This window comes from Acanthopagrus latus, chromosome 13, assembly GCF_904848185.1.
Source record: "Acanthopagrus latus isolate v.2019 chromosome 13, fAcaLat1.1, whole genome shotgun sequence".
In the NCBI taxonomy this organism is placed as follows: domain Eukaryota; kingdom Metazoa; phylum Chordata; class Actinopteri; order Spariformes; family Sparidae; genus Acanthopagrus; species Acanthopagrus latus.
Genome location: NC_051051.1, coordinates 25,740,880 through 25,798,945, shown reverse-complemented (window position 1 = coordinate 25,798,945; position 58,066 = coordinate 25,740,880). Strand labels below are relative to the sequence as shown.

Genomic DNA, 58,066 nt, shown 5'->3' with positions numbered 1-58,066 from the left:
GGTCACCTTCTAAAACAAAGCAAACTTCCTTCCTTCCTGTCACCGTCTTAAAGCAAGAAGAGATCATCACACCTTCAAAACAACAGCAATATTTCCAGTGGTCACTTCAAAAAGCAAGAGCAAATTCTCCCAGATCATCCCATGAAACGAGACCAACTTCCTCCCCCGGTCACCAAAACCAAACTAATTTCTCCCATCATAACCCAACTTTCTCCCGTCACCCCCTAAAACAAAGTAACCTCCTCTCGGCCCCCAACAACAAGACCAACTTCTCCCCTTTCTGCATTTTACGTAGGCTTCACTTAATTAAACAACACAATCTTTTGCAATACGTTGAAGTGCTGCTGTATGTTAATAAAAGACTTTGGAAAACCTCTAAACCTGTTTAGTTCTGTTTTGTTGAATTTGAGACCATTAAAACTTGAATTATCAGTTCCTATAAAAGAATAAATGTGAAAGTTCATTATGATCCAGGTCAATATTAATCTTGTCTCTTGGTGAAATCACTGGGTGAGAGTCTGTCGTTGTCTCAAATTAAAGGCCAAGACAACTTTTACAGTGGTTGAATATCACATCGATTAAAGCTGAGAGACGGAGCGCAGAAACAGCAGAAGTTGTAATTTATCTTCATGTGAAGCCTGCAGAGTGAAGAGCAGCAGCTCCACTGACTTCACTGCAGTCGGATCAAGAATGTGAAACTTTTAGACACTAAAACTCTCAGAGACAAAACACAGACAGTTCGACGGCTCGTGGAAGATTAAAGTCTGAACAGGTTTTAAAATCCTACAACTAATATTTGCATTCAGTCATCTTTGATTTAATGAGGAAACATTTTTCACTGTTCGAAATAATGATTTGTGGGAGAATTAAACTTCTCGGTGGACCGGCGTGTTGGCGACAGTCGTGCCGGTGGGAAGATGTGCGATGGCGGACTCCACCTCCAGCTGTGATGTCATGTGATGTGGGCGGGGTCGGCAGCTGTGGCACAGCGGCGGCGGTGGGAGGCGGGGCTGATGTTCTCGCTTTACTACATGTAAACAAGGCTGAGCTGGTTGCCAGGCAACACACACGGCATGAGGAACGGTTGAGTCAGGTCTGAGGAGGAGAAAACCTCAGCGGTGCGGCTGCTGTTGTTGTTTTTCTGTTTGGAGTTTAGGCGGAAAAATGTCATCCAGTCGCAGCAGAGGGAGTCACGCTGCGTGTCGAAACTGTCAGCTTGTTGCCGAGGAAAAATCACAATGTTTGCATTAATGCGGTGACCTTTTCCTGAATAAATAAATGCCACATGTCAGCAACAAGACTTCACACCTCCGTCATGTACAGACAGAGACGTGAATAGAAACATTTAGAGAACAATTTAACACTCGGTGAATTTATTATTCATGTCACACCGGCTGTGAGGTCGCTGCTCAGCTGCGGAGGTGAATATTCTGTCAGCCTTTTGTTTCAGAGCACTCCTACTGCTGTCAGGACAAACTCTCATCAACAAGTACAATGTGTTACACAAGAATACAGATACAGCAAATCAAAGGACTGTGAGGCAGTTTATATTCAGCCGGTGGGTGACGACATGTCACATTAATATCTTACAGCAGTTATATAATGGTTGCGTATGCTAAGCTAGCTGTTAATGCCATGGATGTTTGATCAGATCTGGATAAAGCGTTGGATGAGTGGCTCAGTTCATTCTTGTGAAAGCTCCTCAGTGCTGCATGAAGCCAAACATGTCAAACTTTTCTCAGGTGTAAAACGTAAAATTCATGCACCTCTTCTCCTCTGGACACCCCTGAAACCAGAACAACTTCTCCCTTGGTCAGTCTCTAATGTAAGGCCAACGTGATTCCTTTTCTTACACTTTAGTTAAAATCTGACGATGTGATGTGACACCAGTTTGTTGAGGCTTCAAATGTGTTCAGCAGAGTAGGAATGACTTTTTCTAATGACTCCAAATCCATCGTCTGCAGGACTAATTTTGCCTTGTAAAGTTCACAAACATCAAAATCCATTTAAAATTAGCAGATGAAATGTGCATCTTGTTAAAAACAAGCCTGATTTAACTATTTGCTGACGCCCTTTTCTCAGGAAAGTACTTAAAGATAATATAACAAAGCAACCACATGCAGACGTCTCACTGTAAGAAGCACTGAGGAACTCGTCTCTTTGTCTGTGCAGATCTTTTGTTGCTCAAGAGCACGCGTCCTGTCGTAGCCTCTCTCTCTTTACGTAACCTCGGAGGCTGAATCATCATCAAGGTGTTTGTCTCCGTGCTGAAACACACGTCTTTAAGCTCAGCTGCTCATTTTCAGTTGCGCAACCCGTCTCTCAGGTTCCCGAGGGCTGGCAAATATTCCTCCGAAGGTGTGAACACGTAACGTTTGATCATCAGTGAATCATCAGCTCGATGCCACTGCTGTAATCTTCATAATGAACGACATGATTAGATCTTCCTGCAGCGTCTGTGATGTACTTTATAAATATGAGGGCAGATCTGTTCCTCCTCTGAAGTCTGAGGACTCTGTAATCTCAAATAAGTGGCATTAAAAGCTGCAATATGTCAGATTTTGAGTTGAACTGCAGCTACGTTTAGCGAGTTAGCTCAGTTAGCCGTGCAGTGAGCAGTCCAGACTGGGAGCTAATAGCACCAGGAGAGTGTGGTTAGCATGCGTTTACTCCTCTACATTCAGATTGCAGTTCATTTTTTTTATTTTCAACTAAAGTTCTTACAATTTGCACCTTTAAACTCAACACGATACAAGATTAATCTGACGTTGTGTCTGTTGTTGTTCTAAAAGAAGACATGTTGGTCATTTTGCAGCCCATTTTCCATCAGGTTTAAACAAAAAAAAAAAAAACTGACAATAAACATAAAATGGCTCCAAACAGCTCGTCTGCAATAATCCAAGACTCTGGAAGTTCAAATTTTAAATCTTCTTTAAGATCTCATAGTTTCAGGTGACATGGATTACACGTGATGAGCCGTATGGAGCCATTTTATGCTTGTATTTGTTTTTTTAGGAGAATCCTGCGGCGCTGTTTTGCTAATCGAATTCGCTGGTTAGTGGATTATGACTGCAAGTTTCATTCTTAAAAAGGGGCTGGAATCATTTCTCTGCAGAACGCTACACACGATAAAGGATTGAATACATTTAATACATGTGATTAAAATGAACAAAAGCTTGAGAGAATGTCACATTAATCATCAGTATATTGTGCTTTTACCCAGCTGCTGGTCTCCACCCGAACACCTTTGGTCTTCATGATAATTGCCTTCGATATAATCCACCCTCTCTCCACCCCGAGCGATTAAAATCATTTTAAAGCCATTTTTACCATCGCTGGGTGGCGGCAGTGAACGAGCTGGGCTGAGAGGATGTGACACTCAAACACTGCAGCTGTCTCTCTGCGTCTGCACTCAGAGTCAAACACAATCTGATGATTGTAACTGAGCAGCGAGGAAGAAAAACTGCAGCTGAACTTCTCTCGTCTTTACGTAGAAGAGAAGGCGTTTCACTTCAGGAAGCCGTTAACGACGCGGAGCAGGTGATCGCTGCAGCTTCAGCTCTCTGTGTGATGTCACGTAGACAAACCAGCAGAGACCAGCACCAAAACACTGCTGGTCTCTGCTGGTTTGTCCAGCAGGGATACTGAGTGGTGCAAAGTACAAACAAAACAAACTATATCAATAAAATATATAATAAATATATCAACAAAAATATATGCAAAACCCTTCTTCCTCTTCTTCTTTGCTGCAATGTGAAGTAAAAGATGTGAGACCTTTTTCTGTGCATGAGAGATTTATTATTTTCACATTCTGAGCAGAGATTTGTTAAATCCATGTTGATGAGCGCGTCTCCTGTTTTCAAGGTCCGTCCACCCGACAGGTGCGGCTCATCACCACACTGATTACACAACAGGATCAGTGCACAGGTGTGCTGTTCACAACCGAAGGCCGCTCCTCACTAACACGGACATTTAGCAGAACAAACATTTCCCTGGACGTTTTGGCCTCTTATCCACACACACACACAGCTGATTTATGTTTTATGTTGGAGCGTCTTGTTATCGGAATGTCACTGGTTTGATTCCCCTGGTCTGATTATCAAAGTGTCCTTGAGCAAGATACTGAAGCCCAAACTGCTCCTGTTGTGCAGTTGGCAGCCATTAGCTCATATTTTTCGTTGACCCTGAAAAAAAACACTGAACAGTTTCAATTCAAAATAATTTAATTCATCTGTCCATCGTCTGTTTTAGTTTTCGAAGTTTCACTGCTGGCGCAACTTTTTCGAACACAAATGTTTCAAGGGCAGTTTTTCCTTCTGTAAGCTCAGGTTTTATTCACTGTTCTGGCTGTATTCAGATCTGTGGCTGCAGAATTTAAACGAGTCCAGTTGCTGCTTGAACAGCTCAGAACATTAACACACCTGCAGCTCCTCGTGCACGTGTCAGCATGGAGGTCACAGCACAAAATACACATTTCAACCTGCTCGAGATCATTTTAAAGTTAATTGTTTTATGTTATTCTTTGTCTCATGGTTGAAATCCTTCTGGGTTGATTGGAGCAGATTCGGATCACCTGTCAGGCAGGTGTGGACACTGACTCCTAGCCAATGACTGAGAGCAGCTCGGTTCCTCTCTTCGTCAATCAGGTTGTGACGACGCCCTTTACTAAGAGTTTAAGATGAGGTCGGTACAGCAGGCTCGGTTTGTTCTGATCCAACCACGACTTCACACCTTGTCAGCCAGAAACTCTGCTCAGTTTAGAGCTTTGCTTTCTGCTGCTGGTTCTGAGACTTTTAAGTGACTAAATAAACTTATTTTTTTAGTTTTGACATGTTTCATTTAAAGAAACTTTAGAAGGAATTAAATAGAAGAATAGTTAAATATTTGTTCACTGAGGGGAAACTTTTCAGTAGTTAGTCCTGTAAAAATATTAGATTTTTGTTTTTCTTTTGTTTCTTCCTGGTCAGCAGATGTTTGGAGAACAACCTCCAGATCTCAAAGGTTTCCAGTCGCTCTGAAAATGAACCCTAAAACCTAAATTACATCAACTGAGCTGATTATTCATCAGCATCAGCATCATTTTACATCAAGCTGACTTATAGAAAAGACAAATCACAAGCACACCTACAAACAGCAGGAACACGTCAAGCTTTTATCTCAAACATTTACATTTTCCCTGAACTTTACCAGCGTGGTGGCTTTGTGTAAAACCCTGCTGCAAGACTCCCCCGATCGCTGATCACGCTAATGGAGTTTAATCACTTTAAATGGAGATGAATCACTTTTAATCAGGTGTAACGTGTCTTCGGAAGAGGGAGAGAATATCACTTGTTTCGAATATTGTTCTTCAAATTGAATCTTTTCGAAACGAAGGACACCTTCTGAGTGACTGTTTTCTTTGTTTTGGTGCCTGATATGAATCTTCACGGCTTCCGGAGGCACAAACGGCGTGAAGAAAAGCGACGAAGAGAGATAACTGACTCGTTAAACACCATAACGTCACTCACAGGATTCTGCAGAGCTGGAAAGAAGCTCAGAGTTGGTGATGCTGGCTGTCGCCATCTTGGCTGTGCCTGACTCCGCCCACCTCACAGCTAATCCAATGGGCATGAGCTCTGTGGGTGGAGCTTAAGTGAACCTAGTTAGTTCAGCCCAACATGCTGGAAGCTACCAAGTTAGCACCAACAAGCAGTCAGTGTTCAGACAAAGATTAAAGATAAAAGATTTGTGTGAGTTTGACCCAAACAGCCAGAACTCTGCGCTGCACACCGGCACTCGCCTGATCCAGTTTGTTCCAGTTACCCTGCAGGTTCTTTTCTTTTACCCGTCTTCTCTGTATGTTCAGACAATCCAGAACATTTCTCCTCCATTCAGCAGTCAGATAAGTTACAGATGTTACAGAGCATCACAGCAGGTTTCAGGCTCCTCCTCAGAACGAGACAAGTTAAGAAGCGAGCGATTAATCTACTTTTAATCCCACAAGTTAAAAACAAACTCCACGTTCTCCTCACCGGCTTCAGCTGCTGTCTGCTTCACTTCTCTGCCTCTGGATGTTGCAGCTCAGTGACAATAAACCCTAACACCAGATTTTCTTGGGGATCGATAGTTGTATCTAACGTGTGCAGTGGAGGATGGACGCTTTGGGTTGTACAGCTTGATTCCACCAGAACCGAACCGATTTTGGAAGCGAAGTGTTTCACTTGGCTAGTTGTGGCGGCTGTGTGCAGTCAGTGTTCGCTCTCTCGTCAGGCTGCCAGGTCCAGATGAACCGAGCCCCGGGCAGACTCGTGGGTCGCTGCATCCACAGATAACTGAGCCATCACCTAATTAGGTAGCTTGCAACAGCCGAGGAGAGCCAGCAAAGAGCCGCTGCTGTTAGTTACTGACTCACATTATACAAATCAGACTTTTTTTCAGTACAAATTGTCAGAAGGATCAGAAAAAAAACCTGTGTGGGTAAAAGAAAAGTCACTCTCCGAGAATAAAAGGATGAAGAAACACACAGGTAAAAGCTGTCAAGGAGATGTTAATGAATACTGCAGAGATAATGTGAAGTTGATGGCTTTATTTTTGATATTCAACAGTGTACTGCAGTAAAAACACTCCACCTCCTCCATAAATTAGAAACCCAGCAGGTGAAGATGTGTTTGTTTTTTTTATTCCACAAGAAAAAGAGGCAGTTTGTCACAAAGCTTAAAGAAGGATAATAAATCTGTACATGAAAAAAGTTTGGTCAACAGTTTGTAGTAAAGACGACAACGACGGTAACGAAGCAGCATGTAACAAAAGTTGTGGCTTCGTCTCTAATGTCGCAGCGACACTGAAGGTCACCACGTGTTCTTTTGTTAAGTGTTAATACTACGGGTCCTTGAGAAGGGGACAAGCTGCGAACATCGAAGAAAAATAAATAAAATCAGAGCAGATAAAAGAGGAGAGGTCGTCGTGGGCAACAGACAGTTCCCGGGCGCCATGGCAACAGCAGACTGGAACAATAGGCTGCTCGGTCGCGGAGAGACGAGAGGAGGGACGAGCAGAACGAGAGGGCGACGCGGGGAGGGGGAGGTAGAGATGAAAGGTGGAGAAACAGCTGTGCTTGTACCTCGTTACGGCTTCTTCTTCTCTCCTCCTCCGCGGCTCAAAAAGAGCCTTGACTCAATTAGCCTCCATGCGACACCACGGCATCTCTGTAATTTCCTCCCCGTGTCCTCACGCAGAGCCGGCAGCAGAGTAAGTGGCAGCCTTCGCCCACAGCGCCGCATCGGGGAATTGACCCTGTGACGCCTTTGCAGCACTTTCAACCCTCGTTGAGCTCTTTAAGGGAATTAAATCTCTACTTCTAGCGGCGTTTCGTGCTGTAAACACTGAGGCATATAGACAGGAAGTCTGCTTTAGGCAGAGCTCCTGCTTCAAGGCTCTTCAGAGACGGTTAGACTCCTCCAGGTAGAGTCCAGGTCTAGACGGCGGTGCTCCGACCCAGCAGGGGGAAGGCTGTCGGGAGGCCACAGCTGGGCTCGAGTCCCCTCAGTCCATGGACCCCCTGAAGCCCCTGTATCCCTCCTTGAAACCCTTGAATCCCCCCTTGTAATCCCTGAATCCCCCCTTGGAGTCCTTGAATCCCTCCATGAAATCCTTGTATGCTTCCTCGGAGTCCTTGCACGCCTCCCTGCAGTCCATGAGTCCTCGGCTCTCGGCGCGGCATGGTCGCCATGGCGGCGGCGGCCTGCGTGGAGCGGGGCCCCGGCGGCGTGAGGTTGTTGTGGTTCAGGTCCATGTTGGACAGCAGATGGCCCAGAGAGTCCCAGCGCTGGGACGAAGGCAGCCGAATGAGGGAGGAGTAACCTCGCTCCGGGAACACAGTCATCACAGGAGGCTTGCTGGTCTCAGATCTGAAGACAGGAGCAGGATCCTGGTATTCCCTCGGAGGAGGAAGTGGTGGTGGGTGTGCGGCTCGGAGCGGGGCGGGCTTAAAGTATGTGCCCCCCCGAGGGTCGGCCAGGACCTCGCTGTAGGGCGGAGGAGGGTCCTCCATCATGACGGCGTCCTCGTAGCAGGGCGGCTTTCCGAATATATCTGTGTCTGTGGAGACAACGGAGAGCCGGATTAATCACAGCGTAAAGAATCCTGCAGCCCAAAATACTGAGTCACAGATCGCACTGAAAATATCTGATACTGTCACGTAAACCTGTAAATAGCTGGAAGGTTTGAAGAGTCAGAAGTCAAACTGTTGGAACACAACTCTCTCTCTCTCTCTCTCTCTCTCTCGCTTGTTTTCCATCTGTTCGCCTCTGACGACTCATTTGTAAAAATACACTTTCATCATGTTTATTCAGATCGGAGAGGAAATGGAGGTAAAACGCCTCAATTAGACCATTTAGACCAAGTGTGGAAGCTTTTAAGGCTCCTGTGCAGCTCTCATGGTGTACCAGGGTTAACAGTGTCCACTGCATGTTAACGACCAACAATCAAATGTGAACATTACAGTCATGTGCTGCTGCTGATGCAGAGTGATTGGGTTTATTTCTACTGAGTGTCTGTCTGAAGGGAGGAGCGAGTGATTTCAGAGACGGTGTCAGTAGTTTGTCGTGATCTGAGGAAAATCTTTCACTAGCTGTGCATCCATGAAGCAATTTGATGAATCTCACATCAGAAGTTTTATAGAACAATTTGAAACTTTCTCTAATCACGCTCATTTAAGGTGTTTTTGTGAATCATAGTTAAAGTGCAAAATGTTTAAACTCTGACTGATCAGCTGTTTCCACCGTCGGCATTGAACCGTTACGTTTCTTTGTCTCCGGACAGTGTGATGCACGACCGATGCTAGCTGACATGCAAGAACAATTACATCTCTGTCAGCGGAGGCTCCTGTCGACTTCTCTCCATTTTGTCCATTTGATTTATTGTTCCTGCTAAGAATGAATGAGGTTTTTTCACCTGTGTGTCACCTGTCAGTCAGTATCTTTGTATGAAAATGAGCTAAAACACTTGATTGTTGTCTGACGTCTCATTAAAAATATCTTGACTTTGTTGCCCCAAAGAAATGCTGCAAAATACTCAACCGGTCGCTAAAATCACACAGTTGAAATGGTCTCTGTGCACTTTGTGAGTGCAGCAATTTAATAAAAAGCCTCGACAGGATATTTTCTGCTGTATTTCGTCCACAACCAGATTCTCCTCTAATTGGACCGTTAGCACCTGATGCTAATTTCAGCAGGGAGCCGACCAGCAAAGGAACATCCTGTTTTATTTCTGCAGCCAGTTCCAGACCTCAGCAGTGACGACGTGTTCGGACCGATGCTGAAAGTTCTGCATATTCAGCAGAAACAGCTGAACTGAGCAGGAAGTGAATCACACTGCTGGTGTTTCACTGAGGCTGCTGCAGCTCCAGGAAACACATATTTTTCTTTTATTCTGACAGGATTCCCCGTCATCATGCTGGATTATTAAACCTCAGGTGTTTTCTGGTTTGAGGATCGTGGTGTTTTGTTTCACTGCTGCATCTGTTACATGATACAGATCGCTCTGACATTTTCTTCTGGGTGACATTTAAGAAAAAAACCTGTGTTTGTTTTTTTTACTGTAGAGAAGCAAAGCACAGACACATGAACCTCTTCCTTACAAAACACCAGTTCTCTCCTGCAGCAGCGCCTGTGGGCAGCATGCAAGTCTGTGTTTCCATGTATTGTCAGTATAGAGAAGCACAACAAACATCCGTCTGAGGACAGGGTCTATTTCCAGGCTGATGATTCTGATCGATATCTGTCGAAATGCTGCACAAAACTCTCCCGCTGCTTCTGAAGGCTTCACTGGACCTGAAATATTACCGCCGACTCGTCTTCTCACCTGCTCACACGGGATCCTCTGGAGAAAAGAAACAAGTTTTCACCTTTTTCTTCCCTGCGAGGATCTGATCAGAGTTCATCTCTCAGCGCCGTGTTATCAGTTTTTGAATGAATTAAATATTAAGCATGAGAATGTGACTCCTGGAAATGATGCCATCCTCGTCTGATTCTTACAGAGCGACGCTTCTTTTAACTCAAACAATCTTTGGCTTCAAAAAATATCAAATCTGATTATTATCACCGATTATTGTGTTCATGCGGACACTGTCGGCTGCTGAAAGTGAGAAGCTGTGTCGTGTCTTTGGTAGCGACCACCTGCGTGTCTTGCACTCTGCTCTCTTTGCTTTTAGGAGAGAAGAAATGAGCCGGTGAATCTGTATTTTAACCAATCCAGGTGTCAAAGTCAATCACCTGTAATGTCACTCAGATATGGAGTGGACTAATGGAGTGAAACGCTCAGTGTAGAGCCTGAGCTTCCACCTTGGCCTGCTGATGATGCAGACGCTCTCTTTACCACGGCCAGAGTTCAGCAAATAAAGGATCATATCTTCATGCTTTCAGTCAATATACTCCATTAAAATACGACCCTGAAACCGACTCCTAGAAGCTGTTTCGGAAAAGATCGCTTTACAGTCAGTAGATTGGCTGCAAGGGTAAAAAAAAAAAATACGCTTGACGTTCAGTTGACACACAGTTCTCTGTGCGTCTCCCGGGAATATGCAGCTGAATCAAGTGTTTCTCTGGCAGAGGACAGCAAACGTCCAACGAAAAGGGACTCGTGGACACTGCGGTGTTGAAACACATGAACAACGGGATCATCTCCGGGCCACACGAATGCTGCACGATTACATTTGCTGCCTTTTTAATTGTGCAAACAGGAAGTAGGACATTACTGCATCATCACTTTATTCCCTCTCGGTGTTCACATCCGCCCACGTTCAGCACCAGCGGGTCACTCGCCTGCTCACTTCGGGTCTGAGTGGCCACGGCCAAGTGTGTAATTTTAACAGGGCAAAAAAGATAATTACACTGTTGAGCACATGATGACTTTTTAATCACTACTTGTGAAATGATTCTGCAGCGCCTGCCTAACGTAACTCCTCTCAGGTTTATCAGTGAACTGTATGAACGTCTCTGCAGACTGGAGCTTCTGCTGAAGGAGGTCCAGCACCGGCTGAATGCAGCAGTTTGCTCTGTGCTCCCTCATCAGAACCCACCAGCTTGGTTCCCACAGCAATTACACAATCGTGCAATCATTAAACAGATAAGTGTTGTAAACAGAACCACGAGCAGACAAAAGGTTAGTGTTCCCGACCGAAGGATTAGAAGAAGAGCGGACTTGCTTTTTCAGGAAAGTTTATTCTGCACAAACGTGTCAACTATTAAATATTATTCTGATATTCCTGAAAAACAGTTTAATGCCTCTTTAATATGTTGTAATTCTTTCCCCCTGTGGTACTGAATAATTTTTCTTGGACTCATATGGAATTTTGAAATTCTAGTATTGTGAAAATCCTCGTTGAGAGGCACTCATGTCCAAAGTGACGTCTTCAAAACGCTTCTTTTGTCCGACCAACAGTCAAAAGCCCAAAGACTCTTCATCTGCTGTCATAAACAATAAAGAAAAGCAGAAGATCGTCACATTTAATAAGCTGTTTGACAAATTTTGTTAGACAAATGACTGAAAGAATCATTTTCTTTCTATCAGCTGGATGTAGCAGCCCACATGTCATTCCTCAGCTTCGACCTGTTAACAACAACAAACATCATAAAGTTGTACTTCAACAGCTGTTTGTCGAGCCGTTTCCATGGAGCTGGATGTCTTTGTGTACACCTGGTCAAAATCCAGCGGTCCTCACACATGCCTCCAGCATCACACTCTCATTGTTCGCTCCCCTGTCGATCCACGTGTCGTCAGCAATCGAAGCCGCTGCCAGGACGGATTTAAATACACATCAGAAACCGTGTCGAGCACAAACACGCAGGACTGATGTTTCCAGCGGGAGGAGCAGGAGGGCTTCGTTTGAAGCAGCAGCCAGATCTCTGAGGAGGACGTGTGCGATGCTGACTGTAATCTGTGACAGCTACTGTGTAGAGACACTGATCACATTAGTCAGGCTGAAGTACAGGAGGACGCAGAAACACGGCGGTTGACTGTGCAACAGATCGATTCTCTCGTTTTAGCCGTCAAACGGGAACGATTTCAGTATTTCAGCGTCGTAGAAACAACGAAGCTGATCAGGATTCATCTCAAACATCTTTTCATCCTCATCTGTGCTTCGTCTCTCATTTCTGGTGACAGCTTCTCTCAAAAACTCGCAGGATTCATCACATCAATCATAAGCAGATCAACCACCATCACCTCATTTTCTATGAACGACACTCATCACTAACGACTTAACGCCGTCAGAGGCAGAACAGAACCTGATTTTCCAGTTCAGATCTCTGCGGTCGGCTGCAGAGAGGAGGAAATGATCACCCAGCATGTATGTGTGGGTCAGGACTCGGGGTACAAAAGCCTGTCAGAGCGAGACGTGCCGGCTGTGTGGGACGACAGCTGAGTGATGCATGAAATGTTCTGCGTTTGTGTCGTTTCTAACATCTCCTGTTACAGTTTCAGATGTTTTAAAAAGCACATTTTCTCAGCTGTGAGCATCCGAACAGAACTGGACTCAATCACGTCACATTTATCAACCTGGGAATGAAAAGTTCGATTAGATTGAAGCAGGTTTGTCTGAAATGCAGGTAGATTTCCTGTTTTTGACCAGTGAACATCAGGAGGCAGCCGGCCAACTTTTCTTTTTCGGTGTTTCCTGTTTTATTTTGTAGGTTTACTCCTCTTGTGTCTTACTGATTTACACTTCCTGTCTTGGTCTTTTTTCACCTCAACCTCAAATTCTTCTTTATTATAGAGTCACTCAGTGCGCTCAGTTTATCAGGCACCGACTCTTTCCAAGAGATCTTTATCCAGGACTTTTTCAGAGGTGATGTAGCTGGAACGCCAGGCAGAGAATCCACCAATACACTAATATGTTTCTTAATTAATCAATTTATAACCCCAATGCCTTTTCCTCTTGTGAATTATCAATAACTGAATAGCATGAACACGGAAACAGATACCAAACCTTAAATAATGTTCCAGGAAAACACCAGATCTTCCAGGACATTCTGCTTTTTCTCTCATTTTCCATGACTCAACTTTCCAGATTTTCAAGGTTCTTCAGGATGTGCTGGACACTGTTTTCTGTGCGACCAGTAAACATCAGAAGGCTGTCGGCCATCTGCGAATGACTGCGTTGTTGTGTTTGTTATTTGACTGTTTTGGTTTTCTTCCTGTTGGTTCCTGTTTCATTTTGTAGGATTAATCCTCTTGTGTCTTCACTGATTTGCACGTTCGATCTTTGTCTTTCTTCACCTCAACCTGAGTCAGCTGTACTCAGTTTACTGGACACACTGATTATTAGTGTTGATTGAACCGTGTGGTCATTCTGGAGGATCTAGTTCAAAGCTGCTGAACAGTATTCATGTGTCTGTATCGGGGTTACACAGCAGATTTCAATCCTTCTCCTTGGTTCGTCTTTTGTTGACGTATTTATCCGAGATGCAACAAGTGTGAAAGAGTTAAATCAGCGTCTCCTCGTCTCTCTGGCTGAGCTCAGCTGGTCGGCACCTGCTTCTCTTTTAGCTCCTCGGCTGCCTGGATACTAAACCTCTCCATCAGTCTGCTTTGTGACCGAGACTCCAGCAACCTTTTGTTTTATCCTCCGCTGTCTGTCTCTGCTCGTTAACCATCTCTGACAGCAGCTGATGCTCTTTCGCTCGCTCCAGCTCTCTTCGTTTACTCTCCAGAAATCCCTCTTTTCTCACACTCGGCAGATTACAGAGGGTTTTTTTGCCGTTTCTCCTCCTCTGCAAATGATTCCTTCTCTGCACTTTACGTTCCATACAACAGCATAAACACCGGTAAAGTCTCATGCAATCCACTACAGCGACTACACAAACTGGAGGCTCTTTTTAATCTCTGTATAAATTAGCATTCGATGAGCTGCCGTACACGTTAAAGCTGTGATGTCGCTCAGTTTGTGGGGTTTTAGTCGGCTGCTTCACCGCCGTGTTTGAGATGCCTGCGCGTCTACTTAATGCTAATGCTGCTCACAGCTGACAGTCATTTTCACTGCAGCTGCACTTTTTGCTTTTTCCCCCATTTCAGACGTCTTTACAATTCAAGTGGCTGTGAAAGCACTTTTCTGGCTTTCTAGGTTGACGCTTGAATTTCCTGAAAAGGAAAGTTTACTTTTCTCGCCAGCAGAACGAGCCAAAAACTCATGAATTAATTTCCATTAAAAAGTCTGTACGGGGCGACCTTGGGCTGAGGGATGATGGGAAACAGGAAGGCCGAGGACTGGACAGGAGAAGCTGCTCTCTTTTATGTACAGTTGGTGTGCCCTTGAGCAAGGCACTTGACTATCAACAAGCATAGCAGCTAAGAGATCTGCAGTCTGTCATTCGTCTTGGATGGCACATTAAAATGGCTGAATTCCCAGAGAAGCGGTTTGTTTGTTAGAGCAGCGACCAGGTGAGTGTTTGAGTAACTCGGCCGTCAGCGTGCAGGCAGCTGACTCAGAGGCTGTTGTGGTTGTTTCCTGTAGCAGCGGAGATGCTGACGATTGTACAATGCCGACTGATCATATAAGACTGCTACTGGGCGGCTATTTCAGTCCACAGCCGGTGAATCAGACTGATATGCAACCCGTGAGTTGTGACGTATGACTACGTAACGCTATAGAAAATTAAAGTGGCGATCTCGAAGATTTCCAGGTTTATTTTTGGACCTCCGTCGTCAGTCGGCACCACGTGAAAGGGAACAACGTCTTCTGAGACGGTAATAATAACACTCGGTACTTTATGTACTTATTCATTGTACAACATCAGGCCACCTTGTTTCGATCACTATGATTTGAAACCGTGTCTCTGAGTCAGCACCTGTCACCTGTACCTGTGATGTAATGCAGCTATCCCGACCAGCGTCGCCACCCAGTGTACATCGTTGGTATTACAGCAAATGCAAAGGCTCAGTCATTATCGTGTTGCCTCAGTCGTTGATGCTGAACTAACAGTTACTACTCTAATTCATGTGCTTCTATCTAAACACAACATGATCTGTTCCTCAACCTAACCAAGTCGTTCTGGTCCTCCAGCTGTGCTCCTGCAGACTCCACCCTCTCCTCTCATCGTCTCTCTGTCTTCTCGCCTCGGTTTCCTTTTTCGTTCAGCCCGGCTGTGTTGTTGCTCGCTCCGTCACCGCTCGGCCTCCACAGTCGCCGCCCACGCCTCAGCGGCAGCTGTCACCATGACGCCCCGCGGGGGAACGCTGCCCGGCGGGGAGGGAGGTGGTAGCTGGGAACTGAAGAGGCTAAAAAAAATCTGACACAGTGCTTTAATGTACTCCTCCTCCTGTCCTCCGCTTCTGTCTGCTGCCTCTCAATTCATTTATTGTTCTCTGTTTTTTGCTGATTTAACAAACGTGAATAAAATGTGAATAAAATATGAATTTGGCTCGTGAATAAAGAGCAAGTGAGCCGTGACAAGTTTGGCATTTACGCTCGGCGGTGATTAATGTTCTGCTGGAGGAGAAAATGTTGCTGTTCTGACAAACGGATGCGGCGCTGCTGCGTTTTTAATTCTGACTGCAGAAGTTTGAAGAGATAAAGAGGAAACACTTTGTTTCATCCATTACTGAAGCTCGACATGTTGGAGTCAGAGACGGCTGCATGTGCTGTTCCAGACAATTAAACATTTCTGAGAAGACACGAGAACACAGCGACGATGTTTCTACTCAGGTTAAAGTGACGTAAATCAGGACACAGTTCGTCCTTTTGTCCCGTTTTTAGTGAACCGGGTCTACGTTTGTATGCACTGTTACAGGAAATAGCCACAGCCTCACACTCTGACTCTCTGACAGCAACAAAGCTTCTCGCCTTCTCCCGCCTACTCAATTATTATGTTACCACACTGCCAAAAAATGGAAATGGACATGCTCCCATACAGACTGGCTGCCCTCGATGCTCCTCGTGCCAAACCTGCTGCTGATCTGCCAGAGAATGCAGAAGAGACACAGAAGAGACGGACTGTGGACTCCAGATTTGTTCCTGTACCAGAGTCAGACGGAACAGTCTGTGCTCGAGAATAATCCTGCAGAGCTCCGAGACGCTCGCGGCTGCAGGCGCGTTCACAGTCACGCACACTTGTACCAACAAACTTGAATTCTTAAAGGAAATTTTTGTTTCAAATCATTGAAAAACGTTTGATGCAACAGTATCAATGCAAAGAGAAACATCGACTCGTATCACTGCCATCATCTGTCCATGTTCAGCTCCTTTCTCAACAGACAGTTCCAGACTTTTAGATGGAAAAGAACTGATTAAATTCAGCATTTATAATGGTACAACAGTGTCTTGGTGTCCAACATTGGCTCCTACAAACAACCTTGTAACAGCTGCAGGTCTAAAGTGAAACCCTGAAATCTGCCTTTTGGATTTTTGTGCGACAAAAACATAAAATTATCAAAAAAAACATCCTTCAGATCGACACTCAGCGATCACCTCAGTGTGTTTCCAGCGAGCGTCGTTCTTCTGAAATGTTTGAACTCTGCGTATGTTTGTGCATCTCGACATCAGTGTGGAGGGAATGAAAATGATTATCACGGTAGGTGAAGTTAAACTCGATTATTTCACCAATTATCAGCATTAATTAGCTCCAGCTTATTATTTTGGAAGGATAACGAAGCATAAATGAATTCCATTAAACACCCACACATCCTGTTAGAAGCTCAACATCACAAATGCGACACGCAGTTGATACGATGCACCAGAAATCTGTCTTGGACTCCACATCCACAGTAGGCGGGTCGAGCAGCACCGGCGCCGTACCGACTGCTAAACTCCTCCCACAACCTCAGATCCTCAGACCATCTCCGTACCCAAGTACAGGATTTGGATCAACATTAACAATTCTGGATTTTTGAGAACACCAAATCCTCAGAAACCTTCTGAAGTCCCATGTTTGTCTGACGCTAGATTGCAGATTTAACCATGAGGCGGTAGTTAAATAAAACTGGGCTACGATCATTTATGTGTATGAAACGTTTTCAGACTTTTGTTTTCAGCTCAGAAGAATATATAATAACTTCCTCGTTACCTGGCATGCTGACCCAGTTCGCCTCTGGCATGGGATGAGGAACCGGCAGAGGAACCGGCGGCGCCAGCGTCGGAGGAGGGCAGAACTGCGGCGGCTCTCTGGGCAGCTGCGTGGGTGGAGCTGCAGGTGGTGGAGGAGGAGGAGGGAGAGGAGGGTATCCTGCGGGCGGACAGCTGAGCGGCTCCATCTCGACGGTCCGCAGACACTGCTCCCTCAGCCGCTCCTCGTGGCGGCGCTTCAGCCGGCGCTGCAGGAAGCTGCAGAAGCAGCAGAGCATGACGACGACGGCCCAGACCAACCAGAAGCCGGCGAAACAGGCCAGGAAGGTGTAGGTGCCCTGTGACATCACCATGGCAGTGAGGGGACGGGCTTAGAGGTCCCCCCCCGAGGAGGGAAGGGGCGGTTTCAGACGGGGTCCTGCTGTGGTCGTGATTCGTCTCTCCAGGATCGATGGGAGAAGATCTGGCACGTTTTATCTCATTCGGTGATGAAAATATGAATAATTAAAGTGCTGACACGGCTGTTTGAAGGCTGTAATCCAAGATGGGAACTTAAAAAAAGCCGCGTGACTCGAACACTGGTGAGTTTAAATCACTAAAAATCCTTCAGAATCGACACAAGACGTCAGAAACTCTCACAATCTGATAATCAAGATGGCGGCTCTTTCACTCGACGCCTCCCGAGATTCAAACAGACAATAAAATAGCTTCTGCTTTGTTAGAATCGATGGGAAAAAAAGTATCCACAATCCTTAAAAATGAAGATAATCTAAGTTAAAAACCGTCCAAATAAATCCAGAGAACAGAAGAATCTGCATCGCTCTCTTCAAACGTCTGAACACGAGATGTTCTGTCGCAGGTTCTGTCCCGGTTTTGTTTACTGAGGTTCGTCTGCAGCATCCTCATTACAATGTGCAATCATACTTGTTAAATAAAAAAACTCATTAAAATGTTTTGTTCTGGGTTTTTTTCTGGAGGAAGGGACCTGAATGCACAAAACACCTCACGATGAAGTTAATCACCTTGGAAACAGCGGCTGCAGCTCGTTAGTCACGCCGGCGCCGGTTCTGTCCGCTCGGTTTAGAAACAAATGGATCTTGATCACAGGACGTTACATGTTGAGAGTTGAAAATTACAGCGCTGCAACACCAAATTCACCATGAGAAGTCTTTGTGCTTTTTTTTTTTTTTTTTTAATTATGAAGGTAAATATATGTTATTAAAAGTCTCAGAGTCACTGAGGGGAAGAAAACTCATGTAAACCTGCAGGAAGTCAATATTTTTCAGTAGTTTCGAATCATTTGTATCCATGCAGAAGTTTAACAGCTCAGCTCCTCATTTACACATGAATAAGTGCGAGTCTGAGGAAAACTGCACCGTCACAGGTGAACGACACTGATTTAATTCTCCACCAGACAACTTTCAATAATCCACCGTCTCAGCTTTTATGAGGCCGTCGTGTCTGAAAACGTTTCCATCTCTGCTGGAGGAGAATGAAGTCTGAGTGGCATCGTGGCCTGATGTCTGAGGCGGTCCGACGGAGGGAAGAGGAGGGAAACAACAGCTGGAGGCGGGTCAGATGACCTGAGGCAGCGTCCAATCAGAAGCACCGATGTGTGAATCCCTGTCAGACGAGTTGGTCCACGTGAATCTCAGCCTGGTCCGTTCAGGGCCGCGGGGTCCCGGAGTCGGGGGTCCGTCAGCGCCGGCCGTGACGCCGAATTCTTCCCTCTCAGATCCCGACGGGACTCCTCGGCCTCACGCTGCTCTACAAAGACACACGAGGAGGAGACGAAAACCATCGTCAGCGATTATCAGAGGACAGATTCAGACAGAAGAATCAACACAGTGAGAAGTCGGAGCAGTGAAGCGGGACAGAGGTCGACCTCGGGGGGCGAGGATCACTTTCACACTTCAGAGAAGAAGCTCGCAGGGAAAATATCCTCAGTGAAAACATTACAAGTAATAAATCACTTCAGTTGTTCCTCCTCTTCTGCACAGCTCATAACAAACTGTAACAATCAAACAGTTTCAGTTATTAAAGATGAAGAAACAACGAGGCGTCACTTTTAAAGAAGCATTCTGTAGTTTGGAAAAGAAACAGCTTCATTTTCTGTCCAAACAAACTAAATACAGAAACCCTCTTTGTTTCCATGACTGATTAAACAAACTGATCTTAAAGGACAATTCATACTGTTTTACTTTGTTGATATGTGGCGGACCCTGCCACCTTTCTAGCCTCAAACATTTTCATCTCATTCATCGTATAACTGATGCACGAGTCTCAGATTACTTCTACTACAATCACACGTCATTATTCCTTCATCCAACCAGCCTACAGTTTGTGAGCGTGAGCACAGAAAGAAATGTCTTTGTCAGAAAGTATTTGGCGAACAGTGCCGCTCGTTACCATCGTCAGGAAATGACTCATGACATTGTGAAATGGACCGGAGTGGGTCGGGGACAGGAAAGGCAAATGATTGGTTAAGTCGTTCCTCTGCGGCTCAATGAAGTCACATTATTTTCCTTCTGAACGTTAACAGAAGTCGTTATTGGGCTTTTTCCCTCAAGTTAACTGACAGCATTCATCTTTTTCAACATGTGAATTTAGTCAGCGAGTTTCAGGAGCTGAACAAATCCACAATTTAAGAGCTCCCTGAAGAAGACGGACAGAAAGAAAAGAGAAACAGATGAAGGTTTGATACAAGTATAATATCCAAATCTGAAGGGAGGATATTGGATTCAGAAGTAACTTCACTGAACATTTCTTTCTTGTTCTTCTTCTTCCCTCAAAGGGCCAAAAAAAGAGAGAAAGAAATCCCCTTTAAGTCCAAAGGAATATTTTCTTCTAGTTCAAACATGATTCTCTGCACATTTAACAGCAACACGCAGCTGGATCAGCTGGTTCTGAGTCCGACTGTCACAGCCCACAAACAGATTCATTAATATGTTCTGCAGCCAGAAACAGCCTGTGTGTGTGTGTGTGTGTGTGTGTGTGTGTGTGTGTGTGTGTGTGTGTGTGTGTGTGTGTGTGTGTGTGTGTGTGTGTGTGTGTGTGTGCGTGTTTGATTTCTGCTGGTTTCAACAGAATTATTCATATGTTCTGTTTTCCACCATTTAGAAAACACAGCCTTTGTTTTTTTTCTTAATTGGCTCCGATCTGTGCCGGATTTCTGCATCTTGATTTGCATCTGATCGTTTTAATTCTTCACTGCAGCGACGTGAAGATGTAGATGTGTTTTCCCCCCAACCATGGTGCAGAGGCTCCTCTGGAAACTTTAGATGTTTTGCTCCCTGTTTCAGTGAAACACAGACGGTGGAGGACAGAAGGTCTTGCATATCTTCACATCAACGACCCCAAACAGACGGACGTTTACTGGACCGCAGACCTCCGTCTGGTGATCCGACACCACGACACTGTACAGCCGTCTGTCTGGTTGCATTGTGCACATTTTCCAAGAGAAGTTTTCATCGCTGGACCAAACTTCATGATGAAGAAGCGAAGTTTCAGTTTCAGCAGCTCCAGGTCTGAAAAGTTGACCAAGATTCCACTGGTTGCACAAAGAAGCGTGATTGTATTTGAGCTTATGAGAAAATGAGCCTCCTTCTCACTTGATTTACTACCTCAGTAAAGAGTTTCCTCCAGCTGTGATGAAGGGAACGCAGTACAGATCGCTCACTAAGTAAACGACAGCTAGCAACACGTAGCAGCAGTTAGCAGTTCCTTTAGCAACAAAGCTAGTACAGCTCCGGTCCCGAGGTGTGTGTTAAATACGTTTGTTAGCTTTACTTGTTGCTAAAGTAGCTGCTAACTGTCCAGAGCTGCTGCAGACAGAACCAGGCGAGGCCAGCGGGAGGGAAAAAAAAAAAAAACAGGACATTTTGTTCCATTTCTCAACATGTTGATCAGTTTAACGAAGTTGCATCAGAGTCCACTTTTAGGGGTCTGGGTCTGATATTCAGTCCACACCACAGATTTATGAAGCAACACACTCCTCTTGCAGCATCATAAAATAAAGAAAGTGATGTTTTGACTTCATGGTCTTTAAGATTCATCATGAGCAGGACATGAATTTCGTGGCAGTCCGTCTGATGAACACTGAGATATTCCACTGGCTAAATGGAAACTTTACCTCTCGTTATTATTCATGATGTGATTTTGGGCGGTGAGTCATCAGCTGCTGTGAGATAACGACCCTCGCGTCGCTCCTGTGAGGCTGAAATGTGAAGTGCAGACTTTTGTTTTTGTTTATTTCACAGTTTTAAAGATCATCTGTTCATCTCGACATCAGCATCGGGAGCCACCAGTCACGCTTCACCCTTTTCATCGAGAGATGTTTTTAGAAAACACTGTCGAGATTATGAATGTAATATTTCTTCGCCTGCTGTCTGAACGTCTCCTGAGAGAGTCGCATCACTCTGGAAAAAAACCCTCTGAACAGTCGTGACTTGTCCCGTCACCACTCGAGCTGAACCGAAGACATTTACAGCAGTTTGAAAATAAGATATCTGAGGGGAGTGGCACCTACTTCCTCTCCGAATTGAAAGAGTTATGACGTATGTGTTTTTCTCTCAGATCGGCCACTCGAACAGTATCACAGCAGTATTTATAGCTCGAGTGGAGCCTCGGCGTTCGTGTCATGTACTTTCGTCTTCCACCTCCGCGTCACCTCTGGGAACGGCCCTCCTGTGTCTATTGTAATTTAAAATTGTTCAGCAGAGGTGATTCATCAGCAGAGAGCCTTCGTGAGGCCGCTGATATTTCAATCTACGAGCGGCGGTATTGAACAGAGCCTTTGTTTACTCCCCACGCCTCCTGCCCGTCCGAACCCGTCACCACAGAGGAGCGTTCAGCAGGACTCGGACCTCAGCGGCCTCCCACACAGTACAGTACACACTCACACTATTTATATCACCGCGCTCTCTTTCATCTCCTCTCATGTCGACTACAATCTGGAATAACACCGATCCCTCTCTGAATTAAATGAATGAATGATTTGAATTTGAACTCTGAGAGCTGAAAGGCGACAATAAAACGTGAATAAGCAAAACATTACGGAGGATGTTGGATGGTGAAGTGGGTTGTCGGAACATAATAGAGACACTTGCTGTGTTACCTTGTTACATAAAACACAAGGGAACAGCAGAGCTACTAGCCACGTTTAATTCACATTTAGAGCACGTTTTGACTGAATTTCAGCAGCAGAAACTGTGAATAAACGCTTGTCAGTCCTCACTAGAAAAAAAAAATGCAGCTTATAGATCCATTGCTGTGAACACTTTTCCTTTTCAGGGTCATGGGTTCAAAACGCTTCAAAAATCTCATCTGGGCTTTTTGTCAATGGAATCAGGGCGATGCTGACTTCCAGGTTAGCCGGCAACAATCTGTCATCACTGTATTGTTTCACAAATTAACCACGTGGCGACACGGGAACATCGCTGACACTCGTCGGGACTTGATGAGTTTAAATCACGAATCATAGACGTAATTTATTCAGTAACTTTTCCACCTGCACCGAGTTTTAAAACTTCCACTTTCCTGCCCACAGAATGAAAACGACCAAAGATGAAAACAAACTACAATCTTCCAAAACATCACAGAAGGTTTTTATAAAAATGGTCTATCAAAGTTTTTTTTCTGTCTCTGTGGATGAAGTTCCCTGCTGAGTTTTCTTGTCAACAAACGAGAGATTTGTTTCTACTTCACTGAACTTTCTGGGTTCTTCATAAAACATCTGCAAAGCCAACTGAGATCTGCATCTTTGTACAATCGTTTACGAGAAAGCGACTAACGATAAACGCTGATTTCACTCCAAACTAACTTTGTGTCGTGACAGCTGCTGTGGACCAAAACTCTGCTGTAACTTCTTTAAACTGGTGTTGAAGCACAACAAACTGATCATTGTATCATGATCAATATGTGATTATATGGTAACGTTTCTGTTTTGTCACATTGTTCTTGAGCTGTTCTGAAATTTCTCTGTCGGTGAGTTTAAAGTCCTGGCATCCAATATCCCAGAGGTTCAGATAAGTGTTGCGTTCAGGAGCTCTATTGTTCGTTAAGAGACGTGACGTTAAGAGTTTTAATTAATCCTCCTGGACGTGAAAATGAGGCCTGTGAGTTCCCAGCGTCGGGCTGATCTCTGATCATGTGAGGACTCGGTGTTTTGCTTCAGGCCTCAGCGGGTCGCTTCTTATCCTCTGAGGTTTCATCTGTCATCACATTTCACTCAGAGCAGAACGCTCACATGATCTCTGGATCTCGTTTCCTGTTTGTGATCTTGACTTTTTCGTCCGACTCGTGTCCTTGAATTCTTCGCGTTTGTTTCACTGAGTTTCCACCCGACACAGATGGACTGAAACTGTGAAGTTAAAGTTTTAAAGACTCTTCAGCACCAGTGATAAGATCCATCCCTGCAGTTTTAAAACATCACCCTTACTTTGATTAAACATTTGCACAGATTTGATTTGAGCTGTTTGATCTTCGTCGCCTGCCTGACGATCCGTGGCTGCAGAATCACGTCTCGAAACTTAAAGGATCTTTTTAAAATGCTGACAAGCAGCTTTATTCCCAACACGTTTCATCAGGTCCTGACGGTCTGCAGCTCAGGTGTGACAGAAACTCACCTGCTGAGGTCTGAGAGGTCGACAATGACAAATATATGAGAAAATTGGGTTTTTTTTAAGTTCAAGTTTGCTCCCTTTAAAGTGTGAGGCTGTAATTTGCTCCCCCTGCTGGTCCAACGCAGCATTTCTTCTCCTCCTCCTCCTTCTTCAGATCTTCCTGATTAAGTTACGATCCCAGGCGTTATCGTTGGTCCGACTTTGCACCATGAGAACGATGTAAAGGTGCCAATTGAGAACAATTCTTTTCCATGAAAATAAACTTGGCATCAGAATCTTTAGATCCAAGTCTCTCGGTCTGTGTTGTTTCTCGCTGATCCCATCATGCCAGCCATGTTTTGTTTCTGTTCTCTCTGTTGGTACTTTCCATCTTTCCATATTCGGTCACATTTATTAGACTCACAGTCAAAATACTGTACAAGCCTCTGAGCGATTCAATCTACGATACATCGATCCTGGATCGATATGTCGATTCAATCATCCAACAGCTTTGATGCAAAGTGAAAACATCGAGTCATGTCAACGCCATCCTAAAGGACCTTACTGCAGGCCGAGGTATCGAATCAAATCGTATCGTATCGTGGCAGACTTTGTGATATCGGCAAATATCATACCATCATCCAAAGAACTGATATATTTACAATACAAGACAATACTCTATTTTTCATTTTCTTCTTATCTCCCGTCACGACGCTGTGCTCGTGCTCTGGTTTAGGCACAACAACAAATCTCAGAAAACATCTGATGTTTCACATCAGCAACATCGAGATTCAGCCACGATCGCTGAGGCTGGAGATGAGAATCAACTCGACTACGTAAAGCGTCTTTTTGTCAGGAGGATGAAGTGATGTAGGCTACACGGCTACGTCATCAACAGCAGCTGGAGGTAAACAAACCAGGAGACAAAATGGAGAGAAGGCTTCAGGATCTGACTTCGATAAGACAAGGTGTGATTATTTTTAACATCAGTTAACATCTGCCACTGACCACTTCAAACGAGCGTGCAAACTTTCAGATTTTTGTCATTTCAATTGTGATATTGTTCAAAATGCGTTCATGGAAACAGGAAACATGTAGTTGAAGTGTGAGTTAAGACTTCTGACAGACTTGTACTTTACTTTAAGGTACTTAGTTACTTTCCCCAGTGGAGTAACATCAGCTGCAGAGAATCACACCGTCCACAGCTGTCAACACGACCTGAAGTCTTCAGAGATCACAGTGTCTGAGCAGCTCCGGATCAAACTGATCAATGTGTCAAATCATCATGATCGATTCCTTCATTACGCAACAGCTCAGCTCACTGCTGCTCTGTGAATGTCCCTCCCTCAGTTTCCTCCGTGAGAGAAACAGCAGGAGGGTTTTTCATCCTGAGGCTGAGACTAAAGACGTGACTCTCAGTCAGACATCGTGTCTACATGGAGGTGAACAGCGCAGGTAATCAAACACCTCCAGCAGCAGCAGCTGGCACCACAGGTCTCTGATGAAAAGACACAACTCACCTTTTAATCCTCCGGGCGTCTCCGAGCAGATGACGCACTCTGCGCGCTCCGTGCGTCAAGTTTTATGTCCAACAGAGAAAAAAAAAATAGAGAAAAAGAAACAAAAGGAGGTAAAAATCAGGATCCTGCTGGTGAGTGTGAAGCGTCCACCGGCAGAGACGTGAGCTCCTCTCTCCTCTCCTCTCCTCTCTCCTCTCTCCTCTCCTGCTGGCTGAGGAGCTGCGCGTCGTGTTTTGGTCGTCAGGGGAACAAAAATAGGTTTATCAGTTCACCTTGACGCGCTGGCTCCTCCCTCCTTCTCTCTCTCTCTTTCTCTCTCCTCTCCTTCGTTCAGTCCCTCCTCCCTCTCTCTCTCTCCCTCTCTCTCATCACTGATGAGCAGAAGGAGTGTGTCGTGCCACTCTGCCCGCCCGCCTGTCTGTCTGTCTGTCTGTCTGTCTGTCTGAATACAAATCAACCTGCTGGCGGAGGTTTTCCAAGGACGCACGCCTTGGCGCACGAAGCCTGCCGCTGTGAAGTCTGCAGGAGACTTTCTATGAGGGCTGATATCCACACTGTGTATACAAACTAATTATACAACACTCCTCAGGGTTGTGTTTGTGTTGTTGTGTTATCTCTGCCTACACACAGGAAAGAGTGGAGGGGACGGTGGGAAAACCAATCTGAGGGCCGCAGACGGTCTTATCTTAACGGAGGAGATGGTCGGTCAGCGTTATCAGCGAGGTCGCCCATCACGAGCCGAGAGTCTAGCCGAGCAAAGGCAGTCGAGATAAGATAAGATAATCCCGTATTGATCCCCAGAGGAGGAAATTCAGATGCAACAGCGGCACGAGGACAAAACTCGGAGGAGCCTGTGATGACGGCATCCTGGGAAACGTAGGATGCAGTTAAACATTAAACTTAAACCTGCTAACATCGGGCTTTTTGTGTGCAGTTGGAATGTGTTTCCACCCGGGTTGCTCTAAAGTAGACACGATCTAAACATAACACACTGATGCATTTCCCCCCCACACGAAAACTGATGACGTGTTATCAACATCCGGCAGTGGTGAAGCTTAAACAAGACGGGAGTTTGTGATACGAGCCTGAAAGACAGTTTTCATAGTGGCCAAACTGTGAAACTACAACGTCACATGATGCACTGCGGTGGTCTCCAGGCGTCCTTAAAACATCCGGTGGTGTGACTGGAGCTGTTATCAGCTGTCTGGTTGGCAGCCTCGTTGGCACCACAGTAATCTCCTTCACCTGCTGGTTTGCAGCGATGTTAACTTATGATGTTACGTCCTTTCAACGAGGCTGATCGTTTCAGGAAGTCGTTTGTTTCAGCTTCAGCTGCACCTTCAACAGAGGTTCAGTCTTTTAATCAGAGATCAAGTTACGAACAGGTGAGTTGACATCAGATAACCTTCAGTTTACCACACCTGCACCTCGTGCATATTAAACATTCATGTCCGTGTTACATCATCACACTGACACACACACACACACACACACACACACACACACACACCTTTCAAGAGATGAACTGTCTCTTTAAACCTTCAGATGTTAAACTTTTAAACATGTCGCTTTATACAAAATATCTGATTTCACGTCTGTGTTCAGTGAAGAAGACGTGTTGATGTTCCAGCTGTGATTAGATGCAACACGAGACGTTTGCTGGTTTCCGTAACAACCGTCAGAGTTGATTTGACTTTCAAAACAGACTGAAGTCAAATCAGTGAGCAGCCGGCGTCTCTGAACTACATCAGCTGTTGTTGTTGCCGCCTCAGTCCTGTTGAAGGAAACTTCTACCTGAAGCCTGAATTACATCTGATGCTTCAAGTACATTTTTATTAAAGAGGTCATATTATATGTTACTGTTCAGGATCATACTATATTTGGGGGTCCTAGTAAAATAGGTTTACATACTTTAATCTAAAAACACACATTATTTTGTTCAATCTTTAATTTGACATCAGTATGAAGCCAATCAGTGGCAGATTAATGTGGTTCATGCTGAGCAAGGTAGTGTGATCTAAAATAACACCTCTACAGCAGAAGCAACTGCATGTCTGCTGACTGACTGGAGTGTGTATATATATATATATATGTGTTATAATAAATATATAGATAGAGAGAGAAAGAGTAACTTTCACTTTGCTGATCTTTTACATGCACTAAAATGCAGAAAAAGAAAGATTATGACCTCTTTAAATCGTAAACTCGGCTTTAAAGTTTGTCTTTGCTATTGATAATAAAGAGATACGAGGTCGTACTGAAACATATGTTCTAATATCAAATGTGGGAGAATATGAAGCATAGTAGGTTTTTCCTTATTGGTATCTTTTATTTGGAATACATTAAATCTCGTCCTGCAGCATGTTCATTGAACTGTCGTGACATTTTCACTGTCCAAACAGTTCTGCCAGCCAGAGAAGATTATTCTGCCTGCGTCCAGGACTCTGACTCCAGAGACGACCGGAGCTTCATCCAAGTGCTGCACAAACTTTAAATTACATCTCATGAACGTCTGCAACAGAAAATACAAATTAGTTTCTGTGAACATGGCGATGACCAAAGACTGTTACAGAGAAGAGATTTGTGTTTATGACAGTGGTGCTGCACTCAGAAACACCAGGGGGGCAATTTCTACATAATGTTGCTTTGTTATATTACAGGATAAGCGTAGAGAACACGTACGTGAGCGGTACGACATGTGATTTCTTTGTTTTGATACACAGAATCTGGTGACACGTTCACCGAGTTCTTCTTCTACGTCTGGAGGTAAATGAAGCTGATTGATATTCGCTGTGAGACGCTGATGAACGTTTTGTTCCAGAGGAAGTAGAAAAGTGCAGTTGTGCGAAATCAGGGCTGACATCATTCTCCTGCGATCAGAGCTGTGGCGGCGATGATGATGATGATTATGGTGATGATGATGAAGCAGCATGTGACTGAAGGACTGGAAGTTCATCTGTAGGTTTACAGTCTGCTGTCACACACACACACACACACACACACACACACACACACACACACACACACAGTTGGATCAATGAGCCGGTCGTGTCCACAGTGTGTTGAGACGAACACTGACTCGATTGTTTTCATCAGATCCTTCGTCATAAAGATCAGTCTGTTCGTCTCACACATGCAGATTTCGCCCTTTTGTCCCATTATTGCCTTTTTTGTGGAAGAACTTTTCATCAGACTTCTAAGTGAAGAAATCCTCCGACACTTTGTACGAGGAGGCTTCATGAAGTCAGCAGTCCTCAAAGAGTTGATGCTCGTGCAGAAGAAAATCTGTAGAAGTGACATTGTCTAAGAACTTTCCCTCAACGTTTAGACCAAGTAGTGAAAATAAAGATTAATCAGAAAACACCAGATAGTCGGTGTGGACACTGTCTGACACGTGTTGGCGGCTTTTTGTTTCTATCAAAACATGTCAGAACATTCTGCTTTTCAATAACAGCTGTTTGTTTATCCACAAAGAGGAATTTCCAACTTCTACACAGTGTAATACTGAGGGCGAAACACAACATGGAAGGCGGCATTCATTTTTAGATGTTTATTTTGATCTACCTCTGGAGGAGTCGGGGCGACGTGGGAACTACAGCGGACAGTGTTTGTGTCGGAGAGGAGAAACAACCCCAGCCGGCGCTGCAACCAAACGAGTGATGAGACGGTTTCAAATATTCAAAATGGAGCACGGCCATGTCATGAGGACTGTCTTTTTATTCACCTCTCTCCTGGCGTCAATCAGTCTATCAGCCAATCACGTCTCTGCTGTCAAACATAAGACCGCCCTCCTCTCTGCTGTCAGCTGTCAGTTCAGGCGTTCGTGCGACCGTCCTCCTCCAGATCTCCACGTCCTCCTGATTTAAACCTTTCACTCAAATGATCCATCAACTCGTTCTCCTACAACTCGTTCATATCCTGCGTTAGTGGTGAACTCTCTTGCTTCTTGTTTCAGTGTTTTAAAGTCTTTATTCAACAAGTTTTCAAGTGTTTATTACAGACTGGAGCAGCGATCGTCTGAAGATGCTGTGTTGCATTTGACCAACAAATCATTTTAACTGTGGTTACTGCGCGTCACAGAGGGAGCAGCAGCACTCTGTAAAACATTTTAATGTTTGCCTCTCACTGTCAGACGTGGATACAGACAGAAGACAGACTCCAGACATGTTTTAGGTGTTAGTTTACAATGCTAATATGCATTTCGAGTCATGGTGCGAACTGCTTCCTGTGAGTGCTGGTCGCTGGAGACGCATCCAGGACTCGTCTGCAGCATCGCCTCACAGGTTTCTGCTGGAATGTGTTGATGTGATTTTATTAATTTATTTAGTTTTGTTTAGTCCCGTCTCGTTTCTCGTCTGCAGCTCTCCTCAGTGGGAGATCAGAAGTTTGATGAGTTGTAACCGGCGTCCTCCTGCAACATGACAGCAATAAAAATAAAATAAAAAGACACAGCGATGATCTGGAGACGGTGGCATCGCTATGACAACAGCTCTCTGTGGGAGCGAGGGACTGACAAAAGCTATTACATAAAGAGCGCTGCGAACTCTGCTGTTTTTTTGGCAGCAAGGAGTTTAATACCCGTATATTACAAGGCTTTCTGCACAGTTATTATCTTACAATACCATGAGAATGTGCAGCTGCACACTGAGCCGCCATCAATCTATTAGTATTTATCACCCGATCTATATTCCACACACTCCACTTCAGCCGCTTCTTCAGTCCTGAAAATAACAAGACTGCAGTTCAATCAAAGGTGCTGCGAGGGCCGGACCAGCAGCCGCCGAGGATGGTGATGATGAAGGACTCTCACTGGAGATTAAGCTCTAACAACCTGAAGGAGGACCAGCTCAGGAGTCTTTAAACAAGACGCAACAACATGTTGTCCACATCAGTAATGTAGTGAAAGCAGAGAAAACACGAGTCGACGCTCACCAGTAAAACTCACTGGGTGTGTTTCAGAGGTCTTGTAGAAAATATCTTGTTGTGTTGCCTCAAAGATGACCAGGAAATGTCTTAAAGTCTTGCTGCTAACAACTGGAAAATGTCCTGACTTCTCATCAAAGATGTCCAGTTTTGTTGTCCGGTTGGAAAATGTCCTCACGTCTCGTATGAAATATCCAAGATTGTTGTTGTTAACACAGCCGGAAAATGTCCCAGTTTCTCGTTCAAAATATTAGTTTCAGCTGGAAAATGTCCTGAAGTCTCATCAGAAATATCTGGTTTTGTTGCCACTGACTCGGCTGTAAAATATTGTGATGTTGCACCAACAATATCCAGTTTTGTTGCTGCTAAGATGACTTAAAACTTCTGATGCTCTCGTAAAAAAATGTCCCATTTTGTTGCCTCAAACAAAGCTGGAAAATGTCCCGACGTCTCATCAAAAGTCTCCAGTTTTGTTGCCACTGGCAGCTGAAAACGTACGAATGTTTTTGGTCTTTAATTCTCGCGCCCGGCCCTGCGGTCCGTCTGTGTTTGGCCCTGATGCTTCAGAAATAAAAAATCTGTCTTCAAAGTGCTTAAATCGCCCATAAACACACTTTTTTATTCCTGTTTCTGGAAAGTTGACTTTGTGGAGATCAGACTGGCTCATTGACATGCTGATGAGATGCCAAACGTCTGATTGCTTGTTTTTTCAGGCTCCTTCCTGTTTCCTGGCCTCAGCAGGGAAACCCGACTTCTCGGAATCGAGGCATTAAATGTCTCGCAAGAACGTCTGGGGGGAAACCAGAAGCACTTCAGGGTCACGAGTCTCCTTGAGGTTGTTTTTTTATCCTCTCAAACAAAAACTCGATTCTTCTTTGTCCTCACAGCCTTTGGTCGAGGCACAAGTGGGAATATGAAAGCTCTGTAAAGACCCTGTGGCAGCAGCACTGGAGGATCTGCTCTTTTCAGATTAACACAGTAACTCACATTGATCCAGTGATTTCAGGTGATTGAAGAGCAGAGATCTAATTTCATTAAAGTTGAGTCATCCTGTAATAACCTTTTATTTCCTGATAAATGTTCATGAAATATTAACAATGAAAGTGCATTTGAAGAAAAGATGAACTATGAATTTAATAATCTGCTGGAGATAATTTCATTAATTCAGCCTGTCAAAATAATGAGTCACTGATCACGACCAGCCGGCTCGCCTCGGTTCCCATGAGGCTTTGCTGCGACTGCTGGGGGCGGCGGGTCATTTGTGCCGGTGCCAGGGGAGCACGTTTAATAACACAACAAATGTCGGTCTTCAAAACTCACAAAGCATCTTTAATATTCAGCGCTTCAGGTCTAATGGATGATGTGAGACTGAACAACTGGAAGCTTTCGCAGCTCATTTGTTGCATTTTGGCGTCAAACATCAAGAAAGTGTCTGATACCAAGTTTATTCAGAGCAGGTCGCGTGACATGAGAAGAGAGAAGTCGGGTTTGTTTGGGAACAATCTCTCCTCTGTCGCTTTTAATGTCTTTAAATTCATGTTTTTAAAAGTTAGAATCCCTGAAGCAGAGTAATTGATTATTTTTGGCCACTTTTTGGCAGCAGAAGCTGTAAACACAGCACCCACTAATTATTGTTCATTAACCTCGTGGGTTTTTTTTTTTTTTTTACACTTAATTATCTTTCTAATTTAATTACATGAAAGAATTCAGCAGTAAGACGATGTAGAGACGCTGGGCTGATACACATACAGATATTCTACCTGATATTTTTATTTTATTTTATTTTATTTTTTTAAAATCTCATATTGATCATTTAAGTGATCTAATAATTATAAATTATCTTACACTCTCTAAAAACACATTTTCAGATCAGCACGTATCCGACAACATTTACACCAACACGATCGACCTGTGATCAGCACGACAGGTTCAACGTTCTGCCTCTTCATCGTCTTTTGAACGCTGCAGCAAACGTCTTCATGACGGCAGGTGAATCTTCTGTGATGCACTTTGATCTCGTCACAGTTTTTAAGGTGTTATTCTATAAAAAGAAAGAAAACAGTGTGAATTAAGAAATAATCTATATTGAGAGAGTACGAGCAGGATGAGACTAACGGCATGAAGGCGAGAAGTTACGCTAAATTAAAACAACATCTTAAAATTGTGAGGACTTGTGAGTCTGTTGGGGATTTTTTTTTATATATATATGACACAGAAAACACCTCGGCTTCCCATCATGGATACCTTCTTCCCATCATCCTCACACCTCCCATTTCCCGTTCTGCTTCTGCTTAAAATAGACTCATGATGCCTGAGATAGATCTCCCACGTTCAGTATCCTTTAATATTTCTGTCCCGAGACCTTCCTCACCCCGTGACTCAGACTCTGCAGCCACGCCGGCTGCTCAGTGAGGCCGTACAGTGGCATTAAAAAGGATCAATACGTTACAGTAGTGAATGTAAAGACACCAGCGTCACGAGAAGCTCGGAGCGCCGCTCTGCCAGAGTTCTGGCATCCAAACGACACGAGCGTTTAATCTCTCGATTTTGATCCCCGAACAAACACTGGACGGTTGTTTCTGCTCCAACGCAGATGATAGTAGCGGTTTATTTTTAGGCTGATGGAGGATCTAAACTTGGAGCCGTTTGTGGCTCCCAGCAGGTGGAGAAACTCTGTGAGTGGAAACTCCTCTGAAGTGGTGCACAGCTGACGTGGTCTCCACTGTTGGAGTCCACCCACTGAGAGTGAGTAGTGTGTAGTGCTGGATGTAACGAGAGGAAACTGCAGGAATCAAATTGCAAACCGTTCGACTCAAACTAATCACGTACAGGGTTGTTCACGCCGGAGGAGAAGCTCAGAGAAAATAGTTTTTATGTTTGTTGTGTCGGTCGCTCGGCGCTGATTGAATGGATCGCTGTGACACTTTCTACACACATTCGTGTTGCCCAGAGGATTAATCTTACTGACTTTGGTAGAAATCCTGACTCTTCTTTGCACACATCGAACACAATTACTGCCCAAAACTTAGCTGAACATATCAGCACGTTTTCACTCCCAGCTTGTTAAATACAGTAGCTTGGCCCTGAGCTTCAGTATATAACCCTCTGGAGCTTTACATGTAAGACTCAGTGGTCTCGCACCAAAAAAATACTTTATTAAGTTTAGGCAAAAAACAAATACTTGGTTGGGTTCAGGCACATAAAAAAATACCTGATTGGGTTTAGAAACAACTAAAGGGAGCTTCAGGAAGTGACACTATGGCGTAATTACATCATCAAGAAAGAAACATATAGCCTCTGTACAGGATGCTCGTGTGATAAGCATCATAGTTGTGGTATAGAGGAAAGAAAAGGAAGGAGATCCGATTTTAAACCCTGTTTTTTTTTAATACTGTGTACCAGTGGACTCAGTGATGCTGCTGCTCCCTGCTATAACTGAAACAACCCTTTTCCCAGCATCCTCCGTCACCTGACCTCCCCCACCTGCCTACACACTTGTTTCCGATTTCCTCATCAGTCCTGCAGGGTGAGTGTACCCGTCCATCTCCATTTACTGGTTGCCAGATTGTCTATTGTGCTCACGCCTGAGCTCTCCAGCCTTCTGTTCTGCCAGCATGATCACCGGGCTGCCCGCTGGACCGCTGCCACACCTTTGGACACATATTTCTCTTTTATTCGCCGGTCTGATCTTTGACCGTGACTCACGTGTTTTTACCTTCCTGCCTGTCTCTGAGTCATGCGTCTGGCTTCAGACCTGTTTCTCCACTCAGCCACTGCAGAAATCCCGTGAATCATGGATCTACGGAGTCCACACAGCCATGTTAGCAGACCAGACCATGCTAATGCTAAACACAAAGAGCAGCTGAGGCTGAGTCACATGTCATATTAGGTTTTATACTAAACTGTGCTTCGTAATCATTTCCATCATTTTTCAAGCAGATATGTCAAATATTTGCTGGTTCCACCTTCTTGTGAGGGTTTGCTTTTGGAAATTATGATGAGAAATTTTAGTTTTTTGACATTTTTTAGACAAACAGATTAACTGATTAATTATGTAAACTATCATCAGTTGCAGCCCTGATGATGATGTTAGAGACGTTATTCTTTAGCTGCTCTTTGTACGATGTGGAGGAATCCCAGGAATGTTTTAAAACATTCAGCCACCAAACATGCCATTCCATCTCCACTCTTCCACTGCTTTTATTACTATTTTTCAAATCGTTTCCTTTTTTTTCTTTTTTGCGCAGGTTAACTTTGCTAACGCTGGCTGGCAAATGATAACATTGCTAACACTAGTTGTTAAATGTGAACATTTACACTACTAAATCTAAACTCAGACATTTGGGGTTTTTCCTGGCAAATTTTGGACCCAACAAACATTTAAAAATGTTTAATTCACAATCAGAATAATCTTTTTATGGAGAAGAGACACTTTTATTCTGCTCCTTTTTACAGGCTCTGTAGACTTTTTTTTTTTTTTTTTAAAAAAGACCTTTAAGCTGAAAGGTAACTTGTTTTTAACGTTTTTTTCATCATCCAAGATTAATTACGAGTGAAATGTACGAAGCAGGAGGAGAATATTTGATTAGAGTTGATGTCATTTCTAGCAAACATTAACCCGAGTGGAGCGGGCCGGTGCTGCTGTGTGTTAATGTTGGGTCATATAACGGTGGAACTTCGAGCTCCTGATATTTTCAGCGGTGATCACAAGTTCTCACAGTCCATCCTGAGGGGGACACCGAAGTCAACAGAACACATTAAACTTGGGCCGTGAATGTTTCACACAGTTTGTATATATTTCAGTGTCCCGGAGTGGATCGAGTGACGCTGACGCCTCGAGCCATGTGTGGCTGCTGTGAAGCTTCAGGAGGTTTTTATAGAGATTAAAACTGTTGCTTCTTAAATCACACGAAGATGAGATTGTTGAGGTGGTTAATCATTCTGTGAGCAGGGACGAGTCACACAGTCAGATGTAAGTGACTCAGAACATCATGAAGACAATAAATGAACAATAGAACAACGAGCAGCCAGAGAGGAGCCGAGCCGAGCCGAGCCAAGCCGGGCTGAGCCGAGCCGGGCTGAGCCGAGCCGAGCCGGGCCGAGCCGAGCCGAGCCGAGCCGAGCTGAGCCGGGCTGAGTGTGGGATCAGAACCAGAGGAAGAACTGGTGTCACAGAGAGAGGGCAAGAAACGAGAAGGAGGAAACAAAGAACTGGGTCAGTTCATGATGTCGTCACAGCGCCAAGTCGGGGTGTGTGTGTGTGTGTGTGTGTGTGTGTGTGTGTGTGTTTTTAATTTGATATCAAGTGACACAGCAGTGACAAATGTGTGAGTGTGGGAGAGGAAGTGTGACTGCATGACGTGTGATCCAGAAGTGACGCAGCACCACACACACTCTCATACGTACATACTGTACACACACACACACACACACACACACACACACACACACACACACACACACACACACACACACAGTGGAGGTCTTTGTGTTGGGACGTCAGCTCAGAAACACCCACCCTCTCTTTTTTTGTTGTTTTCCTCTCTCTCCAATTCAGATTAGCTTCATTTAACACAATAAAGTGCAAAAATATCCGATTGCACAAGTTAGAAACTGTGATGATGTAATGAGTCAGAAAACAAGAGAAGAAGAAACAGAGGCAGTTATCGTGCCTTCGTCTCCCGCTGCTGCATCCTTCATTAGTCAGCGTGCTGTTGATGGAGCATCCTGTATTAATTAGATTATCACCGTCATCCTCGTTATATTCATCATTGTTACCGACCACATCCGTCTATCTTATTCTGTCTGCGCTGGTCTGATTATTCAGATCTTTCACTTGGTTTGAAAAAGTCAGGTTAAAGCTGTCAGATAGATGAAGTGGATGAAAAAGAACAACATGTACCTCTCAGAATTATATTTAAAGACATTACATGTATGTATGTTCTTTCCCCCCCCGTCATTAAATAATCACTGTAAACCTTCTCAGAGCTGTTTCAGTGTGTTTGAATGTTGGATGATGATCTTCGATGCATCTCAGGACACTTTGTTCAGCTCACATCACGATTGCAGCCTCGTCCTCTGTCTCTCCATCTGTATCTGTGCTTCTCGGAGAAGACGTGGATGTAATCGGCGAGCAATCACCTGCACCTTCACCTGTTTACACTGACGACTCATCCTGGAACGCAACCGCACAGCCGGCCTTCGTCTCAGAATCAATAAGCAGCGCCGAGCACAAGCCGCGAATATGTACTTTTCTGCGTTTGGCGTGGGCGTGAGCACACGTGTGGGAGTCTGTCGACTTACAGTCGGCTATATTCATTTCATTTAAATCCTCCCTGACTTTGAGTTGCCGTGGTAACGCAGTGGAAAATGGAGGATGGCTGGCCGGGGAGATGTGTGCAGACACACGGACGCGAGCTGGTTTCTGCACTCGTTTGTATCAGACTTTAATGTTTCCTGAAGGAGTCAGTTTGTGAGATACAGCCAGCGTTTTTTTTCTAATAAGATTTTAAAAAATGAACCCAACAGAGTGTGAAGAAACATGATGTCACAGATGTTTATGAGTTGTGGAGATGTCTGCTGAAGTTAGCAGGCTAACCAGCTAGCCACAGCCAATCCTGTCTCATAGAACCACTGATTCAGCTGGGATGCTAGCTGTTAGCTTCACAAAAAGATTAAGTACTCACAGAAAAACACGATCATACACGGTCTGAATTTCTGTCTTTAACCAAACTAAGACAAGTTCAGTTGTCGTGTTGACTTACCGTAGAACACACTTCATTCAAACTCGACATCTTAGTCAACAGCATTATAATTGTTTTCAGTTGTTATGCATGAACTTCATCCTCGTTGAAAGCACTTCATAAATTTGGCTCTAGGTTTTACACAGCCCTTCAGCGTTGGCGCAGGCTGTCCCAGTAACACTGTGACATTTTTGTGGTTTGGAAAGAATGAATAAAAAAGGTGTGAAGGAGAAGGAGGAAGAATTCAAAGAGAAAACAACAAACTGTTTGATGGGTAGGACGTAGAGAGAGAAATTCACGCTAACTCTCAAAAATGATCCACGGCCATTATTTCCGAAGTGTAAGATGTTCGAACATGAACTAGGTGTGCAGTCTGGCAGGAATCGGAGTGTTTTATAATGCAGTGTGAGCCTCACATGTGTGAATCATGAGGTCAGGTGGCTGCAGATTGATGCTGTCTTGCCTTGATGATTTCTGATACCTCCTTACAATCTGTGTTTATCAGACACCTCAGACGAGATCAGCTCGAGTGACGCATGCATGGTCCGATTTTATGTCGAGGGGTAAAAACATTTTCATCTACTGGCAATAAACAGTCTCTTGCTTTATCTTATCATTCTTCAGTAAAAACGAGGACTAGATTCTTATTTATTTTTTTGATTTGCCAGTTAATTTAACATCTCAGAGACCCTGAAGCCTGAAGGACTGCAACAGCTGAAGAGGGTGGTGTGTTTACTGGGGAAACTACAGATCACAATCCTCTTTGTTGTGATCAACCTTAAGCATCTGAGGCGAAACTGCAAAGCACATTTACATTTCAGGAGATGCATGTTAGGCAGTGGTGTCGGGTATTAATTTACACATGCAGGAGCACAAATAAAGCTTGTACATAAAGTGTAATAAAGTGTGATTAACATACTTTCTGATACATCGACACACGTTATGCAAAACACAGTGTCATGGATTTCAAAGAAAACGCATCATCTGTGTATGTGTTGGAACTTCCTGAATAAATGAAGGTCAACTTACAGCACAAAGGAAGCGAGTCTCCTCATCTGTACATGAAGATAACACTGATCTGAGAAATGGTCCAGGTCAACTTTTGACATATCTGAAAATATTGTCATAACACTGGATATATGAGAAATAATTTGCGTTGCATAAGGGATTTAATTTTGCAGCGATGCCCTGGAGGTTACATAAAATCATGACTATTTAAGAGAAATACTAAATCAGAACAGACCAACAGAACACTCATACATATATATTACAGTATTTATCAGTGAACTAACATTTTTGTCAAAGCCTCATACAGACCAAAACATAAAATGCCGTCCTTCACAGTGTGAATGTGTTTTTTTACACTGACAGCTGAAATCGAAGGTTGGAAAGACAACAGTGGAAGACACAGGTGACATCACATCTCATACAACCACCGATCAAAACTAGATTTCAGGCTGATGTGTCTCAGCTGCCGTTCGAGCACCTTTAAAGTGGCAATTTATTTATTTTGAATCGTGCTCCTCAGCACGGCGATCAGCACAGAGTGAACCTCCTCTGCACATTTATAAGGCGTGACCGTGGCTCCATGACAGAAAAGAGAGCAAATGCTCAAGTATCCTAAAAACAAAACACCGGCTCTCAAGACTGAGACAGACACTATCACCTGACAGTGGAGTTCATCCTCTGCTTCATGGAGCTTTTTAGCATCTTTAAGCTGATTGTTTTGGTTTTCACGACTTCTAACTGTTCACTCTCATCTCTCTTCTGACTGCCAGTAAGAGAAAAAAGTTGATAACCAACTTACTTGTGTCCAGTGGCAGCAAACATGACTCAGGATAACTTGTAGTAGCTTTTGTGATACGTTTTCTTATGTAGCACCATCATGAGATCAAAATTTGTCATTCTCAGTACCGTCAGGTGTAGTTTGCGTTTGAGCTAATATGAAGTGAAAAGATGGTGAACATGGTAAAAAAAAAAAACTGCCAAATGTTAGTGTTTTAGCTTCCTAATCATAAGCACAGAAACATGCTAACACACAAAACAAAGATAGTAAACACAGTAAATATTAAACCTGCCGAACATTAGCATCTTAGCATGCTAACACACAAAACAAAGATAGTGAACATAGCTCCAGTAAACAATATAGGCTACCAGCTAAAGGGCAGTATGTTAGCATTGTCACCATGCGTATGATAGCACGCTAACGGACCACACAAAGGTGGTGAATATAATTAAAAGTTATACCTGCTAAACATGAGCATGTTAGCATTGTCATTGTGAGCATGTTAGCATGCTGTTGTTAGCATTTAGCTGAGGCAGTGCTGTAAAGACAGTGTCACAGAGCAGTTAGCATGTCTGTAGAGTCTCTCAGTCTGTTTCTACCTCTACAACATCTGTCTCCTTGAAAAAAAACTTATATGAGCAATCTTAGAAAAAATAAAACTGTGAACTGTATGAAAGTGTCCGAGGCAAAACACACACTGAATGAAGAGACCCGAAAATGAATGAAAGCAGTGTTTTTATTAATCGAGGCTGTTTCTCAGTGTAAGGCTCTCAGGATCAATGACCGGTCGGTTAACAAAAGAGAGTAAAAACACATTCAGAGATGAACTTCCTGAATCCTTCAAACCACCAACGCACCAAAAGAACCAATCCAGTCCAAACGGAACATCTGATACAAATTCAAACATAATGTTATAAGTATTCTCACCTGTTTATGTGAATCATTTAAACCAGACCTATTCAACCGGTGGCTGGTGGGCTAAATGTGGCCCTTCAGCGACCTTGTTCTGGCCCGTTCTGTGAGTGATTCTGATGTTCTAAGATTGTTGCTTCTGATTTGATCGATCACAGACAATAATTTATTTTTTCAATGTTTTCATACACAGATACATCTTGAAGAAAACTCATTTAAAGGGGAGAAATGTATCAAACGTTTGTAAAAGTCAGCAGACAAAAATCTTCCACCATCGATTCATTCTCGTAAATAAAGTATCACAGTTCAGTTATGGAAAAAAAAAAAAGCCAAACAATGAAAAACATGACTTTTGTCAGACCGTCTTTTTCTCATTCATCATCTCAGGAAACTGAAATCATAAATATTTGGAACTATTTGATTTATATTCACTCAGGAGAAGAAGCAGTGGTTATGTGACATACATGCAAGTTTGTACATCTATGTTTATGAGGACTGTCGCTGATATGATGAAGTAACAACAAAAGGTGAATAAATGTCCCTTTAGTTCGTTCATTAACTCTGAAACCAACTCTGAAAAGTTAAAAAAACATCCAAACTGTCCTCACAAAGACAGACGCACAAGTAAAGACACACATACACAAACATCTCAGCAGGTCAAATCAATTTGGAAATCTATAAAACATATTTTATTATTGCTAAACAAAATAAAAACATCATTTAAATAACCCGCTGAAGCTGCACCAGCATGAGCTTTTTCTCTTGGCTTCGCTGATATTCAAGTTATCAGGAGACACAGAAGCAGAGCTGGACGATCGAGTTCGGATCATTTCTCACAAACAAACAACGTGGAAACAAAAAGTCCGTTGAAGAAATTCAAGATCGTTTCAAGCACAAGAAGTTAAAACCTGAAATCAAGTTTCAATTCCAAAATGAACCTTAAAGGAAAATTCTGTTTTGTAACAACATCGTACTCAGCAAATTAATAACTGAGATCTGGAAACACGGTGACGTCGAGTCTGACGATCAGACAGGTTGTAAACAAACTTTGGGAACATTTGTATTAAAGAGGTCATATTCTGCTTTTGGGTTTTTACTTTTCCTTTATTGTTTACTGTGAAACGTTTGTACGCGTGTAAAAGTTCTGCAAAGTGAAAAAGAGGAGTCGAGCCTTTACTTCTGTAACTTACATGCATCACTATATAACAGCTGTTATATAAATATATATTTTCATATGTTTATTAGAAAATATATATACTCTGATATATACTCGTTATTTTAGATCACACTACCTTGCTCGGCATGACCCGCCCTGCTCTGCCTCTGATTGGCTACATCCTGCATGTGCAGCTCTCATCAAAGATTGAACAGAGGCGAGATGTCTCACTCTGTGGCGAAAACAGAGTGTTCAAGACACAGTGAGTAAAGGGACGCTGCAGCCATGAACCATGTCAGGAAAATTATCTGTTTTTTGGAAATGAAAGTATGTAAACTTATTCTACTAGGATCCCCAAATGAAAGTATGAATCTGAAAATTGGCAAAGTATGACCTCTTTAAAAAGGTCTTTGTTCGTTTTTCATTATTTTCCATGAATAGGTTGAATCACTAACACACACTGTTACAGTCATATTGATTATTACACTATTTATTTGTCATTTACTACCTATTCATTCGGTGCTGTATGCCTCTTACTTTGGTGTTTACAAGTCTGAATTTTTAGTCGACACAGACATTAACGTAGCGGTCGCTAGGTCGGACCAGGTAGCTTAAATTTTGTCACGTGGACTTCTGAAAGTCAACACATACCCCATGATTCACAGCCGCCATGACACCATGGATGAATTATGGGTGCAGTCACTTAACCAGAAGTAGCTAATAAGTCGCTAACCCTCATTCTTAGAGCGAATGCTACACGGTATCATTCATTCATAAAGATCAAGCTTAATGACTTTATCAAGTGATTTATTTGACCGCTCAGCTCATATTTTAGACCGAAGTTAACCAAGTTCTGGTTCTGGTTCTGGGCTGGTGCTGGTGCTGGTGCTGGCTCAGAGTTGGTTCAGCATGCAAACCTTTTATTGAACTGGCTTGATTTCACAAAAGCCATCACAGAGTCGATCGTTCAGTCGCTGTACATGTCTCCCATTTCTCAGCATCGCCAGGAACAACTATGGCTGACAACATTAATTGAAACATTGTCGCCTCAGATCTTGAAAATATTTTGTTTATTTGTGCTGTAGGTGAGTCAGAGCACGCTGCAATAGCTCTGGTTCTAAACGACGTGATTTAATTCCAGAAGTGGCACCGAACCAGCACCAGAAACACCTTGGTTCACCTTATGACTTTGGACTGACACATGCACAAGATCATACTTTCTGTTAATAAAACTACATTCACTCTCGTAACTTGTCTTAACGTTAGTGACGCAGGAGACATAAGTCACGTCACATGATGCAAATCAACACCACTAATTTCTTCAGATTTTGCGACGTGGCCTTTTCTAACTGGGCCCAATTCACTACAGACTGTATGAAGCAGAAGCAACATTTTTATCTTCCGACTTCCTTTTACTTGTTTCTGTGTTCCCAGATTTTAGCCGTTAACATGCTGATTACAAAAACTACAAAAATGAAACCCAAGCTGTCATAAATCAGAGTAATCCTTTAAGGCTGAGGACACAAACAGAGCAGAGAAACAGCAGTGCAGTCCTGATTTTAACGTCCATGTAGGACGTCAGCGAGCTCTCCCTCGACCCGCTCAGTCTTCTATAAAATCACTGCAGAGACTCCAGAGTTCAGAGTTCAGGGGTCGGGCAGGGCGGCAGAGTCGGCAGCAGTCTTTTAAGCGCAGTGAGTCTTTCAGTCTCATCGTCCTCGTTTTCACAGACGACGTATGTGAGGATCCACGGACAGGAAGTGACGCAGCAGCAGGCTTTGTACAGACACACACAGTATGTACAGTATAAAAAGAGGCGGAGTCTACAGGCTGGAGGAGAACCTTCGAACAGCAGAAGGCACCTTGATGGATGGACTTTGTCATGTTTGATCGTCTCTTGACAACCGGTTTGGTTTGACTGGTTTGAACTGAAACAAGAACTCACACAAACTCAACAGTTGGCTGATTATGTTTAAAAACAAGCCGAGGAGAGGTTCAGAGCTGCAACCATTTGTCGATCGATTGATTAATCACCAACTTTTTTTGTAATTGATGAATCATTTCAGTGTTTCTTTCAGCAAATTGTGCTGCTTCCATCCTCTGTATTATCAGAATTTGATGATTTTTTGGGGGGTTTGGACTGCAAATGAAGACACGTCAGGACATTTTATAGACAACATTATTAAATGATTGATTTAGAAATAATCAGCAGATTAACAGATGATGAAAATATTAAGAGTTTTCTCAGTTTTCTCACCTGCTTCTCGACATTTCTCATACAGAAGCTGATCGCTGCCACACCAGAAACACAGACGAGGATCAAGTTTGTTCTGACTTCAAGTTATTATACGTTATAATATATCATGTTAGAACAATAAACTGTTTGTTTGTATGACAGTAAACTATTCACCTTGTTATGATGTCAATCATTTATGTTACACCATAAAGCGTTTCACTTTATAACAAAACAGATCTTGTCTTAACATGAAAATAAGCTGATTTCACATTGAAAAAAGGTTATTTTCAAATTAAAACAAGATGTTTTTAAGTAAAAACAAGATATTTTCAAATTAAAACAAGATATTTTCAAATTAAAACAAGATATTTTCAAATTAAAATAGATATTTAAAACTAGATGTTTTTAAGTAAAAACAAGATATTTTCAAATGAAAACTAGATATTTTTCAAATTAAAACTAGATATTTTCCAATTAAACAGGTTGTTTTCTTGTAAAAACTACATTTTATTGTTATATTATCATGGTATGTCATGAAACGTTTCATGTTATTACAACATAGATGATGTTGTAACATTTCACAATAAAACCAGATGAATAGAAAACCTCCTTGTTTCAACAGCATCAGCCATCATGTTTTATTACAGCAGTGAGTTGAAACGTTTCACGATATGACCATGAAAAATATCTACAGAAACTTCTCACATTTTCACGTTGCTGTGTTTTTCTGGCGTGGCAGCCGCCTGCTGTTGTCTCACCATGTTGATAGATCTGGTTTGTGGCGAGTTCTGAGTCTTTTGGTTGAAAGAAATGCATGCTGGGATACTTCACACATTAGTCAGCGCCAAAATCCTCCAGGATAAACTGACAGAGTGAGAGGAACTGTCACACTAACAAATAAAAAACAGTCTGCACGGCTCGACGCCACGAGAGGCGAATAAGAAAATATCTAAAGGGACAGTTAAAGGGTAATTTCATATATTTATTAACCGTTATGTCCGACATCAGCTGAGTTTCAGCATCATATTTACCAGCGGGACAAGAACTTGGTGTCTGGTTTGAGTCTACAGACCTAAGAGGACAGCCGGTGGTGCATTCAGAGGTATTTCATTTTAATAGCTTAAATCAGAGGCCATATTGTTTGAGGAAGCCATCGAGTGCGACAGGACCAGCTGAGGCATTTCACTGCAGCGATGAACAGACCAGCATCAGTCTCAGTCCGACCGACCATTTCAACTAAACGCTCCAGTTACTCTTGTCACTTCAACTCCAAACTGATGTATTCATACTGCACCTATTTCCTGAAACTGGAGGGGTTTTTGTTAATAATAAAAAGATGTTATGATTAATGTTTCTGCAAACCACAGAGACATCCACGCGTACGTGTCGTAGGCTACCAACTGTATCGACATTTGTACAAAACTCAGGTTCGGATTTCATGATTTAATTTGGGCTGCATATCACATCAAGAGGAGCAGTTTGATGAGGACGGAGGCTGGTAATCAGAGCATGAAAGTGATTTAACTCTCTGAGTTTCTGTCAAATGAGATCGAACGACAGTTTCATGTAAAATAACTCGATCTCATCAGTTACGTCTCAGAAACTGGCACTGAGGCGAGAAGAGTAACTGGAGCCGCGATGACACTACGAGTCGATTGTCTAAAGGAATCCAGAGCTGAAAAAACTAAAAAATAATAATACTATCGATATAAAAATATCTGCAGATGTCGACAACTTCACGTCATCACCAGTTCAAAATCAAAACATCGAAGAGAAAACAAAAAAAACCACACGAAAGGAAACAAATTAAAAATAGAGCTTTTATGTGAAGTTGGTCACAGTCGATGAGCTGAAAGTCACTGGTTTGATTCCCTGGACAAAAGTAAAGAGATCGAGGAATGCTCAGTCCTCCCTTAGTAACCACTGTCACAGTGCCCTCCAGCAAGGCACTTTTACAGCAGGCGATTGTTCCAGTGGAGCTGCGGCAGCTCCCACATCAGTAACATGGACACGTGTGAGTGGATCAGTGTGAAAGCAACAAAACAAACAAACTCAGACGAAAAAGAGAAAAAAACAAAACAAAACAAACATCTGTTCATCTCGTTCAGGACGACAGCCGGTATTTTAAATAACATTAAACTTTATGGCTATGCTGAAAATATACATTCTGACATTTAGAGAAGGACTATCTTAAAAATACAAATGTGCAAAAGTTGTAAACAAATGAGATCCTGTGTGTGTGTGTGTGTGTGTGTGTGCGTGTGTGTCACAGCCTGGTGGGCTCCTCGTCACTGTCGCTGCAGTTACCACAGCAGTCCTGCAGAGGGAGGCAGAGAGCACAAAGTCAACTTGAGATGCATGTATTTACCTCCAAGGTGCCAAAGAGGTGATGATTTGACCCGTTTGTTTGTTTGTTTGTTTGTTTGTTTGTCAGCAGGATTTACACAAAACCACAATCCACAAATGAATTTCTTTTTAACATTTTGGGACAAAGTCACAGAACGTCTTTTAAGGCTCGGTGACTGTGGGAAAGCAAAGTTCTGGCTCTTCCCTTTGTTTTGTTTTTCGAGGGTGCGTTCACTGACCTGTCGGCCAAACAGCCGCTGCAGGAGTCCCTGTTTGGGTGGAGGAGACGGCTGCCCTCTCCAGTCCAGGTCGGGAGGAACCGTCCCGTCCTGGTAAAAAACATTCAGCTCTTCGAAACACTCCGTCTCGATCATCTGCGGGAACAACACACCACATTGTGCTCTTTCTATCACACACACACACACAAAGACACACTCTGCAGGATGTGTGTGTCGTTTGTGATCGCATGTCTCTGACCTCGTCCTGCCAGGGGATGGAGACGCTGCCTGTGGACACTTTGCTGTAGAAGGACTCGTCTTTGGGCTCCAGCTCCACTCCCTTCACCGTGGAGAACTGCTCGATGTCCAGGACGTCTTTGCAGTAGATGGCCTGCGGCTGCAACACATGAACCTCTACGTTAAATCATTTTCCATTTCAGCTGCATGACTAACACTCAGGAGCCTGGAGAGACTTTACAAAAGGGTTTTACTGAAGTTTAACTGTAACGACGTGAATCTTACAGGATATGAACGCGTCCTTCCTGTGACTCTGTGTCTGTATACTGTGGACTTACATCAGGAATGAAGGGCGCCTGCAGCATGCCGGCCTCCAGCCGTTTGAAGTTGATGGAGCGGAAGATGTGATGGGCTTTGACCTCGGAGGCTCCACCTCCCAGACAGCCCAGCCTCTCAGCCGGATCTTTGGCCAGAAGCTGGGAGGGTTAAAAAAAAAAAAAAAAAGAAGTAGTATATAACAAACAGGCAAGGAAGTGTGTCAGGAAGTGTTTTGAAACACAGGTGTACTATTATATTATGGTCAGATACGGAGCAGATGGCAGCTACAGACCGCTCCAGCATCCACCCACCATTTTACAGAGGGACTTGGCGTCCTCGGAGAACTTGCTGGAGTACTCCTCCTCCACCTCCCTCACCAGCCGCTCCACTTCCTCCCTCTTGATCTTCTTCTTCCTCTGCTGGAAGGGCGACTGGCCCTCGATCATCTCGTACAGCAGGCAGCCCAGCGCCCACCAGTCCGGGCTGAAGGTGTAGCGCTCGTTTTTCACCACCTCCGGAGCTGCAGGAGAGACGGAGGAGATTCAGACACCCGGGATCTAGTTTCTCCCACCGATCTACTTCTTGTTTTTACTCGTCAGGGGTTACTCACACATGTAGCCGACAGTTCCCACTCGCCCCTTGATGGTCTGTCCCTCCGGAACATGAACCGCTAAACCCAGGTCTGATATCCGGATGTGGCCTGAAAACACACACACACACACACACACACACACACACACACAGAAAGGTCAGTAAGACTGGAGGAAAGATCAATCTAACTAATATCAGCATCTGACACTTAGAGATACACAGTATATATTTCAGGCTGATAAAATCTTGATAAACTTCTTTTTTAAAATACAAAGATGTTTTTTACAATACTTTTTAACTTTTACAGACAACAACTGTTTAAATCACCTTGATTCTGTTGTTTCCAAACTGACCAAATTCAGGTTCCGTCTTTAAAAAACATCCAGATATTTGTTGTCTGTTTCTAAGTGCTGTGTGTGTTTCAGTCCGCTGGGTTTTTAAAGGGAGATAAATCCAGCTCTACATAATCATTACACTCCTTCATCTCTCTGGGATTTCAATCATTCTTTTTTAATCAAGTCTAATTGTCTTGTGTGAATAAACTCCTTGGGTTCATATCAGGCCGGTCTGATGGAGTCACAGCGCCCTCTGCTGCCTCACAGCGGGACATTACACAAACTGAAGCTGAAATACAAACACTTGTTGACTTTACAGCCAAATCAGTTCTGCATTTAAGGCAGAAACAGCTTCACTTGATCAATGTCTTTCACAGAGCTGTCGAGAGTTTTTCTGTGATGCTGAGACTCACCGTGGTCGTCCAGCAGGATGTTCTCTGGTTTGAGGTCTCTGTGAGGTGAGAGAATAAAGAGCAGAGCTGATGAGACAAGAGGAAAGCGGTCAGACGCTGAGATAAAACATCCGTGAGTGTTGATGCTGACCTGTAGACGATGCGTTCTCGGTGCAGGTCCTCCAGCCCGCAGCAGATCTCTGCGGAGTAGAAGACGGCTCTCCTCTCGTCGAAACCCGCGTCGCCCATGTGATAGATGTGAAACTTCAGGTCTCCTCCGTTCATCAGCGTCAACACGAGGCACAGAGCGTCCTTCGTCTCGTAGGCGTAGGCTAAACTCACCTGGAGACAGAGCGGCGTCACGTGAGAGAGGAGACGAGGAAAACACCTGAATGTAAAACTGCAGACGTGACGAGAACGTGTCGTGATTCTCACCACAAATCTGCTGTTGACTTTCTCCAGGATCTGTTTCTCGTTGAGCGCCATCGACTCTCCTTTCCTCTTCTTTATCCTCTTCTTCTCCAGCTTCTTACAGGCGTACATCTTCCCCGTGGCCCGTACCTGACACGCACACACCTGCAGGGGGAGGAAAGAGTTTTAATTTAATTCATACTGTTTCATATCTGTAGCTTATGTTGTGATTTCACCTCAGTGAGAGCAGCAGGACCCTGGACAGGAAAACGATCTCCTGTTGTCAGAAATGTAATATCTTAAACTATTTCAACACTCAGTTTTTTGCAAAACCTCTTTAAACACATTTTATTTCGTGTGGGGGAACTTCAGAGGGAGGTAAAGGGAAGAAGAATAATTTTGGTTTCGTTATCACTGAAGAGGCTTTTGTGTACATTGAACAATGGAGAGCCAATCAGAGGGCTTTAATTCTGAACCAGGTGGAGTTTTTAGACCCAAAATAACTGGACAGCACTCAAGATGAGACAAAACTACAGCTGGGATCTCTCAGTTGTTGTCTCTGGCCTATTAAATATCAGAAAGTGATGAAAATGTGTCCATCTTCTCACCTGATCAACTTCATCCTTCATCAGTAAAACCTTCTCTACCTGCTCTGTTCGGTCTCTTCTGTCCAGCAGGTGGAGCTGTAACTCACAGACCGGTTTCAGTCTCAGATCTCAGGATTTGTGGCTCTAATGGGTCATAACGAGTCTAATCTGCAGCGGTGGGTGTCTGAGCGGTCTGTGGGGAGCCTGCATCATTAACTGACAACGAAACATTTACTTGCTCCAGTTTTACACTTAGATCCTGTTAACGTGCTTGAAGTGGAACAAAGATCTGAAGGTAGAGCGTTTGATTTGCTCGAGGAAGAGAAGCTGTAAAGTGAGTTAAAGAAGGTTTTATTGTGACTCTCCTCACATCATTTATGATTTATTTACTCCATTTCCTGGAGAAAACACTGAGGCAGAACTCTCTCTTCTGACGGTAGATGAAGATTTACAGACAGCTGAAAAACACCTCAAAGAAAATGAGGGAAGTGTTCAGAGACGAAGAAAAGAGTTATCTGTTAAAGGTTTGTCTTTTAACGGCAATGATCGGTAGAGTTTGTTGAACAACAGACAGATCATGTCCACATATCGATGAGTTGTTCTGATTTGTGTTAAAGTTTTACTCACCTCTCCAAATCCTCCTTTTCCTAAAACTCTGTACTGTCGGAATGTGTTTTTCGTCACCGGCTGCCTGTCGGACACAAACAGAAACACACACTGTAACACACACATACTGTAACACACACTGTAACACACACATACTGTAACATACACACCGTGACACACACTGTAACACACACACACACACACACTGTGACACACTGACAAGTTTGATTCAGTTCAGCTGCCTGACTTCTTCAATCAGTCCATCCAGGAAGTTGTAACGCTGCGATCACTAATCCACAAAAAAGTGCCACAACATCATGGTGATTGCTGTGTGTGTGTGTGTGTGTGTGTGTGTGTGTGTGTGTGTGTGTGTGTGTGGCTGCTCTGAGGCAACTTTGATGAAGTTTACAGATAAAAATCACAAAAAAATAAATAAATACGCGACCACTAAGAGGAAACCACACAGAGTTTAAACGGCCTCGGGACATCTCGTGTCGTGTTTTTGGAAAACCAAAACAAGTATTTTTAGCCGAATCCTGATGTTTTATGATGATAACCGAGCGATCCTGTGCCAAAACTGAACCAGAGCGTGAACACAACGTGGTGACGAGAGAGAAAGTTTTAATTCATCTTCAGTTTTGAAGACATGTTCTTTGCCAACGTTTATTCTGCCGACGGAGTTGGTCTTGCACCAGATTTTGGGAATTCAGTGACCCTGTGGTTTGTGAAAACTTCTCTGAATCTCACTGGATGAACAGAAACATTCAAGGTCATCAAGTTCACACAGTTCCTGGAAAGATGACATGCCAGAAATACTTTGAGCTGGTGGGCAGGAGGACACGCAGACGCTCCATCTGTCTCCACCTTCTCTTTGTTTCGCCTGGTTCTTGTTCTCGATCTCCTCTCTGTCGTCACCGCGTGGATTCGGGTCTGATCTTATGTGTCCACGTCACAACATGGAGGATCTCCGTGGGATGGACGAGCTCGTGATGTGGGTTCATCAAGCCTAAACACTCCGGTCCGCTGCAGGCCGACTGTGTTCACAGCATCACTGAGTCTGGGAACCAGCGGCGCTCTGAAGAGACCCGACCCGGATAAAACTCTCTGTCTGTAAACAAAGCTCATCAAACTCATAACAGCCATTATTCTCATGACGGACTTATTTCTACCGCAGCAAATTAACAATTATGTGATTTGGCGCTGAACTACAGGAGACGACAGTGTGACAACAACAACTGAGATCCCAGCTCATCCTGGGAATTCTCATCAGAACCTAATCTGCTGAGCGGATCAACTTTTTTGGCTGCTGCAGTTTTGATCCAGTTAAGCAGCAATTTGATCTGTTATTTTCTCCATGAACTGATGAGCTGTTTGGTCTATAAAATGTCACATAACAAGTCAGAGATATTCAGTTTAATGTTGCAGAGGAGTGAAATGATTTAAGCATTAATAATTCAGATGATGGGACATAAACTTGTATAATTATATGTTATTGGTCTGTAACTAAATTTAGTTGCTCAGTAAGTTTCTACCTTTGATGAACGCTCATTCAGAAGTAGTGAGGATGTTCAAATACTTCATTACTGTACTTCAGCAGGTGCTTCTGTGTCTCTTTAACTTCTCCTCTCTATATCTGAACACAAACATCTGAACTTTCTCCTCCTCACATTTCAAAACAGCCTCGTTATTTCCCAACATCACAACACTGATTTAAACCTTTCAGCAGACGCAGCGAGACGAAACAAAGCCGTAAGAAGCCGTAAACAGACAGAGAGGGAGGCTGGACTGTGGAGAAAAGGCGTGTTAGTGTCTCGTATCTGCAGAGAGTTTCTGATTTTCTCTCTTTGTTGCTGCTCGGGACGCTTTACCAACCCAACATGTGTCTATTTGACGTCCTGGGAATGAGACTCAACAATCAACTGTCTTTGTGGTGCGTTCAGGAACAGCTGGGACAAATCCTACTGATTCTACCTTGAACTTTAATAGTCCTCACTCTGATACTCTGAGGGCATTTCTTACTGGAGTAAGAACCTTCTCCCTGTATTGTCTGAATCACAGCAGGATCACTGCTCTCAGTTCTGCAGTTTTTGTTAACTGTGAAACTTTGCCGTTGTGCAACTTCAGGCTGCCCTTCTGAAACATGTAGCGGTGACATCACCGTGACGCTCATCGATTGCATTGTTCTCACCCCAGTAACCCCTGAGGAGGTGAGGACACCGAGGGGAGGAAGGAATGAGGCAACTCTCCGAGCATGTTGTTACTGGTTACTGTGGTGGAGTTTAGAGCTAATGTAGCTGCTAAATGAGCTGTAAGTGCTCTGAGTGTTTGTGTGTGTGTGTGTGTGTGTGTGTGTGTGTGTGTGTGTGTGTGTGTGTGTGTGCAGAGACACTACATTACACTGATGCACATCAAAAGAGAGCAGAGAAGAAAAGAAGAAGGAGATGGAGATGAGACGAGGAGGTTGTGTTAAACTCTACCTCTCCAGCCACTTCCACTGCAGGAACCGGTTGTAGTACATGCTGTCGAGGTAGTCTGCGAACGGCGCCACGCTCAGGTAGTCGTGGATCAATCTGGAAGAAACGCAACACACAGAAGTCTGAACATGCTGCAGCAAATCAGTGTCAGACCCAAGATTCATTCGAGTTAGTCAATTAACTGTTTAGTGTGTTGAAAGAAGATCAGGAACGCTTTTTAACTGCTTCTCCTTTTCCTGTTTTACATCATTGTAAATTGAATAGTTTGGGCGGTTTAAAGGTTTATTAAAGACTTCAGCCTGAGCTCAAGACAACGAATGAATCCACTGTAAAAGTCAACAATAGTATAATAAATTATCATATGAATTGTTTGTTTCAACAGGAAGCTCGTTTAACAGCAGATCTGTGCAGATAACTCACTGAATGACGGTGAAGAACTGAAACAGCGAGTCAATAAATCATTTAGCTGCTCGACAGAATCAATCAGCAGCTGTTTTGATACTTGATTAATAATCTAATTCATGTCTCAAACAGAAATCTCTCCAAAAATCCCCCCAAAAAACAGAATCTCACTCGGTGTTCCTGCTGGTGTTCGTCTCATGTGACAGTGAACGAAATGTGAAGACGTCACCATGAAACTGTACAAATCAAGTGACTCTGGGTCGATCAATAATAAAGAAATGACTGGCTGCAGCCTTAATACAGACTGTTATTACACTATACATGTGACGCGTGTCCACTCGTGTTCATGTTTTGACAGAACTGCCGATGACATGATGAAACACGAGCGAGTCAGTGAAGTGATTTTTGAAGTTTGCTAACTAAATAAATCAGCTCCAACCAACAAGACCGTGTTGGCCTGAAAATACTGAATCAAACAAAAAAAAGAATGAATTTGTAATTCAGGAGTTGTTTTGTCAGACGTTAAATCTGAAATTCATCCAAGTATTTGTAGACGTACAGGATTTAATCATCCTCTGAAAAAAACAGAAGCTTAACTGAGGTAATATTGTGCTGCAGCGAGCGAGGAACAGGAAGGATTTACTCCTGATATGAATCCACTGACATGTGAAACTGTCCTGATGAAGGTCACTGTCAGACACACTGAAGAAACGATAGTTGCTCTTATAATCAATATGTTGCTGACAGGAACAAAATAAACAACCCTGAGATGAAGAGTCACGATTCTACATTACAACTTAATTGCAGTTTGATTAACTTTTTAGGGACAAAAACTGCAGGAAATCATCAGACGTATCTGTTGCAGGCGGAGGAGAACAAACCGAGCTGGTTTCTGTTCTTCGGTGCAGCGAACTGTCTTGTGCTTGATGCGTCTTGAAACACAAACTGGCCTCCGCTGCCTGACGCCCACGCGACAAGCAGGAACAGAGTCGCCAGAGGATGTTACTCAACGTGTGAGCGATTGTTTGTGGAACCAAGCGTGAACTCTTCCTCATCACAAGACAACAAGGCGATTTATTCTCCAGTATTTCTCTTAAAATTCGTCTGTTTACTCTCTTCCTCTGTATTCTGCTTCATCACAGCAGCAACAAACTTCATCAGAAACCGTCTCGATGAGTTGGACTTCCCTGAGATAAAGTCAAACGAGATGATGTTACAGGTCTGAAGCCGCCCTGTCGTTAATCTCTCTCACGATATCTGAGACGATAACAGAAAGAAATAAGGTTGTACAAAGTGAGGTGGCTGATGCATGCTGGGATACGTCAGTCACCCTCATTATAATCTATTCTTTGCAGGCAAAAAGAACTCGTGGGTGGTGACAGTGATGCAGTTCTCCTCTGGGCCAATCAGAACCAAGAGACTCACTCGGGTCACAAATTCGACACAGATGATGGATCATAACGATCCGGGCTGAACAACATGGTGTCAACAAGTGACACTGTGATTATTCTGACAGATTATTATAGATGATTAAATATTACATCACAGTTTTCATTGTCATTAAAAAGCTAGTGAACTCATGATGATGTGGCATCTCTGCAGCAACACAACTTTTCATTCAACTCAGTCCTGTTTTGATTATTTTGGGATTCATTGTGCAGCCACAGTAACGATTATAGATTTCATATTCTCTGGAAAAAAAAAATCACCGTTTCATCATTTCTAATAGATTTATTACACAACGCTACAGATGTATAGAAATCACATGAGCATTTTTATTCAGAAGTTTAATTGTATTTGTCCCCACAATGTCAGAACAGAAATAAAGCAGTTAAATAATATTATCGTGTCATGGTTTTATTGATTACGACTAGTTTAACGTCTTCTGGGTTCATCGTCCTGATGACGTCTGTGTTCTGCTGCTTTCTAATAACTCCTGATTTTCCGACACATTCGTAATGACGAATGACGTGAAATCAGAGACAACGTGATCAGAGTTAAACACCCGTGTTTATAAATCCCACTAATACACGGTCATTTCTGAGTAGAAGTGGTGTTTGTATCATAATGTCTCTTTTTATTAAAGAGAACAGAGACACTCAGTGAAACAGTGACGTGTTTAAGTGGCGGTTAATAGAAAAATTGGTTAATCGCTGTGTAACGACTTCAGGCTCATTAACAAACAACGAACAAACAATTCAGCTGTGTTTGATTTTAGCTCCAATAACTCGTCAAGTGGAGGCTCAGGACTCGTGACTTCACTTAGACTTTGAACCCCGTGACTTCAAAGAAACTGAGGTTTCTTCCGAAAAACCCGCAGAGCTTAAGTTCAGGTTCAGGTTCAGGTTCAGGTTCAGGTTCAGGTTCAGGTTCAGGTTCAGTCCGTCGAGCGTCTGCAGGGCATTTCTTCTGATCTGATTTCTTTGAGCGTTGAGAACAGAAACCTCACGGAGACGACGCTGATCACTGAGGCTCTTTGTATCTCATGTGAAACAAACACAATCTGTATGTTTCTATAATTTATATACTTGGGTCGCATTTTCTTTGGTTTGATCTCAGATCATGTTGTTTATCAGGTTTACAGTTTTCTATCACACGTGATTCTGTTGTTTCAGTTTAAGTCACTTTTATCACTCTCAGTCCTGTTGGTGAGTTAATGTGGTTTAAACCTCAGAAACTTCACACTGACTTATTACAAACGGACACATTTCTGTGGGAGCTCTTTCATTGGACAGTTTTGATGATGTCATCTGGTGAGAGTAAAATCTTTAATCAAAAATAAACAGAATATTTGAAGGTAAATGAAGTAAATAAACTCCGGATGATGGAGGTCACCAGGATGAAGATGAATCTACTTATTAATCCCAAAAGTTTAAAAGTGATCTCTGATCTCTCCTCCTGTCGGTAAATGACTTCAGATCAGATCAGAATCTGATGTGATTCTGGGTTTTTATTCCTCCTGACAGTCGGCTCTGCTCCCGACCTGCTCGCCCGCTACAGAAATGACGTGTTTATGGAGAATGTTGTTATGTTGCCGACACCGTCATGTTTTAATTTGGTCATCATTTCAGTGGCTGAACTAATTTATGTTGCATAAATAAATCAGGATTTACACTCTGATCTGTTGTTTCTCTACACATAAAATATGTATTATTTGCCAAATATTAAGTTATTTAGCAGAAGCAATTATTAGAAATTAAAACAACAACAATGTGCAACTACTGAATGTGAACGTCCTTATTTCCAGCAGTAGACCAAGACTGAGCGCTACATCTGAATATTTATGTTGGACCATAACAAAAGAGCACAGATGGGACCCTGCACGAGATCTTACTTGGTACAGTCCTTGAAGAGCTCTTTGCAGGCCTCCTGCTGCAGCCTCTCGGCACACTGAGCCATCATGGCCTCCTCCACCTCAGGCACGTGGTCCTCTGACTGCGCCACAGAAAAACAGATGAAGTCCAGGTAAACACGGTGACTCAACTCCGACAGCCGACTCACAGATGAAAGCCGGATGAACGGGGTTAAAGACAGAACGCTCTGCAGACTTCTGCATGTTCAGACTTGTATGTTCACAGATACAGACAGACTGAAGCACACGGAGAGACGAGAGGTATCAGGAAGAACAGAAGGAAACTTAAACCTGCAGACGTGAACGCTAAAGTCTCTTAGTAATAATATAAAAGACTGTTTTGTCTCTGTGCTGTTGGTGTGAAAGGTTCATCTTCAGGTGGCAATTTCAGATTAGAGGATTAGATTTCTCACCTCTCTAATTTCTTGCCAGGTTGAGCCACAACGGCTTGTTTTTTTTCTCCTTTTGTGGTGCATTCATGAAAACATGAAATGTTTTCTCAGAAAAGAAATTGAGATATTGCACGATTGACCTGGCTTTTCTTTTTTGCATGTGGGAGGAAACCCACACAGACACGAGGCGAACACGCAAAACTCCAAACAGAAAGGCCCTTAGTTTTATAAATGCAAAGTTGGACTGTGATGTATTTATATCACTACTTCTTTTAGAAGACAGGAGAAAAATTTAAACTTCAATAACAAAAAATATCAATGAAATAAACATTTACATCATGTAAAAAATAAGATGAATTTTGGTGTTTTCCTGGATTAAATAAATTGATGTTTAGCTGTTAATTCTCAGATATCAGAGTGTTCTTAATGCAGCATGAGAATAATGTTGCTTTCATATAAAAATGAAGTTGAGTCAAAGTGTGTAGATTCATCAGATTCTTAAACAGAAGCCAGCGGCTGCTCAGACGGTTGGAACGTGAAGTAAAAATGTATTTTTAAAAAATGTAGGGAAACACAGAAAGTGACAGAGGTCCGTGAACGCAGCAGCTACCTTTGGGTTGAAGTATTTGTCGACGAGCTCCTGACCGCACTCCTTCCTCTTCTCGTCCGGTGTCACCTCGTACTCCGCCTGCAGGGAGACACGGAGAGACAAGATGAGCCGCCGGCTGCTGCAGGAGCTCCAGCAGCTGAAACAGTTCTGGTCCAAATCCTTGTTTCAGGATCAGCTTCAGACAGATGCAGTTTACTCAACCCAGTGGCCAGAAGAAAACATCTGGGTTAAGGATTCTGTGCTGCCGAGAGGAAGCATGGGAGATCTAATCATTCAATATAGTGCACATTTGTAAAACTTCTGTTCAGTGAACAGTTCATTTGAAATGTTTGCTCTGAAATCTGTTTGTCCTGTAGGGAACTGGTCACACTTTATGTTGTCATTGATCATTAACTTATTAGTTTTTATTTGTAATGTGATTCCACATGGCAGTTGTCAGATATTAGAGAAATAAAAGTCACTTGCTACTTACTATATACTCAATAACTAAGTACTTACAACCTATTTAACTATGACTACTTGTTTAGTTAGTTTTTAATTAGCTTGGAATCATTAATTTGGACTTTTAGACATTTTGCACATTGACACAAACTGATCATGATGATATAATAACCATCCTGAAGGTCAGTAAACAATATCAACAGATTTCTCTCCAGGCCTCCACAGAAAACCCAATTTAAGCTTTAATTGAGGAGTTTTGGGCGGCCGGCTCCACACCCTGCACTACACCAACTGATACACCATCTCCTCCTCCTCCTCCTCCTCCTCCTCACATCCACCATCCCTCTGAGTGACTTGCAGTAAACTGAGCCTGACTGGAAAACACCAAAGTGCTTCCTCTCCCCGCTCACAGCGAGAGCCTGTAAACTAATGCTAAGTGACAGCGGAGACGGTTCAAATCTCATTTTCCTTCTCCATCTCGTCCTCTCGCAGAGTTCTCAGAGAAGAGACGGGAAGCGGTCGTGGGCTAAAAGAGAACATAATTGCTTCGTGTGCGAGTCGTATATCCGCCGGACGACTGAAAGCTTTGGCTGAGCTGGTCAGTCAGACTGGAGCCTCGCCGCCTTCGCTCAGACAACACAGAGAGGTTCATCAAGCCCTCGAGGCCGACAGCAAACAGCTGCTGACGAACATTCAGGACATGATCTCACTCATCGAGGGCAGATTAACACTCCTCGATACTGTCTGCGCCAAACTGTTACAGTGTTTAAACACTAACAACTGATGGTCTTTGAATCTGACATTTCTGGATACCAAATAAGAAAAACAGGCGCTTCTGAAGAAGAGAGCGCCGGTCTGACATCGGCTTCTACGCAGAGTGTTGCATTATGGGTTGTTTTAGCCTTAATGTTGCTAGGCTAGCAGGTTTTCATTGTTTGTAGTGTGTCTTCAAAAGGTCATCAGCCTAAAAGGTTTTAAGGAAACCTAGTAGAACCTGTTTCTTTGTTAATTTAATTGATTGAATTCAGGCCAATGACGCACTGCATCCAACATGTGCAGTCGTTTCATGGGTTCACGAATGAACTGCTGCAGCTACAAGTTAGATCTGGTCTGAAGAGCGTTAGAAGGGGCAGGGTGGCGTTACTGAGTCTGAGTCTGAGTATGTGGCAAGAAGTATATCATGTTTCACGTTCATGAGAGGAAAGGTCACGAACAGGTGAACGTTTTCACATATTCAGTGTAAAATCTGGATGGTTTGGTACTCAGATAATCGTGGTGTCCAGATGATGGACGCTCAAGACTTGATTGTGACTTTTCTTCTTAAGCCACCAGCAGCTTCTCATTTGTGGCTTTGAGTGAAATATCTCCACAACTATTGGATTAACTGCCATTAAATCTGGTTCAGATGTTCACGCTCCCCTGAGGATGAACGGTACATACC

General features: G+C 43.4%; 2 protein-coding genes and 1 long non-coding RNA gene across 4 annotated transcripts in view; all 3 read right to left on the bottom strand.

Moving 5' to 3' along the window:
* Positions 1-339: 339 nt before the first annotated feature.
* LOC119030769 lies at positions 340-3,522 on the bottom strand. Its single transcript, XR_005078408.1, has 2 exons — positions 3,220-3,522; positions 340-1,215 (listed from the first exon to the last, which is right to left on the bottom strand). It is a non-coding gene; the product is annotated as an uncharacterized LOC119030769 (long non-coding RNA).
* A 3,028-nt stretch (positions 3,523-6,550) lies between these two features.
* LOC119031874 (proline-rich protein 7) lies at positions 6,551-25,791 on the bottom strand. 2 transcript variants are annotated; one of them, XM_037120648.1, is made up of 3 exons: positions 25,158-25,791; positions 17,037-18,802; positions 6,551-8,076 (listed from the first exon to the last, which is right to left on the bottom strand). In XM_037120648.1, the coding sequence occupies exons 2-3, from the start codon at positions 17,386-17,388 to the stop codon at positions 7,454-7,456; spliced, it is 975 nt and encodes a 324-aa protein (XP_036976543.1). In that variant the 5' UTR covers positions 17,389-18,802; positions 25,158-25,791; the 3' UTR covers positions 6,551-7,453. The 2 variants fall into 2 exon arrangements, with proteins under 2 accessions (XP_036976543.1, XP_036976544.1); XM_037120649.1 differs by having other exon boundaries at positions 17,037-18,797.
* An 18,928-nt stretch (positions 25,792-44,719) lies between these two features.
* The window catches only part of grk6 (G protein-coupled receptor kinase 6), a 37,091-nt gene continuing 23,744 nt past the window's right edge, over positions 44,720-58,066 (bottom strand). Inside the window, exons 4-16 of the mRNA XM_037119131.1 lie at positions 56,185-56,262; positions 55,165-55,265; positions 51,432-51,524; positions 48,976-49,039; positions 47,786-47,926; positions 47,502-47,692; positions 47,372-47,409; positions 46,643-46,732; positions 46,344-46,552; positions 46,053-46,190; positions 45,737-45,874; positions 45,499-45,633; positions 44,720-45,230 (exon numbers count right to left, since the gene is read on the bottom strand). Coding sequence (XP_036975026.1) covers positions 45,180-45,230; positions 45,499-45,633; positions 45,737-45,874; positions 46,053-46,190; positions 46,344-46,552; positions 46,643-46,732; positions 47,372-47,409; positions 47,502-47,692; positions 47,786-47,926; positions 48,976-49,039; positions 51,432-51,524; positions 55,165-55,265; positions 56,185-56,262 — 1,467 coding nt within the window. The 3' untranslated portion in view covers positions 44,720-45,179. The remainder of the gene's footprint in view (positions 45,231-45,498; positions 45,634-45,736; positions 45,875-46,052; positions 46,191-46,343; positions 46,553-46,642; positions 46,733-47,371; positions 47,410-47,501; positions 47,693-47,785; positions 47,927-48,975; positions 49,040-51,431; positions 51,525-55,164; positions 55,266-56,184; positions 56,263-58,066) is intronic.

Excerpts from the sequence above, each read along its gene's own strand:
- LOC119031874 (XM_037120648.1), bottom strand. The coding sequence starts at position 17,388 with ATGGTGATGTCACAGGGCACCTACACCTTCCTGGCCTGTTTCGCCGGC. Across the intron at positions 8,077-17,036 it reads GAACTGGGTCAGCATGCCAG|ACACAGATATATTCGGAAAG; the intron begins GTAACGAGGAAG and ends TTGTCTCCACAG.